The sequence below is a fragment of the Nyctibius grandis genome, chromosome 10 (genome assembly GCF_013368605.1).
Source record: "Nyctibius grandis isolate bNycGra1 chromosome 10, bNycGra1.pri, whole genome shotgun sequence".
Classification (NCBI taxonomy): domain Eukaryota; kingdom Metazoa; phylum Chordata; class Aves; order Nyctibiiformes; family Nyctibiidae; genus Nyctibius; species Nyctibius grandis.
Window position 1 is genome coordinate 7713812 of NC_090667.1, and position 72089 is coordinate 7785900.

Below are 72089 nucleotides of genomic sequence, written 5' to 3' on the forward strand. Positions count from 1 at the left end.
TTTTATTTACTTAATAAGAAATTTAAAAATTGCTCCTTTTCCTTGTTCTTTCATTAGTCTCAGGCATTGCTATAATTTCTTGTCAATTGAGTTTCACTGTCTTTTTAACACTTATTGTATACAGATTGCATGTCTTATTTAAATATATTTACAGACCTTTTGCTTCTGTTGAAGCCATACAAAATTGTCTGGCATGGATACTTTCATTTTCTGTCTATATTTAGGCCTAATGTTTATAAATAAGCTTTCTAAAACCAAACAAGTTACACTGATACTGTCTATAGCATGGAGGTAATTAGATGGATAAGAAGGAGTTTTCACTAGTCTTATTAATTTCTATTCATGTATAGGAATATATATGCCACTAGAAAATACCTTTATAGTAGTAAAATTGCATTCACGTTTACGTTGCTCAGCTGGTGTAATTATATCGGAGAGCAGGTGTAATTCGGCTGAAAGAGTTAAAGCGGGACAACTTCTTGTAGACAAACCTTCAGGTGGTGTGGAGGCCAGGTTGCCCTGTACAACTCCAGCTGCAGGAGTTGTGGAGGTCTCTTGAGGATGTGGACATCTCATTTCAAGCTGGTGCATTTGCAAGAGGTGCAGTTGTTTAAGTTGTAGAAGCATAACATAAAAGTCTCTGGGCAAGGTATAGGCTGTTTAAACCTCCCCAAAAGGCAGTGTTATGATGTTAGGAAAGAGAGCCAAATTTTTAATCTAGGTTCTTCAGAGTCTTACCTCTTTGATGTAGTAATTGGAGTTTGCATGGTCAACAAACTGAGTGCCAAAAATTTTCAGTGAAATTGGTCAACGTGAGTGCAGAGGAAACAAGGAGATCACGTGGGAGACTGGCATGGCTCTGTGTTTCATATATTTCTTTTTAAGAAACAAATGCCAATGCAGGAAACATGCCAAATCATTCTTTGTCTTTCTAAAGCAGTAGTTTTAGGCTGCAGTAGGCTGTGGGTGCTTGAGGACAGAGCACCCGTATATGAAGTCACGTGTGATTCCCTACCAAAGGAGACATTAGTATTTTAAAAGGAAGAGCAAGTGTCTGTGGCTTGGAAGTAGACAGTTTTGTTTTGTCCTTTGTAAATTATGCAGAGCAAAAACTTTCATAAATAACTGGTAATGTATAAACATTTACCATCTGGATAATACATATATTTGTTTGAAAGGAGCGTTACACATTGCTCTAAGGGTCTGGTTTGTGAAGCATTTAAGTACTTACTTACGTCCTGCTGAAGCCAAAGAGATACTGTAACTACAGATGGAGCCAGCTTTTCCTACCAACTCCTGCTCAGGTGTGATGTGCAAATGAAGTATTTTGGCTTGGGGGAACACGTTCTCCGGAGAAGCTAGCGGTGACACAAGGCATGATCATTTCTGGCTCTGGGCGTTGCACGGGAAAGCATCACATCACAGCAATAGGGGAATTAACCAGTGCTGACAACTGAGTAATTGGGAGGGTACGGCACAGTGCGGATAGAGTTGGTAGTGCCTCGAAGTTCTTTGTGCCCTTTGCTTTAGAATTAAGAAGCAGATGGCCTGTTGGAGTTACTTGCTTCCCCTTCCCTCCTCAGGTGCTCATTTTATGCTAAAGGCAGCCATCTGCTTAGGTCTGTTGACTTGTACCTGTGGAAAATATATACCGACTAGGTTTCATTCTACTGTAAGTGACTTTTAAGCTTGGAACATCGTACTGAAGTATTACCGTTCTCCGATTTGTGTCTGTTTCTGTGGTGACAGAGAAATGTATATTTAATACCCTAACTGTGTGGTTAGTAGGAGCCAGTTCTGAAGTTTTACCTCATGACATATGTTTTGCTTCTATCTATGGGGGAGAGACGTACCCTCTGCTGAGTATCTCACTGGGCTCCTTTGTACAGTGCAGCTGGACTCCTCTTTATTTCTCTTTTTATTCTTAAATTATCTGCCAGTGATCTTTTTACTTGTGACCATCTGAAGGCAGACAGGAGTTTCCTGAAAGCCCCTGCTATATGTGCATGAAGGTACCACGTTGTATTTTACTTGCAAACTGCTCATTTAAGCAAATAGAGTATCATACAATTTTCAGACTCTAAAGCAAATGCCTCATTGTTTCCTTTAGACTTCCAGATCCCTGAGGATCTTTCTCTATTTCTCTCTTTACCTTTGTTGCTTTCCTCTGTGGCGGATGCCAGGCTCCTGCTAAAACAAGTCTGACTGGTCTTTTCATTGGCGGTTTGCTTCCAGCTCTAAAATATACCAGATTTGTTTCTGAAATCCTACAGCATTGTGGGAACAATGTAATCCCGGTGCCACATGCCTCTGTGCTCGTTTCTGTTGTGATCTGTGCCCAGGTTCCTGCCCTGCCAGGCTCTGTGCCGGTGGCCCTGTTCCCTGGGTTGTGTACGCGGGTGCAGCTTCTGCTCTGAAGCGCAGGTTTTTGCAGGAATGGAAGCATGAAATATGGCGGCACGAACAAATACCTACAGATGTACAGAATAAAGCTCAGAGCTTTAGAAACTGGCTCAAAACCTCTTTGGAAATGCAGCCAGTTGGGCTAGATGCATCCCAGGTGTAAAACAGTGGACTTAAATTCACCGATGACAGTGGCTGACTGATACACTCCGAGATGATTCTGGAGCAAAAATCATGGCGTCAGGGACCTACGTCTGCTTACACTAACAGACACTGGGACCTAATGTTTTTGCATGGGTGTAGGCACGTATATAAGGAGATCATTCCTGATCTTCTTACACAGAGTGCATGGATTAAATACTGAAAATTTTAGTAAGGGGTTCAGGCTCAGACAGAAAAATTATTTTGCCACCACCATGCTCTCCTTCTATTGTAAATGGTGCAGCTTCTCCAAATGGAGGGCACCTGTAAAATAATGAGCACTGCTGTTCATCTGTTCCTAGCAGCAGGTCAGGAGAGATGCAAGATTGCTGCAATTGGCTAAAAACTTTGCTGAGAAAAATCCTAATGAGGGTGAAGTACAATAAATAAAAAATGAAGGCAGCCAATGCAGTACAAAGAGAACACGACTGAAGAGAGAAGAAATGTAGAATTTGAGTGGAAAACAGTTTATTGAGATCATGTCGGAATGGGTTAAGTTTGCAGGTGAGAGCTGCTCTTTACTTATCTGTTAGAATTGCATTTTGATTCTTTTGTCTGCTGCTTTGTGCAGCTCTGCCACCTCTTCTCAGGATTAAGAAAGTCTCCCCAAATGAGCATAAGTAATCCTTGCTTGCCTACTTAGTGTCTTCTCCTGTTTTTCTTATAGAGCATCTTTTGAGAGACCTGTGGCTGTTGTTGCAGCTCTTAATTCAGTCCTTCCAGGCTGGAGGAGGAAAAAAGGTGACTGAATGGCAGTCAGTGATGGAGGAATTTCCTAAGATTTACTCCTGGGTCTGCATAGTGTTAGATAATTCATTTTTTCAGTTTCCTGCAGTTACCTGTCTCTGAGAAGGTGAAGCAATGTTTGCATGAGGCTTGTAAAGCGCTGAGTGATGCAAACAGTATTAGTTTGGGATTAGCCACTGCATCCCAACCACCGTGGTGACAGAGATGCAGCTTGGAGGATGATCTCCTCCAAACCTGGGGGGCTGTAAGTGAAGGCAGCTGAGGAAATGGGCCATTTTCTTGTGTGTGTAGCATCTGCAGCACTCAAAACTTTGCCCATGTCTGTTGTCTCTAAAAAGCAGGGCAGTGTGCTGTACATCGGGACATAGGAAACACTGTGTGGGGACATGGAGATGTTTGGTCTTAGAATGTTTTTCCTTTCTGTTGTTGGAGGCACACTAGTGCTGGCAGTCCACATTGAAAACTTCTACTGTGTTTCTCTCTATCACAGTAGGCAACAGGTGGTTTTGAAGCCTGGAAGTCCTTACATCAATTGTGCAGTTTTTCAGCATAGTTTTAAGGTCTGAAAATAATGTAAAGTATCTAGCTTGGAAGTGGTGAAATCAACTGCGTCCTGCATCTGTCCTCTGAAACCATTTCAGCTTCTTACCATGACCATTTTTTATGGTTAGAAATTATTGGCCCCAGTAGCAGATTTCACCAGTCAAGGTTATTAACCTGGGGACCAACAACTTGTTTTTCAAAAAATGACCAAAATTACGTTCCCAGCCTGTACATCTCCAGCCCATTGGAGAATGGGGTTTGAAGGTCTTTGAACCTGGACTGTTTGCTTGATTTCTGCTTCAAAGGAAAGTTTATTCTGTACAGTGTCTGCTTTGAGGTGTTTGGACTGTGTGATCTGTCAGTTGATCTTTACGTTTAGAAAAAAAGTCACAAAACAAAATCCTAACAACAACTCCAGAACAGTGCAGGCTTTTACTGTATCTCTTATTAGCAATGAAAAGTGAACTAACTGCTGGTTCCTGTGGGACTGCTTCTGCCTTGATGATTTCTTAATATCTTTTGTTTTCTTCAAAGGTTAATCTCCTTCACCTGCCCTGTGATATCTGGCCCCTTTCCACATGCACCTGCTTTTCTCAGCTGGGTCTTCAGCAGTGACCTTATAACTCTGTAGACAAACATGATCGTTGTTCATCTGTCAAGTCCAATATCCCTTTGCTTAAATGTTAGGTGGATTTGTGTTATTGCTTTGGGAGGCAGTAATCCAGAAGGGAATTCATTTTACAGAGAGGTCTTCTGCTGTTGATTGGATGAGTCCAATCAACATCATCCCAGTTGGTTTGCTTCTTCATTTGTTCATACATCTGTTTCTCTTATGTGTAGACTAAGAAGCAAAGTCTGATCCTTCCATCTGAGATTTGGTAATCCTTGCTTACAGCCAATGAAGGAGTGTCTCTGATCTAGAAGTGCTATATCTACATACCTGAGGCTTTACTGTGTAATGCTGTTGCAGAGAAAGGATAGCAGATGAAGGCAAGTTATCATTTGGGCCCTGCTGCTGCTTCGGTTGCTTACAGCAGCAGTGTAAGAAGCCAGGAAAGTGAAGAGTAGGGACAGCAAGTAAGGGTTAACCCAGCCAAAACGTACAAAACTGACTGCAACTGGCTGTGCTGGAGGCTTTAGGAAACCACAGTATATGTACAACTGTGATCTCTGTTGTTCATACCTCCAGAGCAGTGCCAGAAATGTAGATTAATGGCTGCTCTACTAAACATTAGCATGTGCTCTTCTTTCTAGTGACAGGTAGAGTACACTGAGCTTAATGGAATAAAAATCCATTGCGACAGAGAGTGACTGAAATGAAGATTGTTAATGGAGTGACATTTAATGGTATCTTCTATGGCTGTTTAGTCTGGAAAAAAAAAAAAAAAAAAGGCATTTTTCAGCTGGCTGTTGGTCTGGCTTGACATGCATCCAGGGCTTGTGAGCACTTACCTGAGTAATTCTGGGCTCTGCGGCACCCTGGGCTGTGCAGGAACATCTCCCTGGCAGCAGGTTGTGTCTGCTTGAGCTGCAGAGCTCATGGACCCCTCGTTCCTGAGAGAGCTTGATGCCACCTTTGGCACCTTATTTAGTATCTCATGCTCTATGGTTTGAGCAGAAACTTTCACAGTCTCCTTTTAAACATGCCCTTTCAACATTTAGCTGAGGAGTAGAAACTTCTTAATGCAACTAAGAGTTGCTGCTTGCTGACCATGCATTCAGCTCAGACAATTGTTTCCCCTTCTAACCATAAAAAATAGCTGTAAATAAATCAAGATCACCAGCACTTTAAGCACGGGCTGTTTCTTTCATGGGTATCCACGTGGAGGCCAGACAGGCCAGTGGAGCCCCAGCACTTTAAGCACGGGCTGTTTCTTTCATGGGTATCCACGTGGAGGCCGGACAGGCCAGTGGAGCCCGACTCCGTAATGGAGCTGATGCTTAATGCAGGAATATTAATATTAACAAACGCAAAGAGGTTTCTGAGTGCTACAAAACCAAAAGTGGCCTGACGTGAGGTTATTTCATTTTATTACAGACTTGTGAAAAGATGCAGGGACCAAGCAAACTGAGAGCTAATTATTTTTCAAAGGTGTTTACAGGTTTGCGTTATTTGTCTTCTAAAAACCTCAGAATGCTGTTGCTTTTGTATATAACTATTTATTTGTCATGTTGTTTGCGTAAACCCTATCCATTCACAGATCATATGCCCAGATTTAGCCCAGACAGGATATGATGCAATTGTTTGGAACTGGTGGAAAAGCAAAAAGGTTGCATTAAGGACGTGTGTGCATTTATTTTCTTAGAAGCTGATTTATTATTTCAAGATGCATATTTGCTTTAACAGGACAGAAGCAGGGTGCATGCTGAGTGCTTCGTACTCTGTGATGACTGAAGGCAGCTGGGCTTGTACATTTGAAAATTCCCATGAATATATTTGCAGCTGTTACAGCAGCAGTGGAGGATGCGGGTGCCTCTGCATTATGACTGTTCAGAATAAATGTCAAGTGAACCAACATATCTGCTCGCTCTTTTCTATTTTCTTGCTTCTCCTCTTCCTCATTTCCCCAAGAAAAGGGAAATTGCTGGAAGCTACTGTCTGTTTAAACGCAAATTCTTAGAGACATCCAGTTGTCATTTAGCTGTTCTTTCTTTTTTGTGTTTTGGGTATAAAAGACAGGTCCCATTGCAAACTGATGCTACAGCAAGTCCTTGCCTGTGGGGAGAGAGAAAGTGTGGTTTTGCTCTATAGTGCTCCAAGGTTTCTCAGTATATTTTTATTCTGATACTTTCTGGGCACTTTCTTTCTCGAGATTGTTTAGAAGCTCCAGGCAGGCTTGTGTTGTGGTTTTTGGTGGTGGTCATTTTCAAACGGATTATTTTGCCTCTCTTGACCTGACTAGCAAGGTAACTTTAATGCAGTCATCTGTTAGAGATGGGACTCTATGAATTAGACAGATTGGGGGCCTGAATTGACCTGGAAAACAATTTGTTGTGAATCCCCCGAAGGAATGTTAAAATTTCAGTAGTAAAAGATTGCTCTCTGCTCACCTCTGCAAGTTGTGAGTCATTAGGGATAGACTCATTTTGTAAGGAGAGTTTTCTGTTGTTAAAAATTCATCCTGCTAAATATTGCAAGAGAAAATACATTGATAAACTTGGAACTTCTCAGTAGCCACAGGCAGTCAACTTTTTCCAACTTTATGACAAATGCATACCATAGGGTCTACGATATATTTTTCCATCTCTTTTTTTTTTCTTTTTTTTTTTTCTTCCTTTTATTTTTTCCCCCCAACCTGTCATGGACAGCTGGGCAGCAGGAACACTTGAAGTTACCATGTTAACAGCAGCGGAACTTGGAGAAGGACTTAGGGTTTTGTGAAAGTGTTTTGAAAGAAGCTGTATGGTGGGCAATAGCAGTTGGTCTCTGCCCTAGAAAAATCTTAGCTCAGCTTTTGCAAGCTCAGTCAGAAGGTTACTTTGCTTTTTTTTTTTTTTAGCTGGAAAGGCAAAGCAGATGTGCCAGTACAGTGGGAGCATCCTAGTCTCAACCTTGGCTACCTCCCAGCGTGTCTTTCTGCCTCTCTAGATGGCTTGTACCAGATGCAGCACCAAAGGTAGAGAGACTTCCTGTCTTGTTGACAAAAATACATGTAGCAATTGGCATATAAAAATACAGAAAGTGGCATTTATTCCATTATATTCTACACTTACTAGCAGTATAGCTATATACACGGAGTCAGTATCAACGTTTGCTGTGTTTTCAGTAGAGATGTTTGCTGGTGTATCTGCCTCTGCCGGGTACTTGTAAAAACCTGTTGCCATTAAAAAAAAAATCAAATGGTGTTTCCAATATTAAAAGAAACTTCAGAATCATTTCTTTAACTGAAATCTTTAAAGAATCTGGATGGTGCAGTGAGTTTTGAGAGAGATTAATACGGTACTGTGGAAAGAGCTGAAGTAAAGTTTATATTTCTGCATGCTACAGTACTGGAGAGATATTAGAGAAATAAATAAAACCAATGGTGGTCAGTATAATTGGGAGGAGTTTTAAAATATTGAGCTGTTTGAAAAAGTTTGAAAATTATGTTATTTCTGTTAAAACAGAGGCAGTTGCTTAATGGAAGAAGGGGCTAAAAAGCAAGAACTTAAGGGGCTGAAGAAAAATAACTCTTTAAGGACTGCATGGAGCAAGCTCTCAAAAGTGATATCTAAAGTTGCTGACACCTGCCTGTTGGCTACCTGTGACTTGTGCCACAGTCAGGAAAGATGGGCGTCCTGCACTGAGATTCCTGAAGAACCAGGAATTACGTGATCGTAATTCACCTCTCCCACTGTTAGGAAGGGACATATCTATACGTAAGCCAAAAACTAACTTTCTTCCTGGGACGCAATGTGTGACACTTGCAGGCAGCTCGTTGTCTTTTGCAGTGCGTGTATAGTCCCTTCCTGATGCCCTTTCTCAGCCTGTATCACACGAGTCTTCTGGTGGTGATGCAGAGCTTTGAATGAGAAAGGACCACAAATCTTGGGGAGAAGATGGAGCAAAGAAAACCAGTTAAAGACAACCAGTGAAGGGCCAGGCATGTGGCTGCACCCGCATCTGCACTCCCTTCTTCCCAAATCCAGCACGCTCTCCTCCCCACCTCCATCAGGAGCTGCACGTGCTTGGCTTTGTGGGGACTCTGCACAAGGAGGAGGGTTAGGGCTGGGGACCTGGGGAGGGACCTCCTGAGCTGAGATCCCTCTGGATGCTCCTGCTGAGCATGGACTAAGACTGGAGTCAGGACAGAGCTTAGCTCAAAGCACATTTGGAGCAGAGCACCGAACCACCAAGCCCTCTTGCATGGAAAGGGCTTGAGGATAAAGAAAGCAGAACAACAACTGGTTTTGTGGGTGAATTTTCTTCATTCCTGACCCATCCAAACCATCCCTGCTGTAAGTTACATGGCTGTTTCCCAGTTCTGCTCCTGAAATTGGTCGTTATCTATTTGGAAGGGCACTTTTTTGTGGGTATTAAGCCAGTTTTTGGCTTTTGCGAGGAGGAAATTACTTCAAAGGTCAAACACATGCTTGTCTCGCATGCAACCTCGCTTATGGTCCCACTCAGCCCCACGGCAGCAGCAGGCACAGTCTGCCTGCTACATCTCCTTTTTGGGCCCCGGGGTGCCCTGGGAATCATAGCTTTTATTTCAAATTCCTTGTGTTTTGATTTGAGTTAGTTGAAATATTAATACAATTAGAGTTAGCAGAATGCCTCTGACTTCGATTTTTGCCCTCTCGTTTATGCTCCAGGCATTACGCTCTAGGCAGCAGCTAAAATGGGATCTAAACTATTAAAAAGCCCACAGGTCCTGACTCAAAACTCTATTTCATGTTTAAAGGGACAGGTTGAGTTGTGAACGCTTTGTAGTGATACCTACTCAGCAGTGATGGTACGTTGAAACTTGCAGCGTGTTTGGATCCTGTTCTGTATCCGCAAAGAAAGCAAAAGGATTGAGGTCCAATTTGAGCTGAACGAGTGAATTTGTGGAATGCATAGTAAATTGTACCTGGAGACTTGAAAAGACTTGATTATTATTTTCTCTTTTTTACATGACTTCAAAAACCCAGACTCGTCTATCAAAATTTAAGTTTAGAATTTTTACATGCAGGTACAGAGCTTTGCTTACATAAGCATTTTTGTATAGTTTGGGGCTTATGTTGTCTCTGGATACAAATTAAGTTATAAAAGCATGTAACAAGTTCCTGGAAGGAAGGCTGCTGCTTCTCCAGTGCTGCACTGTCGCTCTACCTGGTCCCATGATATTTACAAACCATGGTTTAAGCAGAGATGTCTCGGTTTTACTCTCTCTGCCCTTGCTGTTTTTATGGTCGTATGATTCAGGGTATAATTTTCTTATTCAGCCCAATTTGCATTGCTGCTATCTCTTTTTACAGCTATCTATTTCAAGCTATACCCACTCACTGCATTAGCCTGTAAATGCAGATATCAGCTACTGGAACTTCCCAGAGATTGATTTTATGGAACTTAACTGGAAATAAAATGATAGCAATAAAATCTTTGCTTGCTTTGCCTTGACAAACTGCAGGCAAAGTCTGCCATGCATCTTATGATAGGTTCTCCTTTAGTCTGTGAGCGGTCCCATTTTCCCAGGAAAAAGGGAAGCGCGGAGCACTGCTCATGGTGTGTAGGGATATAGCAGAATCCGTAGCCCTGTAAATAAGGGGCTATTGCTCTCAACTGGAGTAATAAACTCTTCCACTTCCTTTTTTTTCAATTACCAGCAGTTGCCGTCATTTGAAAGGTGGTAGCAGAGCTCTAGCTGAACGAAATTGTTTAAAAAAATGAGAGAGAGAATAGTTTTTTCCTGTCTCTTATTTCTAGTGGGAGGGAATGAAAAAGAATCGGCATCCAGCACTGCTGAGCATAGGAGGTCTCTGACCTTGGCAGAGTCGGCGTTTGAACCGAACAGTCCCCATAAGCTTTGCAGTAATTAGTTACACAGGAAAGAGGTGGAGAGAGGATATGAAAGATATTATATAACGAAAATCAGTCTTATGAATATAAGCAATTGGAAACCTTGCCTTTTAATGGGGAATGCTGCAATCTGAAAACAACATGGTAGGGAGGTAAATGTCAGCAACCCTCTGAATGTGGTAGATGCAAGGAGAGGTTATAGAGGAAGGGGATAGGTTGAGTAGACTGCATAGCACTGGAAAAACAGACTGATTTGGGCACACAAACCCTTCTTCAAGAAAGGAAAGCAATTTCTGTAATAAACCCTTTTTCTTTTATTCATATATTAACTGATTACGCGCCTTCCTCTTATGGTATTTTCTTTGCTTTATCTCAGACCAAAGATTATTCCCCCCCCCCTTCCTTTTCAGATATGATCAAAATACATTTATTTGTCCTTGGGAAACAGTATTATTGTTATTTATATAGCAGTCGCTGTGTTCACAGGAGTAATGAAGTATCAGCAAAGCTTCAGTTTGCTGAGATAGAGAAATGTGATACATAAGAAAACAGTAAAAACATGGTGACGTGCTTTTAGAAAAAAGCACAGTGAGAGGTTAGGGTTTAGTTCTTGATTTCTAGTTATTTTCTTTGTAATATTTCCAAAGCTGTCTCTGTATTAGGATATTTCTTTTTTTGTTATTGCCATTTGCCTTTAAGAGATTCAAAGATCAACTGTTCTTAAGACTGCTGTTTCCTAAAAAACAGAGAAGTAGCTGGACCATCAGCGTAGTTATGAACAACAATGTCCCCGATGTAGCAGAGCCCTTTAGAAGTCTGGCGCTTGCTGGGCAAGCTCTGTTCCTATTAGGTACATTATTCTCATTGTGCCTGGTGAATTGGACTCGTGGTGGACACTGCTACTACGTTGCTTTCTACTGCAGAGGCAGATGCAATTAAATGAAGATGACGGCTTTGGGACTCTTTCAAGAATCCTTTAATGTCACTGGAAGTTCCTCATTGACTTCAAAGGGGAAAATTCTGCAGGGGTGGCAAGCGTTACCTTACTGGGTCAAACCCTGGGATGCAGCATCGTGTTCCCAGTCTGGATTTCAGGTCTGATGGAGGTGCTGGCCCACTGCTGAGAAATGTACCCTGAAGTTTCAGAGCACATCTGGTCAGTGTCGCGTGGGAGCTGGCAGAGCACAGCCCCAGCTCTACAGCAGCACTAGTGTCCCTTGCTACGTGACTGCTGTCTCGTATGTCTGTTTTCTGTTGTCTAAGCCTGTTTCCCTTTAAAGCTTGGTTTTAAATACTGCTAGCTTGAAATGTATGATGTAGACCCAAAATCAATTCTGCTGTAGTACCTTCCTAATCAACTGGCCTCTGGCCTGCGGTTCTCAATAGCTGTAGGGATTTTGTGGTGCGTCAAGTCTCTGAGTGGGCTTGTGCCTTTCAGCAGAGAACATGTCTGTGGAGGGAGAACACCTGTTGAGTAATCTCCAATGTCCTTCCCAAAATTGGCTTCTTTCATCACAGCTCACTTGTGCCTGCCACTGAGTACATGAAAATAGTCTCGTTAGACACATGAGAGGGCCTGTGCAAGTAACACGCTGAATTTATCTTCTCAGCAGACAATGAAATATGTGATATTATCAAGATCAGTCCTATTTACATCTTACTGCTCCATCGTTTCTAGAGTCCTGGATTTGGCTAAATAATCCAATGCAAGGTTCACACAGGCATATTGCCAGTGGAGAGAGGAAATCTGAAGTGTTGAGAACAGTCTTTTCTTAAAGTGTCATGAAAACTGATAGTTTTAAACTTTGCTGTCTAAAATTTAGACCCTACAGTGGTGCACCTTGATCAAAGTGATCCTAATATCAGAGATTAGCCTTTAGTTACCCATTTAGGAATTCCCTGCACCTCCTAAAGAGGAGGATTCCTAACCAGGAACATCTTCCTGTTCCTTTCATGGACCTGCCTCATCAGCCTCCACCTAGAATAAATTGACTTCTCTGCTTGTATTAGGTAAAAGTCCAGAGCATGTTTGCATGGTGCACAAAAATGCCAAGCCTTCAAACTATACAGGTTAATAAAATCAACTGTAAAGTTGCTGTCTTAAGAACTACTTGTTCAATGGTTATAGCAACTCACTGGCAACTATTGCAGGTACATCCACTTGCAATATGGGCTGTTTCAAGTCAGAATGACTTTATTTGGGTCTATTTGGGTGACTTGCAGCGAAACACATGATCCTGAAAATTAAATCAATGCTGGGCTATTGACAGGTTATAACTCGGTGGCAGTGTAAATGAATGCTGAGCAATTGCAGGGACAGCATGGCTGTGACAAACACCCTGCCACGGCTTCAAAAAGCTAGTGAGGATTCTTGCAAGTTTGTCTCTGACATAAAATAGAGTGGACCGAGGGCACCATGCACGAACTGGATTCAGCTGGCAGTGCCATCTGAAATGCCCTTATCAGCATGATGGCATTTTATCAATCAATCATATTTAATAAGTTTTACCACAGCTTATTCTTGCTTACATGATGCCTTTGTTGGCTCTTCTTCTGAACAACAGTGGTCTCTCAAAAACACCTGAATTCATAAGAATTCATAATGGTTTGGCTTTTTTAGAATCCCTCAGCAGCCATTCCACTTCTGCAGAAAAATTCTGTTTTGCGAATTACATTAATCTGAAACTAAAGCTCGGGAAAAGTCCTTGTAATCACAGTATGGGTCATGTAGGGGCCCTCCGCAGCTCATTTAGGGAGAAATAATAAGTAATAGGTTCTGAAAATGCTCAGCAGGGAGAAACTCATTTGTGGAAGGCATTTAGTCTAGAAGAGCAACAGCACACCCGTACTTACTGCTCACCCACTTTTACATAAAAACAAGCCCAAATTGGAAATGATGCCCCCAAAATCTGCTCAAAACTGTAGATGCCGAAGTTGTGTATATTCTTGCTTTTGAAAATCCACTCATTTGTGCCAGTTGGGAAGGAACTCATAAGGAAGCCGTTGAGCTGATGCTCAGTCTGTTGCTGCTGAAGCAATGGGATTTTTGTAGCGCAAAATGTGATAGAAGGTATTCACGCCAAGGAGGAGACCAAGCGCCCAGGTTTCATCTCCCTGTGCCTTGGTTCCTCTTCTTTCGCTGCAGTCTTTATTTTCAAATAGGTTTTCAGTGAGGTTGTTGCAGGGAACCCTCTGCGTCACTTTATCAACTTTTTGTTGTACAAATGATGGGGCAAAGTTGCCCTCAGTCCCTTGGCTGAAGGGGGAGAGAAGTCCCAGGCCAACCAGATGGATATTATTCTCCCCTATTTGTGATTTATCTCTTTATTGCCTTCTTGGCATCTCTTTCTTTTCCTGCTGGCACCCCCTGTTTGTCAATGGTTTAGGTTGGGTCTAGGAGCACATCTTCGTGGGTAAGACATACTTTCTGATTTTGCTGGCTTTTGTATTGTGTTTTTCATCAGTATAAAGTCTATCTGCTATGCTGTAGGATAGAAATTATGTTCAAAATTAAACTGGTATTCCATTTGAATATGCACTTTTTATTATGTATTTAGCTGATGACTGTTCATGTTAGCTTGCTTCCTTTCTTTCTTCCCTCTTCTGCTCCACCCTAGCAGAGGTGCTGCTGGCAGGCTCATACCCAACACCTGAGTCCAGCCTTAGACTGGTATAATTTCAGAGCAATTCTGATGAACAAAAAGCACTTTTACTTGAGGAAAAACAAGGTGATAGCAGAAGAGAGAGCCTGGATACTTCCTCTTTTGCCTTTCCTCTGAGCGCAAAACTATTCCAAGTTATTCTCTGTGTTTCAGTTTAGTGTTTGTGTTTTCCTTTTCTGTCCCATCAGTTCGTGGTACAGTGCCTCCAAGGCTTAGCCTGAAGCACCTGCAAAGAACGAGGCAACAACAGCAGGTCAAAGGAAAGGCCAAGAATACACAGATATTTTTGTCTTCATTTGATCTGTTTCAGTGTCTTGTCACAGCCCTGCTCTATGGTCAACGTTTCCAGTCTATTTTTCTGTACAAATTCTTCATCCTTCAGCTTTGGTTGCCAGTACCTGAGGCAACCATCTGGGATTAGGAGAAGGGCTTTAATTGGCTGGTTTTATATCAGCTGTAAGAAAGAGATGATATTTTTATCGTCAGGCCAGCAACAATGCTTCAGTAGTCACCTAGCACTGTAGACTGGCAAGCTGGTCCTCCTTAGTCCCCCAGCCCCTTCCACCCCCACCCTCCCTGCTGTGAAGGAGAAAGCCAGGGAAGCTGCAGCATCCTAATTTTCCAGATGACAGTGCTCCCAAGCCTCCCAGGGAGCTGCAGACGGATCTGATCCCAGCTGCGTTTGGCTCCCCTCAGCTTGCGGAGGCTGAGCCAGGAGATTGCTGCTTCCTCTGGAAGAACGTGCTTCTTCCAAGCTGGCCCATAAATGCAGGAGCTGCCTCAACCCACCCCCCCAGCAAACAAGGAACAAAAATTGTAATAAAACGTATTAATATGCCAAGAGTTGGCCAAGTTACTAGGGTGCATATTGGCAGAGCTGTAAAACAGAGAATGAAGTTCAAAATGCTTGCAGTTATTTACAAGCTTCACATTGTTTTACAGAATAAATTACTTCATGGTGTTTTCATACGGAAAATGAGACAGGGGACAGCTCCTCAGCTGTCTTCCCTGAGACATCCTGACCACAGTCCAGCTCTCCTGCAGGGTCCTAAACAGCAAACCAGACACGGGTGGGGGAGAAAAGGGAAAGATCCCCAGTAAGGAAACAGATCCAAAGGCGCTTTCTTCTTCTTCAATTTTAAAACCACCTTCCTTACCCAAAATTGCAGTGTCTTCCCCAGGGTTTCTTGTTCTTTTGTTCTAGAATGTGATTTCAAAGACAAATGAAATGTCCTTGGTGGCTGAGATAGCACCCTTTCCTTTGATTGAATGGGCCCCTCTAATGCTGATGTTTGCCAGTTCTCCCTGCAAACTTTTAGTGCAACTTGAAATCGTACCTTTTCCGAGGAAGTCAAAGCCATCTTTAGAGAGAAAGTGCAAAAATGGCTTCACAGCTGTTTTTAATGCTTTTCTGAGCCACAGATCTGATACATGTTTTCTTATTAATATACAATCCCAGCAATTCTCCCCCACCATAACTCAAATCTTTTTTTTTCTCGCATGAGACGTGCATTTGGTACTAACCCACAGCATTAAATTCTCCTGTCCTGTGGCATATTTACCCATTGCTTTTTTGTTACCAGATGCATGTCTCTGATTGACAGAATTACTAATCCATTATAATCATATTTTCATAATTAGTCCCACTGAGCCTCCAATGCCTGCATGCAAGCATAGGTAAACTACAGCCTGCCACAATATGTTTTTACTTACTGACAGCTCAGTGTGAAGGAAATGTCTGTCTAGTTCCTGCAACAGTTATTAGACTTGCCTTTTGTTTTTCCTTTCACTCTTTCTTTTTCTTGCTCACTTTTTTTCCCCCCAAGTCTCTGCTAATATGGACCCTTTGTTGATTGTAAGTCACCATTATCAACTTCTAATCCTTAAGAATACCAGGAAATATTGGAGATTGGAACTTTAAAGTCACTTTTGAATAAAAACACATGGAAATGCATCAATTATTCACCAGGTAAAGCCTGAGCAGACATAGATGCCAATACCTGTTTGTTTACCTGATGGAGGAAAGATTGCCAAAGCTTTCAGATTTGTCTTTTTGCATCTTTCACGTCACGTCATTATGGCTGTGTCCTACGTGCCATGCGATCTTGTGTCCCATCCAGTCTTTTCTCAGTCTTGGATGACTTTGAAGCATTAGCTCATTGCTTGGCACCTCATCCCAGGTTTGGTTCTACCACTGGTCACGGATGAGTCCCTCAGAAGAGTGTGACAGTCCAGCAGAATCCATCTGAAGGGCTCTTTGGCAGCAAGAGCGATCCCACTTACTCTCTGTGGACCTCCTGCCATTCCCAGCTACTTGCCCTATTCCTCTGGACTTTGCAACCATCTGGACTACTATGTGACTTCATTGTTGCTTTCAACAATTTTTTGAAATTTGCTTTATTTCTAACAAGCTTAGTGTGAATCTTGGATACTTCTTGAAGTATCATATCTTAATTTAAAAGATTAAACAAGTGTTTAATAACCCCCAAATAACAACAAAAAAAAACCCAACATGCTTAAAGATGATGGTTTGGATTGGCCAAAATCTTAATTATTTAGAATATTCTATCCATCTCTTAAACAAAAAAAAATGTTTGAGAAAGTTCATCTCACTTCAGCCTGCCCTGATGTTACTACCCCCTGTACCGAACCTTTTTGCCAAAAACTTAAAGAGTTTCAGACATTATATTTGAGCACCTTATCTGCCCTGCAAGTTCTTGATTAGGATGGAGGGCTGCAATCCCCAGGCAGCAAGAAGTGAGGCATTCAATGCATTCACTGATAGAAAGATAAATCACTGCTGTAGGGATTGTAAGGAGTTACCTGACTGCAGGAGAAGCTGAGGCCTGGAGGGGAGCAGCAAGGACTTCACATGTGAAAATCAGCCACCTTCTTAATTACTGCCATCATTAGTCATCTGCACATGTCATACGATCTGTTCTGATCACACAGTAAGTAGGACAGCAGGAAAGGTAACTTGGAAGGGCTGTGTCGGGCTCTGTGTTTTGATGAGCAGACAGCTCTGCCGATCAGAATTGCAGACATAACCTCCTGCTACCTCTGTAACCTTTAGGCTGCTGCAAGGGAAGATGAGTTTCCACTTTATTTTCCATCTCTGGCTTCTCACAGCTGCCAGGGCACCCTGTGTCTGCTCTGAATCTCCTCCAGGTGACAGGATGCGAAATCCCCAAATCTCAGAGGGCAGCGTTAGATGGTGGAGAGCTCACGTGGGACTCTCCTCTAAGTGCTCCTGTCTACTGCAGTCGCTCCTTGTGCTGCTCATCGCTCCTGCACAGGCGAGGTATGCGGATCGAGCACACCAGTGGCACCAGTACTCTTAAGGGCTTTGCTGGGGAGGGTTGAAAGGAGGGCATCTCTTTTCCTGCCTCCCTTAAACAAGACAAGGGAGATGACTTCTCTCCGATTCCCACATTCTCTTTTTATTATGGTATCAGAGATCATATCTTCCACCATCCAACTCCCAGGAGCAACTTTATGGGCTTTAAAACGAGCATATGCTTGTGTGAAGCCTAAGTAATGGATGGGTACTGTGCTGAGCTGGGCAGTGCTGAGCACTGTTTTGCTGACACGTTCCTTTCCAGTAAGGCACAGTGGTCTCCGGTAGAGACAAATCCCTCCTTAGGAGACAACTCTTCTGCAAAGACTCTCAGTACCAATCTCTCGGCCACTGAAGTCTGATTTGGTTTTCTTTGCTTTTTGTTTTACAGACTTATTGCTTAAATAGTGTCCTTTCTGCTCTCTGTGGTGGTCTTAAGGTCTGAGCTGGGTTGTGCTGTCTAGCTGGGAACAGAAGCATCTCTGGGCAGTGCCTGCCCAGCACCTTTTCTTTGTAAAGGGACAGATGCAACACACAAACAACAAAAAATAAAATTACCTTCCCCTGCACTTTGTGGCCAGAGCAGACCCAGCTGTATTTGGGCTGGGGATCTGGTGATAACATCTTTTTGTGTGGTTGGAGCTCCAGGTGTAACACTATGAGAGAGGTTTATGTTTAAGTAAGAGGGATGTGGGCTCTGATCTCTGAAGCCACATGCCCATTGTATGGCCTTCTGTGCCTTTATGACCTGATTCTTTCAAACCTGGTTCAGTTTGCCCCACAGGCCTCTATAACAGATCGTGTGGCCTGCCTGCTCCAGAGTTACCAGTCTTTGTTTTGGAAGATACTAGAAAGAATTTTCTTATGCCTAATACAGATCGGTTAGAGCATGGTTTTTAACTTAACTTTCGAAGTGAGCAAACAGCAGTGGATATTTCTCTATCTCTAGATGTTCTTGAAAACCGTGGTGGAAGGGAGAACTTTGGCTTTGGTATCTTGCGGTTGCAAAGCAGATGTCTTGAGCATGAGAAGTTTAGGATGTGTGTAAGCTCTGCTAGGGTCTTCACTGTGGCCAATCTCATTAATGGGGGAGACGGTCTGATACTCTCTAGGGGCAGTACATGGCTAAGATGTGTCAAAAGGCACCGATGCAACAGAAAAGTAGCATCTTGGCTTTTCTAGTAAAAGTCATAGGTGAGTATTGGCTAACGAAGCCTGTGCTAGTGTTCAGTGGAAAACTCAGGCCTTGAAGTCTTTCATGAATAAATTCATTAGCAAACCCTTTAAAAAGGTCTAACTCAATTTTCCTTCCCATTACCCCGAAAATGGATTCTAGCACAAAGCCAGTTAAGGGGAATAAGGAGGGCAAAACCTGACGAGAACCTGCCAGTATCTTTTCTCTCAGTTGGACGGGAGGTGAGGCTGTGCATGTGATGGGAGATGATTGCATCCCGCTGTATGTGTTCTTGCAGGTTCAGAGCAGAGGGAAGGGCTGCTCAGGGCACAGCTACTGCCCTGGTGCTCTCTCCAACTCCATGTGATGACGTGAAGTAAGACCAGGATTGAAGGTGTGAGCTGGTAGCATTGCTTCTGCTCTCTCCTTGTTAGTGTCAAGTATTTTACCAGTAATAACGTGTTTGTGGGAAAAGAGATCATAGAGTCTCGTGTTTTCTGTTGGCACATAGCAAAGACTTTCAAGCAGAGGAGGCGGCCAACTTAGTTTGTTTCAGTGCCTGACATCAGGGCTCCCTTATCTATACAGCTGGGGCACTACAGAGAATCGCTATGGAGAATTCTCCTTGAAGCAAAAAGTGGACGTGTTACTTGTAATAAAATACATTTCCATGGGCTGCGTGGGCACGCAGGGGTAGGTATCCCTTTCTCCTACCCCAGGGCTGCAGCAGTAAATCTCTCCACCTGCTGGGGGAAAGCCACGGACGGCTGATCTTTTGAGGAGAGTTCAGCTCAGGATTATATCAGTAGGTCTGTTAGATACTGAATAATGTATCCTGGCAGCAATGTTTCAGTCAGTGACACAAATGTGACATTTGCCTGCATCATGTCTTTTTTCATCTGCCTCCTTTAGATCAAGGAGGCTTAAAATCTCGCTGGTGTTTTGGATGACTGGTCATCTGTGGAAAGGGGGCCAGTTGAAGGTGAAATGGCTGAGACAGTTGCATCAAAACATCCCCGGAGAAACAAACAGATCCAGAATGTGAACATGGCCCTTTCCCCAACAACTTGTATGTCACATGCAGCCATGAAATGAAGCGTACCAGGAAATAAAAGCAATGTAGCATGATGCACACTGATGCTTGTTTGAGGTCTTTGAGGATCACCTGCCTGTCAGGGCCATATGGTTCTCTGTGAAACTGCTTGGGGTAACTACAGACTTAATAGAGTTAGATCTGCAACTCCAAGTGCCACAGAGGAAATAATTCTTATGATCGATGAGCTTGCAGCATAAGTTCTTGGGGTGGCTGGTAACTAAGACGTTTATTCTAAGATTGAGAAAAGGATCAAGAAGGGGAATAGGTACAGCCAAAATACCCTGCACATCTGTAATTTATGCTTAATTAAATTTAATGCTTGGTGGCAGTCCCTCAGAGCATTTTTGGTACTCTATATATCTTGACTTAAGTAACGTAGGCAATAATGCTTCTGTACCTGAGGCAATGAAATCTGTTCTTGGCAAAACTGGGTCAGCATCAGGCTTTTGCATGGTTCAGCCCATCAACTTTTGGTTAAACTTCAGGGAAACTAGATTTCACAAACTTGCCTTCAGGGCAGTTGGCCTGTGCTGGCCTTGCTGTCTGCCAGGGAGGTCCTGCTGAGGTTCAACTCAGAAGTCATCCAGGTTTTTGTCTTCTTCAGAGAAAGAAAAAGGGATTGCTAACCTGTGAACTAATAGGAGCTTGGTCCTCACGAATCCTTAACTCGCAGCCCTGAGGCAGCCTACCCCAACTGTCAGCCTCAAGAGGACCCTCCTGAAATCTTTTCCCTTCCTTCTTTAAACTCTATAAATTCATCCTTTCTACATGTCTCCCGGTGGGACTGTTGCCGTAACACTGTTCCCACCACTTCTCATAGAAAGTAGATCTAGATGCTAACAGATCTGAATGGAAGAGTTCAGTGAATAGCTTCCTCTGATGGCAACTTCTGGCCATCCTCCAGATGGGTCCCACATCTCAGAGAGGATTACCCATGTGGGGGCACTCAGGCAGCAACCTGGCAAGCTCTGTGGGAAAATACCTTGTATGATTGTTTTCCTAATTGCTCTGCAGAATAGCACTGGGCTGCTCAGTTACTTGAGATGACAAACAGAAAATGGACAGACAAACCAAGTAAAGGTGATTCGATCAAGTGAAAGCTATTGCAAATAAACTTACCAAAGTGAAGAAACTAACTCAGCTGCACGTTTGTCAGCCTGCCAGTTTATCTCCCACCCTCTCTGCCAGACTCTCCAAGCACTGAGGTGATTGCTTCCATTTACTCAATTTACATGTACAGGAGGGGATGGGAGTGGAAAAGTTGGTATTTGCTTCTGCATCAAAGTGAGGGAACTGGAGAAGCAGAGGAGTGCACAGAGCAGTTCCCAGAACCGCAGACTCTGAGGTATAATTATAAGGAAGACCAAATACATCACAGAAAGACTAATTGTAATAAATTGGCCAAGAAACTTAAAACTTTGGTTGTGCATTGCAGCAAAACAAGAATTAATTCCTGGGAGCAGACAAGACCCCAGGTTGGCAGAAGGCTAATGTAATTGGCTGTGGGTGCATTCAGAGAGCGCTGGCATCGCAGTGCCTGGCATTTGAGAGGGTAAGAAAGGAACGAGAGCCTGCCCTGCCAGCTACAGCACTAGAACTGATTGGATTTGGTGCATGTTAAAGCAACAAAGATCCTACTGTGTGGCATCGGGATGATCACAGAACAAGTGAGCAAATGCAGATAATCACACAGCAAGAGCCATGGCAAAGGAAAGGCCAATGAGGCCCCAAGCTGGGAGAATCAGAATAGGCTCTAGATCCAGGAAATATGGGATTGCTGGCTCAGGAGTGGGGCTCCACCTGGACTGGGAGGATTGCAGGCATCAGGCTTTGTCTTATTCAGCTTTTGCTACAATAGATTAGCAAGGACAAGCTAGAACATGTGCTAGAGATGCTTTTATGGTATGTTGTTTTTTTTTTTAATTTCATTTGGTTGGGTTTGTTTTGTTTTGTTTTGTTTTTTAAACTGTAGTGCTCTATCCTTCTATGAGAAGAAGGGGACCAAATGCTGGAGTAAGAAAGGTGGAGGGTATCGGTCACAGTTTGCTGGAAGGGCTGTACTTAAGGAAGTCTGAATTAGTTTACTGCTGGGGAAGGTAATCTGGGGTAATCCATATCAATTAATTTAAAACATTTTCCTCCTTTGTCTCAGCCTGGCTTGTGGTGAAGACATGATACAAAGTAGGGCTTTCCATGCTTTACAAGCCCTGAATGAAGTTGATGTCACAACCATCTACACAGAAATAATAATGGGTGGACTGAATGTGACACTTAAGATTTGCCAGTGGAATACAAGTATCTCCTGTACTAGTGCAGTTCTGCCCTGTGGGCTGCAGTGTCCTACACCGTTCTTGCCCCTTCTGAACCCATCATGTTGCGGTAGACACCCTGCAGTAAATGGAGGCTTTGGGATCCTCCTTTTTTGTCTTTGTCAATGCATGGAAGAGCTGCTGTGCTGACTGGCAATGGGATATACCCATTTTTTCAGCCTTTCATATCTAGTTAGCTAAAAAAAATAGAATACATGTTTTCTCCATTCTTTCTCTTCGTCTACCTTTGGTAGTCTCCCTAGGGCTATCGGAAGCCTGCTTTGTTTCTTTGTGAATAATTTGTTGCCCAGCATCCGAAACAACAGGTCTGTAATGCTGCCTTACCTGTGTTTGCTGTCTGTGCAACCAAAGCACTTTGTTCCTGGGATACTGGGTGCACCCAGTGTAATGCAACGCTCAAAGTGAGATGCAGAGCTCCTGCTGTAGGCACAGTTGTGCAGGAGCCAAGTGATGCTAGAAGTCAGCACTTTCTCTTAAACCCTGTGTAGGTAAAGGGCAGACTGTGTATTAGAGGGGTTGTCTTGTTATTACACATAGTCTCAAAATTTTCGAAAAATCCCCTGTTGCATTATGCACATTAAATAGACTATGCTGATAAAAGCTCCTGTGTCCTGAGACCCTGATGTTCATATGCATAGAATGTGATCTTTTCTGTCAGATAGCACCTACAAAGGGATTTTGAACCTTTGTAGCTGGAGTTGGTTGATCTCTTTAACTGATTAATTTAACACTAATCATTGTGAATAATTTGCTTCTGGATAACTGCTGATAATTGTGTCTGGAACCTGATGGTGGGGATGCTTGTTTGTGTGTTATCGGTGTTGTAGTTGCTGAATTCTTAATCTTCATATAAATATATTCTATGCATGCATGCATATACTTCAGAAAGGGTCTCAGGAAAACGTATTTGAAATGTGTGTATTATTTCTAAGCTGGAGAATATGATACCTGGGCCAGGAACAGTAGAGACAATTTCATTAACTGCATTTGCTTCGTGAGAGACACAGTGGACCTCTGAATCTCTGTTTCCAAGGGGTCATGTTAGCTTCTTATTTCATTTCTATCTGCAAAGCAAAGGCCAGTTATTCCACTCGAACTATTGTGTCAGGAGCACAACTTAGGGAAATTCCTCAGAATTGCTGCGTGCTACATAAGACCCAACAGTTCTCCAGAACTACTGCTTTCGATCTCAGTTTCCCTGTCTGGACGGACTCTCTGCAGAGCAGGACTCTGTCCTTTTCTCAGACAGTATCATACTTGTGAGCAGCTCTGTGCTGGGAGGGATGTCGCTGCTCTCCCAGCTCCCTGTGCTGGATGCCGCTCCTGGAGACCCGTACTTGTGCAGCTAACACAGAAGGTCCACAGACTCTAAACATTGCTTTTTCCTTTCATTCTGCTGCTGCAGAGCTAACAGACTGGTGCACTAATCTGGTGTGCAGATGTCTGTGTTGCCTGAGAAGAGCTTTTCACCCGCAGTAGTTCAGAGATGCATTTGTAATAGGATATGTGACAAACTGTTATAACCTGACAATTCTTCACAATCATAGGAAAATACCTATACTAGGTGTTTAAAAAAAAAAAAAAGTAAGTCTTCGGTGGTCCAGTAACTTTCCAGACTATTTCAGTGTTATGAATTTACCAGCACAAAATGCTTCCATACATAAAACAGTAGGAACTTCTCTGTTATAAGTATATTTACAATATATATCTCCTGGGTAGTTGTTAAATGCACTAACATTACACTGGCATTTCCTCTTTAAACATTGTAATTTTATTGCTTTATCTATCTAGAGGAGAGCAGAAATTATCCTTTAATTACAATGAATTTAATGGTATTGGTTATGTAGCATTTTAGCTCACACACAGCATGACAAAGCTTAGAGATTAGCATAGTCCTATCACGCATCGTTGATTCATCTTTTCACCCTGGAGTGCTGAGTCTTTCCTAAGTCTCTGCTAAAAGCAGGTAAAAGATTGTAAGCTGGAGATGTTAAGACTGTCTTAGTCAAAAAGAATCAAAATGGAACTACAGGGAGGCATGGGCAAGGTAGGTCGTACTAATACCTTTGCTGTGCTGCTCCTGAGAAAGGAAAGGAAAGCACAGGAATAAAAAGCCTGCCATTATCAAAACACAACAGTATAACGTGAAGAGGTGGAGTAATTTATCTTTAAGTAACAGGCTGACCTATTCAGAACTGTAATTTTAATGTAAGGCTAACCTTTGAAAATAGATCAAGTGATATAAATTATTAAGGAACAGACATTCGTCAGATAGATGGTCTCTATTAGTAATTTTATGCATGAGTGGTTATCTTCAAAGGTGGAGTTGCTGTCTGCTGAGAAAGAAAGTGCAAAAGCAAGTTACTTTAAGCTGATGTGTAAGGCTGACTTTTAATCAGTGTTTTTCTAATCCAATCGAAAAAAAGCTGAAGTGGGGTCATCTCTCTTGCTACCCAGCCCATGTAGCTCTTGAATTTTTTTGCTAGCAAAATCCTGGTGATGTTGCTGATGTTCCTAAAAGATCTTCCAGTAGTTTTAGGGCTTAAGCAGGTTGGCGAGCATCCCCATTTCAGAATGGCAGCACCCATGCTGGGTGCCCCTGGGATGTCCCAGCCTCTGGGCAAAGGAGAGCTGGTACCCAGAGACCCCTGATGAGGGGCGATCCCTGCTCTGGGTGACTCTTGCTCTGGAGTGCTGGGTTCGAATCCTTTTGGAGAGGAAAGGTGTGGGTCTTTTTTTTTTTTCCTGCAAGTATTCAAGAGGAATGTCTTACCAAGTTTTAGCATCTGTTACTCTCATGTTTGGCCCACATTTCAAACTTGGAATGAGAAAGGCAAAAGGGAGAGGCCAAGCTATTTGTGAAAGGTACTTTTCTACCCTCTGATCACGCCGCCTTTTTTTGCTTGTTTTGTAAATTCCTCTTTTCGTGAGTTTCCTTCTGCTTTGTTTGCTTGTTTATTGTATATGCAAACTACCTCCATGCCCCTGTGAACTTCCTATCAAACTACTGCAGTGCACTTAATGTGAAACTAAATCTGAATTTTTTGAGAAGCTATTGGTAGGAGATTGTGGCCGTAAACTTGATTTTTCCCCATCCTCCATTCTTTGCATATGTTTGGCATGGAATAGTAGGAAAGCAAAGGTAAACTTAAGCTGTGTATTCCTAGCCTGTTTGCTCCTGTAAACAAAAGCAACTTCAGGTTTTTCTTATTTTTTTTTCCTGTCTGCAGCTTTTGGTATGTCTTGTCTTCCAGTCACGGATGCTGCTATTGCACAGCTTTTGAATGGGAAGTGCACAGAGAGTGTTACAGCCCTTCCTCCATCCTTTAGTCACACGGAAGCCTGTAATACTTTGAGAGAAGTTTTGTGTATACTGAAGCACATCCCTGTTGAATGGGACTTATACCCAGCACATGATGCTTCACTCAGTCCCTGCACTGCTTATTTTGCACAGTGACTCTTAGACATTGCATTACCTCTACAGCATAATATGATGTATTTGATCTTTTCTGACATCTTTATTCACTCAAAAGGTGAAAGGGGAATAATCTACAATGTTTGGTGTCTGCAAATTCACCTAGACACTGACTGACAACATAAGCAATCACATCAGGGACTTTTTATCATATCAGACTTTTTATCTGGCCACCTTTAACTTCCAAAAAATCTGGAAACTGCCTGCATGTACATGAACATCTCTTCTCAGCAGGAATCTGCCTTTTCTCTTTCCCCAAGCGTCAGTCTCATCTATATTTCCATCTGAATTAAGGTCCCTAGACTAAGGTTTCTAAGGGAATTGGAATTTATGACCCTTTTGACAATACCTGTGAAGAGATTTATTTTCTGAATCCTGTTTTCTTCAACTCTACTTTAGCAATTGGCAGGGAAAAAATTGAAATATAAACAATTACTCCAGTGTGTGGAATCTTATTGACTTCTCTCTTTTGCTCTTTTTTTTTCTTCATCTAGTTCATTGCTGTGCCAGGATGAATGGCTTGTGGTTAAAGCACTGGAGTGGGATGCAAACGATGCAAGTTTTACATTTCTAGATATGTCAAAGGCTTCCTCTGTGACAACATTTAGTAGTTCTGTGATCTCTGCATGTACTTTTAGGTACAAAAGGTATCTAAAAATATGACCTTCTCTCACATTCTTTTTGTCTGTTTAGACAATCATAAACCAGACTCTGAATATTTGAAACTCCTTCACTTTGTTTCTTTGAACAAAATGCCTCCTGTTTCTGTTGAAGTGATACAGGTTAACACTTTGAACAAGGAAAAAAGATAAGCATTTGGTGCACTAATTTCAGGAGCAACTGTTTTCAGTAGCCCGGAACCCTTCTGCAGTATATTGATGTTTCAATTTGTACAGAGCAGCAGCTGCCCTTAATGATAAAGAAAAAGCAACTGCTCTGCTCCACGATGATTTGATATGGCAGCGTAGTCTTGTGGAATGTGACATGACAACTTGAAATAATGATATGTAGATATGATGGCACAGACATGTCATGAAATAACATAAATTACTAAAAATGATAGGAAGAGAAAAACATTTTCAGAGCAAAAATATTGAGACAAAAGTTGTCACTTATACATCTGAGCTTGAGAGAAATATGCCAGTTTATGTGATTCCTACTAGAAACAGTTTGGTTTAAAATATCTTTTATAATTGGACTTTTTAAAACGAACACAGTCATCAGTTGACTCTTATCTTGTCATATACAAAAGTAAGATGATTTTCTAGCATCTGCCATGCTTTTTAGTGTAAACTCTTTCTGACTATGGACATGTGTGTGACCACACTCAAGTGGCCATGAAGGCTATGTTCACATTAACAAGTAATACATCTCAACAGGAACACACCAGTAGAGCAAAATGGTACTGAAGGTCCAGGCCCCACTCTACACACATTTCAGAGGATTTACTTCAGGTAGCTATAGTCTGACTGGTCTGCTGCCCACCATTGCTGGAGGGCAGTAGGTGAGCTCCTGGAGAGCATCTTCCAGTCTAATTTTATTCCTAATTAAAAGTGGCTCAAGCACAGGCTGTGATGGGAACCAAAGCCCAGCAAGTGGAGATAACCAGGAGAGCACCTTCAAAAGCACACCCTTGATCCACAGTGAAGCACTGATACATGCATGTCCAAAGACATCTGGGCTCTCTGAGTGCTTCCAAAAGATGAACCAAATTGTTTATTCAAGCAATCACATTAATCCTGCTGGAGGTAAGAGAATTACCATTGTGCTCATTAGAATTGGATCAGCGGATGATCCTTTTATCCAGGAACTTCCTTCATCCTTTTGGGCTTTGCTGGTTCAAAGAAAATGGAAATTCATTCTGAACCATTTCTGATGTTGGGTAATGGAAAAGCCAAAGCCTGATCTCTTTGAATCATTTCCCTTGCAAATAATGTCAACATGGCCCCTTAGATGTTGTGCTGGACAAATCTTTATGCCAGTATCTACTCTGAACTTCTTCCCTTCCTTCCTGCTCTCTTTTGCCTTCTCTTTCTGTAAGAGGAGAGACTGTGCTTCATTCTTCTGTGAAGGCTTCTGCTGAACAAAAGCAATTGACTCTGGAAGTCATACTCTGACATCAAACCCTTAGACTTTTCAAAGCATTGCTGAGGGTTTCAGATGTGAGGCTCCTACTGAATTTAATTGGAGCTGTGCAGCTGCACCAAAGCTTTCAAGAGGCACACCCTGAAATATTCATGTTACCTTTCTCTCTTGCCTTTCTCTCAGCCACAGTTGTTAAAGTTTAAAGGAAGTGTCTTCCAGTTCTTGTAGGTGCAAATTTGTGCTTGCATAGTCTATGAAGGCATTAGCATTTAGACATTGAACACCTTGATTTGTATGCACCAGTCACTTGGTAAACAGCTGGAGTGGTTGCATATATGCTGTCAGTTAATTCTGGCTGCAAAAATGGATTCCATTTTTTAAGTGTCAAGCCCTATCAGATATCTGCTCTTCTGTTACTTGCACATAAAATGATTCTGATTCTAGCATTTTAAAATCCCCCCTGTCCCGGCAGAAGTTTTCTATTGCTGGTTGGTTTGCTCTCAGTTTGCAGGGTCCCAAGGTTGTCCAAGGTTGCTTTCCTTTCAGAAGGAGAGCATGACAGAGGGTAGGGTATTAAAATATGGAAGTGTTCCCTCAGTTTGTGTAGCACCCTAGAACAGAAGCTCTGGGGGCAGGGCTTGGCTTTCTGAGATGGGTTTGTTCAGTGTCTGAGAGAAACGATATGTGAGTGCTAGGCACGAGGGCACTACAATGTAATAAGGATGATATATCATAATAAGGATGATATCACTCATTTTAGAGCCACACATGTAGTAGGTATCTATCCCAGAGGAATCTCATCTTCAGAAATTATTTCAGAAATAATTATACTGTGTTCTTCTTACTTAAATATAAACCCTTCAGAATTAGCTGTCATCTTATTTTCAAGCTTATCCACCTCTGAAGGCTGCTTAACATGGAAGAGTTCCTAACTGGTTGACTGCAAAGCAAGTCTGCTAAAAATGCTGTGTGCTAAAAGCAGCAGGAGTGCTTCTGTTTATAGGGAAAAGCCCAGGAGAACAGAGAGGAGTGCGGCTTTCTAGTCTCTGCCTCTCTGCTGATACGCTGCGTAGCCTTGATTCAGTAACCTGTTGTTGTCTCAGTCTGCCCATCAGTAAAATGGGTATAAGGGTAAAGGTAAGAATAGTGAAGGGTAACCTGTGGCAAAAGCTGACTTTTTCATGGCACTCACCATTTTACAGAGTTGCTGATACTGCAAGCATGTGAGTTCCTGTGCTTCATAATGTCCTGCCTGTTAGCTGTACTGAATTAACTGACCACATGCACGGCCCTAATCTATTGCAAGCACAGAGTAAAATGTATTAGCTTAAAACACCATGAGGGCAAGCTGGCTGATAAGCAGAAAATCAAAAAGATCTGATTACTCGTTTGTTTGTAACTGGGGGTCTACACGTGTAATTAATGTTCCTGGGCTGATCTGAAGCCTTCAGAAGTGAAGGATATTAGGAGAACTTGTTGTACTTTGGTTTGTTGTTGTCACGCTTTGTAAAATCTTTTGCATGAACAGACTTCAGAAATACTATTTTATCCTTCAGCCTGGGAAAGATTTGCCTCGTCAGCAAGGTGCTGCTATTTTAGCTGCCTACCTTTCTAATTGAATTTAGAATATAACAGAATGATCACTAGCAGCACTGCAAACCTTCCCAGTTTGCTTTGGATAATTTTGTCTCGCTGCTGCAGGGTTTTCTGCATACTGTTGGGAATACCCAGGGAAAAATGCAAATTGTGACATAGAATTACTAAGCTCTCCGCAACAGCCAACAAGATCTAAGTACATTCTCTGTGTCTAGCTCTGACTGCTTCTGATTTCACTTGTTGTCATGTGTTTAGATTGGCAAGTGTTTTGTATCGATAGACCTGTAGTGTTAATATCCTGCTTTGATGATGTTACTCTTCAGGAATATTAATGAGTGGCTTCTGTATGTGGCACCTTTAAAACCTTCCACTGCTGGTATTTTTTTTTTTTTTTTTTAAATTGTGAAAAAGCACTGCTGAAGGCCCCTTGGGTAAATAGTGTTTAAAGTAGTCCATGCGTTTTAATTAGCAAGGAAATACACAGATAAGGATGAAAGATTTGTTTTCCTCAGGCAAACCATGAGAACATCAGGCCCACAGGTAGCTTAGTTTAACTCCGGAGAGATTATATTCATACCTCCTCGTCTAAATCTTAGAAGTGCCGTTCTGATGCAAGCAGTACAAATTAAGGCAAGATAAAGGTGTAATCTTTGCTGCAGGTTTAAGGTCCCTTTTGCTGCACTTTATCAAGGTGTCCTAGATGGGGAAGCAAAACTAGAAAGAAACTGCAGCATAGTCTGTGTATGAGACTGCATATTTTTGTGTGCACAGGGAAAATGTGGGTTCTTTTAACTAATGATTGGTCATAGAAGTGGGTTGATTGTTTCCTGGTCATGAACCAGTGGATCCATGAAGCATATTTACATGTTTTAATTATTAAATATCAGTTTTCTGTATTAGCAAGCTTCTGGTAGAAGATGCACCTCTGGTACTCACCTTTGCCATGTAGCCACAGGCTAGTCATTTAACTTCTTGAGTTGTTTAGTTTTTTTTTAAACTTGAGTTTTTAACCACTTTTGAGAGGTTAAATGACTAGCCTGTGGCTACACAGCACGTATATGAGCACTCCTATGGTATACAAAGGGTATGTTTGAGGTGGGAGGTTAGCAAAGACTCATAGAGGCAAGAATTTTTTTGGAGCCTCCATCAGTCTGTTCACTTGAGCTCTAAGCAAGGGTTACTGTTTGCTTCTCAGAAGGAGTAACTTACAGACTGAAAGAAGATAAGGCCTTGCACGGAAAAGTCTGAGGAAAGATGTTTTGCTGTGAATTCCTTTCCTAGCTGCTGTAGCATTCTCTCTCTCTGAAAGAGTATGGAGATTGCTGCGTTTAGAGATGAACAAGGTCTGTTGTTGCTGGAGAATGTCAGGAGGACAAGGCACATGCAGAGCTCTTCATAGGGCTACAGCTCATTTCCACACCATTTTCTACTTTTCTAATCAGGTCGTCAGCTCAGGAACAAGGAAATCTATGTGACTCGGCTGAGATCAAAAGGAAGGGACATAAACTGATGGGAGGCACCAGAGGGTCTCTCGGTTCCTAGTGAGAAGGCTGAGCCATGGATACTGCTGCTGCTGCTTCCTCTTCCTTCCATCCTTCAGAAGCAGCTGGACTTGCTCGTGCCAAAACAGAGTGAATGACTGAAAGATAATGGTGAGGTTTTTCTAAAGGCCTGCCTTGAGATCATTGTCAGCACAGCTCAGCTAAAGATGCCTGTTAGGTTGGAGATAAAGGAACCCATCATACCTTGCAGTGTTCATTGTGTAGGAGCTAATCTTAAAAGGTGTCTGGTCCTGTGCTGTGACAGATGGCATATAGACCCAGCACCACCCATTATGTTTTGCTTCAAGAGGAGGCTGAATATGCCACAGAACTTGATCGAGATCCTGTGATACCAGAATAAACTCATGTAGAGTTATTGTGCATTATTCAACAAAGCAAAACATTTCTGAAAGGTATCATCTCCAAGTGCATGCAAGATTGATTTTATTTTCAGACCTAAGACAGATTCTTTAGTATTACTTAGATCAAGACACAAATGGGAAAGGGACAGTGTCTGCTCTCTAGGTTGTGCACTGGTCTAGGTAGCCTCTGGGCTGCTCTAATTAATCTCTCCCCTGCTTTGGGATATTCGGAGCAAAAGGACAGGCTGGCAGCCAAAACCATCAGGTGTGTGCCAGACGAGGGTCCTGCATGCTGGTGGGGTCTGTAGCTCTGCCTCCCAGACCCCTTGCTGTGCTGATGCCATCCAAATGGGGCAGCTCGGAGCTGAGAAATATGAGCCTTTATGTGAAAGGCTCTGAAAAACGTGTGCCAGGGCGTAACCACCATCGTGTGCAACTGTGGCACGTAACAACCATCATTAAAGAGAGCACAAGGCGGAATAGCCTTCCACTTCCTAAGCAGAAACCTTTTGATAGAAGCCTCTGCCATTTACTAGTCATTTGTTGTGGTCTTTTGAGAAATAAGTCAGTGCTGTCTCCAACCTAATTACCAGTGTAAAAGACAATTTATCACTTACCAAAGCTTTGATTGCTTTTTCAGCCTTACATGGCCTCTTGGTTGGTAAGTGGAATTGTGTACAAGATTGGCATTTTTTTAAAGAAAGTTTTACAAAAAAAAAAAAAAAAGAAAATAAATAAAGGACAGAAAAATTCTACTTACAACTCTGTACTTTAATGTCTGTTTTCAATTTTTTTTGAACATAAGCTTATAGTAGTTCTCACTTAAAAATCAGCAAAACCAAAATCTCATTTAACAAGTCTATCTTTGGGTTCATATTTTTTAAAAATGTTGCCCTTGAGAACAAAGATGCAGCTTCCCATAACATAAAATGCAAGAGTCAGCGGGAGAAATAGCTCACTTGAAAAAAATCTGAGGCATAATTATTAATTAATGCACAAAAAAAAGATATGGTGCGAAAAAATCTCTGGCTTTTTCTCATGTTTATCACTGATTTCCTCTTCTTCTGGACTTTAGATGTAGCTCTGAACAAGCCATCTTATGTTATATTTTTGCAGATCAAATAATCAGAAGAAAACAGGTCATATGTTTTGATAGATACCACATAAAAGGAAATGTGTAGACTGTTATAGCCATACTCAAATTTGATTATAGGGAATTAAGTTGCTTCAAAGAAAATGGCTTGCTTTTACTTCTCAGTATTTCTCACACAGTTAACAAGTTGGTTATATTAACTTGGTTGACAGACGATATTACTGATCTTATCAACATTCACTTGTGTATACAGGGCTTTATTAATTTCTTGTTTGCTTATGAACTTCTTTGTCAACAATAAAATTGGTGGGTAAATGTGGAACATACATGTCATGGTAATGCATTGTTTGCTTTGCTTATCAGTAAATAACAAACTTTTGGCAAATAAATAAGAGTAACAAGGGAGCAGGTGGGCCTTAGGGGTTTCTTTTGCCACTGTTGGCACTTTGTCATGTTGCTAAGTTACAGTAGTTTCTGGCTTCTACTTTAGAGAGTAGAAGTTATTTTTAAATGTATAATGAACCCAGTACCAGGGACTCACAAAGCTGTTCTGGAAGTGGCTGTAATACAGGGAGGATTGTGAATGCGGTTTGGAGGACAATGCTGCAAAACACTGGTCTGATGCAAAACTGATTCCTACCGTTGCATTAGAATTACAAAGGTGTGCACAGTATTTATTTTTTATAAAATGCCTTAAAAATAGCAAACAGTAATAATTAAAGGCTGGATTGGATGGTACCTGCCTGTGACTCGCAGAGTATAGGCTGAGCATGGTTGTTTTTCCGAGAATGTAGGAAAGATCATGACTAGAAGTAAAATCTTCCAAATTAACCTCCCTGAAAAGAATACTCCCAGAATAGATTATATTTCCTTACTGAGAACTTAGTTCTTTGTATCACTAATCAAAAGTTTTCATTCCTTGTATTTCAACAGTGATTTCGTTATTACCGCTATGGAGATAACAAGCAGTAACACCCACTTCCCAAAGGCGGAATTTTGAACTCGCTGCAAAGTCACCCAGCAAGGTCCTCGCTCTTCCTTCTTCTGAGGCACAAAAAGGGAAACTGAGGGGTATTACTTAGGGTTCAGTTGCTCTGGTGCATTACAAAGGCTGAAGCTCTGAACTGGAAAATGGAATCAGCTTACATACTGGACTTGGAAAATACATACAGATTTTTATTGATACTGCAGTTGGTGAGAGGAAAACATCATTTTCCTGCTGGTTAGAAGTTGCACTCTACCATCTGTTGCTGAGCAATGTAAGCCCTTTGAAGGGGCTGGAGTTCAACTCCACTTGGCTTCAGGCTTAACCTGCCTCTCTAGTGGAGGAGAGGAGTCCAGGGGGTCAGATGGTGGGAGCATACGACTCAAAGCTGCTGGGAGACGTTGGAGGATGAGATGAGCACAGGGTAGCTTAATGCAGAAAATTGCTAAGTAATGTGCTTTGGCAGCGAGGTGTCTGTCTGAGTGCCATGAAATCATACGGGGCAGTGAGAGGGGAAGGGATGCCCTGTAGCAGAGAATTGAAACCCAGAGAGAGATGCAGGAAACCAATGAGTCTACAGAAAAAAATGGGAATTTCTGGCCTTTAGTTAAGCTTCTGGTTTATATCAGTTAACAGCTTCCAGGTGTGGAGATTAGCTCAATGTACTACTTGTCAGAGTTAGGCAGTGTTGGTAGATCCCAATGCAGCGGGAGGGGAGACCTTGATAGTATGCTTTCTAGTCTGAGTTCTCTCTGAAGTTATTCTTTCATCCAGTCTTTCCTTTTCCTCCCGAAATGGACCCTGGAGAAGGAGTTTGGGTTTGTTTGGGTTTTGGTTTGTTTTTTTTTTTTTTTAAGAGTTCATACAATTGTCTCAGCTCTGCTTCTGATGAAGTCCATAGGTGTCTTATTCCTGCTAAAGATATTTCCATGGGGTTGTAGGAAATATTCTTGTCTATGCAAGGAAAATGCTCTTCTCTGCTCGTTGGGAAGCTGATAAAAGACTGCCAATGCTTTTTTCTGGATACACCAGTTTTCTCCCAGGCTGAATTGTCTAAATTCTAGATTCTTGTATGTAAGGGAAGAAAGTGTGTGAGACCTCAGAGACCCGGCTGGAGAGAAGCAGCAAGCCCCACGACACCTGTCTAAGGGAAAAATCAGAATAGCTGTAAAGATGACACTAGTACTAAGCATTTCTTTGCCGATGGTTACAGGTATAGACTGACTCACAGACTACCTGAGGCACTTCTCCCTTTGTGCCCACAGGAGCCCGCTGGGATGTCTGATTCATCCCTACAGGCTGAGACAGAACCATCAGGCTCTGAAAAATGGATTTCAAGGGGATTTCACTCATCGTCTCAACATGGCACTCTTCAGGACAGCTAGCCCTCTGCAGAAATCATCCCAATTGTGCCTAGGCTTCTCAAAGGAGGCTCTGCTGGGTTTCCAGACTCCCCTGGGATCTGGGCTCCTTATGGAGTGACATGGCTTTAGATTCGTCCTTTCTTCTTAGAACAGATGAAGTCAACAGGGGGTCTGCAGAAACAAGTTTTTGAAAGAGAGTTGGTGAATGTAATGGGGAACAGGAAACTTTCCATATGGTTTTAAACCTTCCCCTCTGAGTCTAAGATGATTATGACTATGCTCAGACTTTATAGGGAAGCCTCTAACATGCAGAGAGAGGGTCTGGTCAAGTCTCTGTCCTTCTCTGCCCACTGCCGTCAGGGATATTACAAACAAATATGAGAGTAGGAGATCACAGCAGAGCTGCCATGGGTGAACCACAGGGAGACCCAGGGGCCAGAGCCAGGTGTGGCTTTTTTTTTTTTTCCTCTCTCCCCTTTTCTATAGAGCAGAGAGAAATTCTTGCACCACCTCCCACAGGACTGATCATGGAGGTTGGTTAAATGTGAACCACAGCTCTGTATTCTCAGCAATTCAAGAGCAGACCCAGCTTAGAGCTCCTACCATCTGTCACTTGTCACCAGCACTGTCCCTCCAGGCAAAGCTGCGGTGGGGCAGTGCTACAGCAGCCAGCTGTAAAGCTGTGAGGGGAGAAGCAACACAAAAGTATGATTATTCACTGGTTTTCACAATAAGGGAACTAGGGAGCATCCCAATGTCACAGCAGATTAAAAACTCAGAAGCAGAATTATTTCATAGTGCATAAGTGAACTGTGGAGTTTGTTACCATGTGATTTGGTGGGAATAAAAAGTTTGGATGACTTCCAAAAGCCATTGGGAAACATTAGGGCAGGAAAACGCACTAACTGGCAAGGACAGTGATGCAGAAAAATCTGAGACTGGTAACTCCTCTCAGTTCCTCACCATGGAAGAATCACTTTAGACCCTTTTCTCTACGTACCTGCAGCTGATGACTGACAGGTACTGCAATGGACATCAAGCACACATAAACCAGTGTGACAATTCCCATGTTTCTTATGCTGGCTTTAAAGCAAGAAGCTATGTGGATTGAGATGATTTTGGACTCCTTTTGGTATTCAGTCTCGGACCAAAAAATGGCCAAGAAGGATGAAGAAAGAAGGGCACATATATGCATATAGGATTTATTACCATCATTTGCTATAGAACAGTCTGGCAAACCATTTGATTCAGCACTGTTTGTAAAATAACATCTGCATGACCATGCAGTCTCTGTATTGGAAGATTTTATAGCTGAAGTACTCACATATGATGGTGAGGACAGCCACAAAGGCATTGCAATAGGCTGGTGACTGGCCATGTAGGATGGAGAGCTGGCCTTGCTTTATCCTATCAGACCAGAGCTTCTGTCAGCACGGTTCACAGTCTTCTTCAAGCAGTAGCAGTTCATATAGATGCTTGGCTTGTCACAGGTCCAAAGTAAAACATATTAGCCTCAACCTAATGAAAGAGTAAGATAAACATATCATCATCTTTCTTGTGAGATAAGAGTGTGCATATGAGCAGTTACTGCAGATCAGCCAATGTGTGATAACTCATTACACTGCAATAGCTTGATCGTACTTCTGAGCCCTTGAGCTTCTCAGTTTACTGCAAGGACCTTTGTTTACTGCTGAGCTCATACCTCCTCTTCGTTTTTCAGCGAACAATTCCACTGGTGTTTTATGCTCTTCTCTCCTTTTACCTGCGATTCCTTTGACATTTGCCTGAAACACACCTCAAATCCCAGTGTCAAGATACAGAAACTAGTAGATCTTGTTGTTCTTAACCTTTTTTGGACCCTCACAAAGAACAGCCCTGGAGCTGTTTCCTCTGAAGTCCACTGACCCATTTATATCTATAATAGATGCCTGGGAGGTGCCAAGATGCAGGTTTCCCACCTTGGGAAGGTGCAAAGGTCTGTGTTCATTCAGCCCTATGGAGGGTTAATTATTGTTTTGCTTAAAAAAGCATTCATCTGCCCTTAGGTATAGGAATTTATTTAAGCCTTATCTGCATAATTATCATGTTTATTGCTCAACACAGCTGGATGGATATGAAGAGTGTGCAGTTTTTGATACACACTTTATGTCAGAGCCATTACAAAGGAAAATGATCGTCTCTTATAGCCCCTGCAAAGAGGCTGACAGTAACAGTTAGTTTTCTGACTTTAACAAATCCTAGGACCGAATTTATTGGGCCTATTTACATATTTTTGGTGCTAAAGCTTTTCCTCCTTTTATGGAAATGTGTGCTATGGTGATGAACAGCCAAGAGTTTGAAGGGTGATTGGTGACCTGAGGTGCTTTGCTTAACAGAATCATATTGCAGAGAGGAGGGAACTGCATCACATGAAAGCCCTGAAAGAGGTGAAGGAACTCCTGTCAGGCACCCAAAATCACCATTTCTCTTCAGAAGTCTTTGCCACTTCTAACATCGTCGTTGTATAGGAGTTCTGAAGCAGCCAGAAAAATGTCGAGAGCATTTTAATCTACGTTTTTGGTGGGTTTTTGGTTTTTTTTTAAATCTTGCAAGATGTCTGTTGTTTTATTTGAAACCATAGTATGTTGTATCCTTTGCAGGTAAGCTTTTATGAGGCATTGGTGCATGTTTCTGTTTTTGTAATAGGGTGCAAGCATTTAAATGGTTCAACTTTGACTCATTCATTAGAGAGTGCTTACTATTTCAAATTCATATTATTGCATGAGGCAGCATACTGCAGTGTGGGGGCTTCCTGGGCCAGCCTGCAGTCTGCAGAAGTCTTGCAAATACCTGCATCGCACAACACTGGGGCAGCAGCTGACTCACATGCTGGTGTGACTGCCAGAGATGCGGAATAACACTTGAAAATGAATGAGATGCACACAAGTACAAGCAAGGGCAGGGATCTCCGCTGTGTATTTTAGCCATCGACAACCCTTTTTCTGTCTGAAGTGGGGAGTGGGATGCTATACTGGAAAAACGGACATTTAGCACCATTCTGACAAAGCTGATACTATCACCAGCTAACATCTGATCTCAGCAACTGGGTTATGAAGTAAGAATACAAAAGACCTGAAAAAGTAGCATTTCAGTTACGATCACCTTCATCAGTGATATGAGAGCTATTTAATTTAAAACCCTGATTGTGTGTGGTAGGAGTAGGTACCAGCCAGTCTGTTGTCATTAGTTGGAGTGCTAGCTACTTCTGTTTTCTATTTGTTTGTTTGTTATACGAATGAACCTTTTAGTTGTGGTTGGTAAGAAGATAAACATGGTGAAGTGACAGGATGGAACTTTTACATAAAAGCCAAAATAGAAGGGAGGGAGGCGAACACACATCAGTTGCGCCTTCTCTCCTTCGCTCCACTGATCTTTCCATGTTCCACAGGTGATAAATTACCTATCACTCCCTTTCACTGGGAGACGTCTCTTCCCATGCTAACATCTTGCCCATACTCCTCAGTTACCCAACTACCTTCTCTCTTTCAGTCTGATCAATATCTCTAGTCAGAGAAATTGCTTTTGACTTGATTACTCTGAAGAAGAGCATGTGTGTAACTTCCAACTGTATGATCTGGTCTTTTAAAAGTTGTTATACCCCCCCCAAGCATTAGCTGTCTCTCAGTTACGGCTTTGTCCCTATAAAATAGGTGGTGTCATTATGGCCTGATGATCATGGTACAAAATACCCATCAGACTAAAAGGCTGTTTAGCAGAAGATAGCTCCTGAAGCTCTTACATGTATATAAATCCCTTTGGCAGTGAAAAGACCTCCTGAGCCATAGCACAGAAACTTATTTGCCCTTTATCCTACAGGTTGTGAAATTTGGGAGAAGAATATAGAAAGTATTTGATTATCATTGTCTCTCTGGAATGCTTTTCCAACACAAAGCCATTTCAGAACTGAGCAGTTGTTTAATCTCCTTTCCCATTTCTGCTTTACAGTTCTGCAGATCAACACCAAGTGTGAACAATTTGTCAGATGGGCCAGGGGATTGGTGTCAAAATCAGGAGTCTGAGCCTGGATTGTGAACTTGGGACTGTCTCAAGCTGAAGTATACAGTACTCTCAAGCGAACTTAAAAGGTATTTGTTTTAATTGCTCATGGCCACTGCCAGGTGACTTCTCTGGGTTTGCACATGGGGAGCAGTGCATGTCAGCCCTGCCTGAGGGGTACCTGCATTCTGTGCAAAAGTGACAGACGAGTTCTCACTAGTAGCTTATATATTTGGCATCAGATTTTAACAAGGCCTGCAAGTACACAACTAAGCCTGTAATTCAAACATTTTTCTGAACCTTTTTTTCATGAACATTTTTCAATTGTTTTTTTTTAAATTTTTACCCCAGATTTGCTTGCTGTTATTCTGATTCCAAAGTCTTGGGATAAGAAGTAGGTGAAAAGTTTTCATTGCTCTTAACAGACTGACCATAGTATGAAGAGCAATGCAACATTCCCAATTAAGAGACTTTACTCAGCATTTAACAGAACTAGCGTCCCAGCTTGTCTCAACTTACCATCACAGACAGTACTTTCGAGGTATTGATTAGCTTAGAGGGGTCTCCAGTTTATTAAAACATCTTCCTCTCTTTTCTGTGGCTACACTCTGTCACATTTTGTCACTGTGGGATAAAGAAACCTTTCTACAGGTGATCAGCAGAACATATGGCCTCAAATTAGGAAGCAATGAGACTTGGACATTTCCCTTCTTGAGTAATACCTGACCAGTACGTTTGCCAGAGTTTTGTGCTCAATCTCATTGATATTAACTTGCACCTTTTTGTTGTGTACCCAGTCTCACCCCAGATTAGCCAAGAGTCCAATTAGTGAAGATGCTCATTTGACATTTGTGTCCAGGCTACAGGTCTGCTTGATTCAGAACAGAGAAATGAATTCAAATATCCCCTTGGCTGGACAGTGTTGTTGGGATAGGTTACATCCCTCTGCTGCATCAAGGAATATTTATTTATATCAAGGAAATAAAAAAGTCCTCTTAGAAGACAGAGATCTATTTTTGGTCAGGTGGTGTAAATGTCATATCTCATTTGAGTGGAGTTCTGATCTGAAACAGGTTTTTAAATGTGGAAAATCAGCTTTTAGCCACTTTGGGGTGGTTAAATCTGTCTGATTTGACCACAGACTCTGTACTGGACTTGGGAAATCTTTCTTACTTAAGGGCTTGTCTAATCTGATACATCTCCAAGAAATTTTGAATCAGAGTCTTCTAATAAAAAACCCACTGTCCTTTTATATTAAAAATGAATTCCTTAGAACTTCTCTTCTTCTGAATTCTTATTGCTTTTTAAGTTTTACTGCACGCTACCAATGAGGCACTGTTATGTGGAAAGCACCTCTAATTTCAGACATCTCCCTCCATGTTTGTTAGCATATTCCTGATAAAGAGCTTGGAGAAGAGCAGCAAAGTAGTTATGAGTGAAAATAAATGTAATTACAGAGAAAAATTAAAATCATACAATGTGGTGTCTGAGGAAAGAATGACTAAGTGGTGGGAAACAGTCAAGAAGGTCTTAGAAGTACCCACAAAATATGAGCTTCAGGGAGGAAAGAATTATTTACAGGTAGAAAGTATAAGGGAGAGTAACATAACGAAACAAAGGAAAACTTGTACCAAGTATCAGCCAAACTTCTGACAGTGAGATGTATTGTGTTACGACAAGGTCTCCCTGGGCAAGAGGCAGTAGTTCAGTGTCTGGCACGTTTAATGCTAGACCAGACAAGACAATGAAAAATGAATTATAAGGAACAATCCCATGGCAACAGGAAGATGAACTGGAAGACCTGAGTGGTTGCTACCAATCTTAAGATCCCACGCTATCACTCCATATATGTAGAGCCCAGGAAAAGAGATGTTTTTCTGTGTTCACGCAAAGTTAAGGGGTTTGACTGTGCCATCTGTAGTAATCATGTCTTAGCTGAGATGAAAGGAGAGGTGAGGATTCCAGGAATCTGAATTCTGTTATTATAGTATTAAAAAAGCAGTTATTTTCCTTAAAAATCAAAAAAAGAAAGGTTAAAATGCATATCTACTTGCCTCTTAGAGCTGAAAAAAAATGGATAAGCTGTAAGAAAAAATTAAAAAACAAACTGCATTGTGTCTGATGGGTAATGCAGCCAGATCCTGGGGATGTGTCATCTGTCTGACGCTCAACAGAACTTACGTTTAAAAAGTAGCAACAACAACAAAATGTCAGCAATAATTGGATTCCCTACCAAATATCAGAAACTTTAAAAAATGTGAAACTTTTTTTAGGAAAGAAATTAGAGCTAAGCTAGAAAACTCCAGAAGAGTACATTACGTTCCTTAAACTTCAGGGTGAACACTCAGGTGCTTTTGTGAAGCGAATGCTTGATTTACCAGTAGGCAAAAGAAATATTTAATACTTCCATGGGTTTTTGAGTCAGTTATCTCTGTGGAGATGGTGCTGAGCATCATCTCCACAGAGCAGGAGTCTCAGTCCCCAGCTCTGAGGTGGTACCTTGCAGCTGGCCTCAGCTCCAAGTTTAGAGGTCCAGAGTTGGGAGCAGCCGTGTGTGTTGGCTGTGGTATGTGAAATACTTCAGTGAGGAAATGGAGAACAATGAAGAGTAGCAGCCAGTGAGTCTTCTGGATGTCTGAACAAGTGATTTCTGAGGAAACTGCTAAGCAAAACATTCAGCTTTTGTTTTTTTCCACCACTCCCTGCTGAAATAGGACTTGTTTGGTGGTATGGCTTGTGACATATGAGAAGCTCGAGTGATTTGACCAAGGTCATGTTGAGTTTACAGTGTGGACACAGTATAAACCTTGACCTCGACTCCTTCTTTTTGTGGTTGGACTCTGATCTAGTGTCTGGGAGTTTGCTGGACCTGGAGGTCAGTGGTAAATAGCTCTTAATGCCCGGAGAGTTGTGCAAGGTGGCTCACCTTGTAGCTGGAGCCCAGCTGTTACAGGGAGCCCTGATCCTTCCCCCCAGGGCTGTTGCAGAGCTGCTGTTACTGTGGCATCGTCCTGGTGTGGAGAGCTGCAGTATCTATCTCTCAGTGCCATGATCAGGCACAGGCAGTGGCACTCAGTGCACTGGGAGGTGTCTGTGTCCCTGCTGTGACCTACACCACCTCCTCTGCCCCTGCTCCCTGCGGCTCTTCTCTGCTGCCCTGCTCCAAATCCTCTTGTGCCTCCTGGCCCCCTGCCCTGCCCTCTCTAACCCTCCCTGCCTCCTAATAAAATCTACAGAAGACATTAAAACTCCTGCTGAAGACCTTTGATTCCTGTCCCTGCCAGCTGACAGCAGGTCTCAGCAGCTGTGGTCCCCAGCGGATCAGCACTGCTTCAGGATTGTTAAAATGGACAAGGATATGCTTTTCCCACCCAGGGCAGAGGGGAGTTCGTGTTGTCTCACTTGAAGGGAGCATCTGCAACTCCTTTCAACATAGGCAAGGACTGAGAGAGGTTTTGATGGAGCTCAGATTTAAAGTCAGGAGCTTCCTGGTCCCAGCCTGCTTCTACGCCAGTGACAGAAGGCTGCCGCTCTCACGGCTGACACATAATTTCAGGCAAGGGCATATGGATCAGCGTGGTATTTCATTGAATGTAAATGCTCTGACTTAACCTTACTTTAACCTTTGCGTGACTGTAGGAGGCTGTTGGCTTGAAGAGATCCCAGGGGGGTGTTAAAACTGTCCATGTGGGAGAGTTCATTTTATAAATATAAACTGTGCAGACAGTTTGCTGGGAAACCACGTAAATTATTTAGCCACGAACAGTACTTGTGATTTTAGGAGAGTGCTGCAGATTGATAAGCTGACTTTGGAAAGGTCAGCAGCCGTGACTTAATTGCTCAAGGGTCCCCACTAATGATCTCTCCTGTGAGCCCCGTGCTGCAGTACGTGCGCTGGCAGGGAGCGCACCTGCGTGAGCGGGGCTGGCGAGCAGCAGGAGCAGCGTCTTTCAGGGGCAGACGTGCTGATGCTGTTAGAACAAGCGATGCCAGGTTCAGTTTTCAAATCTGGTCACCCTCACGTTGTCATCTGAATCTAAAAGACCCTCAAACAGCTCTTCTGCAGGGTCCTGTGGAGCACAAGTTCAGACTGTAAAGAAAACTCGTTTGGAAACTCTTTGCCTTTTCTTTTTTTCCCTTCCTATTTTACATTTTCCCCTGGTGCTCTGAGTTGATGCTATCATCCTAATTTAGTCCCAGACTAGTAATTTCACACCTGCTCTTGTCTCACTGGCTTTTTGTTATGTTTTGACTAAAAACGTCAATTATGGACACAATTATTGGCATTGCTGAAGAGACTTGTATGGCTCTCTAAATCTCCCGTGTGTACAATTCTTTTAATTAAATTTGCATATTAGTTGCATGTTTCCCAGGGCTCTGGCTGGTGGCACTAGTTTGAGAGTGACAGAGCTCCATTTTTCCAGAATTGTGAAGGGTTTTCTGCAAACAGGTATATCTCTCTCCATGTTAAGCTATCATTTTTGTGAGATGATCATTAGGAAGTGATAGGCATTTTTGAAGGCTGTATGACTCAGTAATTTCGGAAGTCATGATTTGGTTGTTTCCATATTGCTGGACTGCAAATTTAGGTTTTGCTGAGTGGTAAGTTTTGATTTTGCCAAGTTGTGACCTACAAAATTAGAGGTGTGCAGTCACAACTTGCTGAGAGCTGGAGGTATCTGAGGTGCTTGGGCTTCTGAGAGACAAAGTTTTACTGTGTAAGCTCTTAAACTTGCTTCCCAAACAGGCCTCAGCTTAATTGTTATGCTAACAAAAAAATACTCAGAACAACATATTCGTTCTTTTAAATAGGTGAGTAACTGTCCTAAACCTTCTAAGGAGAGTAGCTCTCCCTGGAGAAATCTCTGTCCTTGTCTGCTAATGGGAAAGGAAATACCTGCATTGATTTCAAGGGATGCTGGATTGGGCTTCATAGGAATCTTCTGTGGTTTATATACTTCTAGTCTGACCTAAATATCAGCCCATTTACCATTCACACTGAATGGTAATGCTCAGGCCTTCTGACAAGCCATAGATGCTGCAAGCAGATCTTTAACGTTGCTCTAAAGTTTCCTCTGAAAAGATCCATTTTAAGAGCACAGGTGAACGAGGAGAATCCAGGGCTAAAGAGCACCGAAGTGCGTAAATGGTCCTGATGTCAGCCAAATGAACTGGATCATCCAATTATTTTCAATTACAATTCCCATCCTTTCCTTAATGTTTTTCTATGCTGATATCTGTGTTGGTAATGTAGCTGACTCGGGCTTTATGATCCCCCTTGTTGCAACGTGCTGTGCTTAATTACTTTACCTCTGTAACAAACACATTCTGAACAATTAGAGAATAATATGGAAGCAGGAAAGGAAAATAGCTCAAGACACTTTCATTTTAATTATGACGATAGTGCACCCTGTGGTTTTGAATCAATGCTGGAATAATGTTCTTTTGATAGTCTTCAATAACGTTAAACAAGATCTAATAAATTTGTATTTTTATGTGAAGTTTAGAAGGAAAAATCCCCTGTTGTCGATTTTATTTTCAACGGAAAATCACATCTCCCATGATTTGTACACTTGTGTACTAATTGGATGTCCACACCCATAGAACAAATCACTTAAACACCTTAATTACTGTACTGGAAGGGATTACACTTTGAGCACATGTTTAGTACTTTCTTGAGTTGCTGCCCTGTTGCAAAAACAGCCTTCTTGCATTTTAGAGATTGGAGAAATATGAAGAATTATATTTAGGGCTTTTTTTCCTATACACAATCACAAATTTCTATGCATAATTGTTTTTAAAGCTAATAAGCTGACAGTAAGCAGAGTAGACTCTCTGCAAGTAGGAAGGAAGACTGGTGTCATAAAATGAATGTCCAGCTGCTTTGTTCTTTAAAATTAAATGAAGCTAATTTCAGAAGGGCTGCTACTGAGCCATGCTGGCACTAACAGACAACTTTGCTGTATTGTGCTACCCAGCCACAGGTGTGTATTTAGCTCCTTCAGTCTTCTTCACCAATGTCACAATAATAAAACAAGTGTCACTAAAACAGCCAGGTCTTCAACACGGTATGGGAAGCAAACAGATTAATTCCTATATTTATACAATTTACATGGAATTACCATAACTTTTAAACTGTGACTTTTGACAGCTCTCCAAATATAAAAAAACATCTAAGGCATGTGGAAAGCCTCTGTGAGCTGCTCCTGTAGTCTTAAAATAAACAAACAAATAAAGCAAGCAAAATTTAAATAGGGCATTTTCAAGCTCAGGGGATGTGATAAGAAATCCATTTCCCTCATTGGGAAATGTTTTAAGGAGATACCTGAGTGTGCCATGCTTAGTTCCTAATGAATTTAGTACAGGTCATGCCAGGATACTGCTAAACAAAGGTTCATTTCAGACATTTTAAACTCCCAGTCTTTGCAGGGAAATGTCTGGAAGTTTCTGGTGTTCGACTGTCCAAATGCAGCTTTGCAAGACTCAGCAACCTTTGTCTCTGTGTATATAACCGAGAGCAGAAATTGTCTTCAAAAGCATTAGTTCATTGGTTCTGAAAGCTCCAACTTAAATTTGCAAAGCAGCATGGAAAAGAAAGGTCTAAATAAGCTCCCAGTGCCTGTGGGATGGCAATATGGTTGGCCAGGTTTGTGCTCAGGCGCAGCATCCCCACTAAGCCCTTTGAGTGTATCTGCTGGCTGGTGATGCAGGCGTGATCGTGGTCCATATGAGCAATTATCAGTTTACCTAAGGAGCCAGAAAAATGACTTTCAGTGGGTTTGCATTGTTACAAATGGGTATGACTTTAAAAGTAAAAGGTCTTTGCTCATTGGGTGATTAGTACTTTGAAATTCCTATTTTTAGCTGCATTTCTTAATAAAGTTTGTCCTGTGATGCCTATTAAAATAAGGCAGTTCGGTTACTGTTTTAGACTGCACAAGTTTTTGCAATTTATTTGGAAAAAGAGTTTCAGCAGAGGATTTATAAATGGGCAACCAATTTTAGTGTGTATAAGCATGTGCAAGATGCACACTCCATTTGAGATTTTTAAAGAGCAAGTGAATGATATGTACCAGCCTTTGAGAAGGAGTCTCATGCGAGCATGTGACATTGACTATCAAATAAAGAAGGCTCCAAAGTTATTACTTGCTACTGAAAACCTTGGCTATGCACACTGAAGCACTCACTGCGCTAGATCAGGCTAAACCAACATGATTATTTTTATTGCTGCTCAACATTGTGGTTTGACCTGACTTCTCCAAAATTGAGTGTAACTACACTACTGCTTAGATGGATATAGCTTGTCAAATGGTTTTACAAACATTAATATATTATGCTAACATTGCTATCACTTGGTATACAGTTGAATATAGATCCCAGATATTCAGGTGATAGTGTTCTTGCTGTAATCTCTGGACTGACGACTTGTCAATAATTCACTTTGCCCGTGGGGTGCCTTGAGAAAAAGTTTTGGAAGGAAAGCCAGATCTGCTTGATTTACAGTGATCAGGTAGACAAGTGCCTCTACTTTCCAGACTGAAAGCTGTTTTCTGCTAAGCAGCAGATATAGCTGTCAGTGGGGAAAATTATTTGATATCGCCTGAGTTTCTCAAACACAGCATAAGTGAAGTGCTTCCTGTAATATGGAGCATTTATGGATAATATTTGTAGAGTAATTGCCATGCAATCACTGCTCCACTGCCAAAGATTTCAGTCAGTTGTTATGAATCTTGCAGTAAAAATCCTGTTGGGGACGGTGCGATGAAAACATCAGAAGCATTTGGGAAAATTATGTGAGGTCAGTTGGTTTGATTTGACCTGATATGGGTATTCAATATACCAGCACTGCCTGGTGTTGAGAGTGTTTTCATTTCAAATCTGAAAAGTGGGAAGCTGGAATGCAATTACCAGTATTTATCTAGAAAGAAACAAGAACCTGTTCTCCTTTGGGTGACTCCATGTGTTGTGCTCTTTTGGAAAAGGAACAAGAAATTCAGGTCCAAAACACTGGCCATTTTTTCTTCCTACATAGCATATTTTTGATAAGCATTCTTTTCCTTTTCTTGAAAGATGCAGCCTTTTCACTCATGGAAATTAGATTCTTGATGGCAAATCCATCTGAACTTTTCTTTGAATTTTTCGTACAACAGTAGAAAAATTTTATATCTAATCTAAATCCAATGTCTAATATCTTTGATTTTTCTTATCTAATATTGAACAGTGGCTGATTGTATTTAATTTTACTTCTGAGAGTTCATTGCTTTCTTCTGCCTAATGATAAATATTTACTCTTTGTTATGGAAGATCAGTGATCTTTCCCTGCAGGATACTCCATCATAATTTTTAGCATGTGTAATCTAACTTTTTTGATTACTTTCACTTGAAAGCAGTGAGAAAAGGGATCTATTGTCAGCTTCTTATATGACTTTTAGAAAGTTGAGCCGGGGTGTGGTTTCCCTGCTGTTCTGCAAGCTGTGCACTTTCCTGAGTCTCTTGTGCTGAATCACCAAAAGCAGGATCTCATCATGTAGCTTTTGCTGTCTACATTACCGAGCTACACGATAGCCAGTGTTTTACTCCCTCAACCGAGCTGTCAGAGTAGTGAGCTGATTGTTTCTCATTAAGGTTCTGCAAAATGCTCAGCTGTGTTTGGAGGAATTTGCTGTAAGGTGGATGCAACTTTCCCTGACCTTTAATTGAATTTATTTGTTTTTCTTCCACCAAGATTCCCAAAGTCAGCAAAAGAAATATTCTTACTGGACTGATTAACCCAAGGAAGTGTCTCACTTAAACAAGGGTGTAAGTTAGCTGAGGGACTTCTTCAGCAGAAGGAATTCAGTGGAGATAAAGCAGCTGGTGCAATAAAGGCTGGCTGGTGTGAAATGAATTTTAATGGCAGTGGGCATTTTGGTCCAGTTCCTACGGCAAGACATCTCCTTTGCCACATTAGCACGTTCAGTGCTTCCCCGTGAGCTCTGTGCAGAGCAGCCAAGGCTGAAGTGGCCAACAAGGGCTGGTCTTCTGTCCAGAGGAGGGGACCTTCCAGAGGAGGAAGTCTGGGGCTGGCTGCCTTGGCCTACAAGAGCACTCCTGAATGGTGGTGGGGGTTTTTGCTCAGAGAGGAGCAAACCCTAAATGCTATCAATGCTGTCATTTCCATTAAAATTTCTTCTTGTGGAACTGAATTTTCTATTTGCATCTTTAACTTCTTTGGTCCCTTTGCAAAGATTTTAATAAGTCCAGAGAAGGCATTGCTTTGGGGATGCTGTGGCTCTGTGTCTGACCGTGTGATGTGGAGGTATCTCATGTGGAGCATTTTGGGCTTACTACTTTCAGATCTTCCAGTGTTTGCAAAGCTTGAGGCTGGACTTTGAATACCCAGTCATCCAGTCTCCTAGACTGTCTCTGCATGTGCACAATATGTTCTCTGAGAGTTAACATTATGTTCCACTGAGGCTTTTTTTCCTTTCCAACTTTTCTTGATGTGCTTGACAAATTTCCAGGGGCTCTCTTCTCAAAGAGAGCCATTGGAGGGTCTTGTTCCCCAATGACCTGGGAATATTCTTATTGCTAATATTTTCTTCATAAATGTTTCTTCTGAAGCCTTATAATCGTGTCCAACCTAGCCCAGGCATTAGAAAGATCAATTTTTGTATTTGTGGTGATAGCTTTGTTGTAAGCTGGTGGTGTTCCTGTAACCTTGGTAGAATTCCAGTGGGGATTTGTGCATTGTATTTGGGGGAACTGCTTGATTCTTCCCTTCACTGATCTGCTTTTCTTATCAGTATTTGCCATGCTCCAGCAATGTTATATTTGCTCTTTCTGCAGAACACCAACTTCTGGTCTGAAATTTGTGTGTTTTATGCTCCACTGAGGTAAGGAATGGATTTCCTCTTGTTGTATAGCAGGGATATATACAAATATCCTTTCCCTGCCACTTGGAGGAATCTGATAGCTTAAGCACTTCATTAGCAGAGTACCACAGTTGCTGCTATTTCCTGTTGGCAGAAGGTGAACGAGAAGAAATATTAAGCATGTGTTTCACCCTTTGCTTTTAGTGCATTCACAGAAACAAGCCATATTCAGCTTTTTCTGGTGCTGTGCTGGAAAGGTTGGCATTTTTATTTAAAACAGGAATGTACTTTTGCATTCAGTGGTTGCAGAATTCAGTGAGAGAAAGTGTGTAACATGAACTTGTAGAAATCAATTCTGTGGTTGAAGAAGAATCGATGACCCTAAACAGAAGTAAAAATAAGAGTAGCGCTGTTTGAAGTATTTGCACTGTCACTCTAGAGTAGCTATGAATACAGGACAAGTTGGATACTGTTTGCTCATACCTCCACACGATCTTGAGAGTAGCTGTCTTTCATATACACTATGTGCAAGGATTTCTGTAGTTTTAGGTAAAATTAAAGTCTTTGTAGCTAAGTTGGCAAAAATGATCTGGAAAAATATAATAACCCATAGCTGATTAGCTCTGGAGCACATGATACTCGAGTCAAGATGTGAGATCCTTTGGAAACAAATTAACTTAAATTTTATTGAAAATTATTGATTTTCATGGTCAGAGGTTAACGAGGTTTGTCTTTCATTTAGCTTTTCAGCTCTTGGGAGAATAATGAAATTGCCTGAAGATACAGACCGTTCAATTAAAATCAACAAATGAGTCAAACGTATTAGAGTTGATTTTTGGTACTCTTATCAATTTTTTTTGTGCATTGTAGTATCTTGGGCATTTAAAGAAGTGTGTGATGGGATGGTTTTTGAAACACATGGCATGTATCACTTTGTTTTCTATATATATGAGCCTCTGATGCCTTACTGATAAGAATGCACACTGAAGACAAAATTATGTGCACTAGACTGACAGATCAGGATTGATTAGATATGCGTGCTGGGGAGAGGGGATGCATATAAAAGAGAATAGGGCAGAGAGAAAGCAACAGAAGATGGCAGGATTTTTTTTTTTGTACTTAAAAACTTCATTAATAGTTTCGTCAGTACAGTAGGTACAACTAAAACATGCCTTCCACCCCTTTGTGATTAATTTCTGGTATTGTGTGAATACATACAAAAAAACAGGGGTGCCTTGAGCAACAGGGTGCCTGAGGGATGCAACACTGATGCCTGCCTCTTCTCTCTGCTGAACGTCTGCATCTCATTCCAGTAGCAAGATGCCTTTTTTCCACAAAATTTGGAGGAACTTAATACCTATGAGATTCCTGCACCTCTGCCAAATTTGGGGAAAGCGAGGCAGAAGGCTCCTTGTGAGATAGGATGGTACAGTTTCCTCTCACTTTGCTTTGATCTGTGTTTCTCCAGCAGAAACAGCCCATGTAAGAGCATCTCTAGAGGCTGGAGGCCACCAGAACACCACATGCCATGTACCATGCACCTTCTCAGTGCCAGATAATGTCATTTATGTATGGCAAGGGAACTACCTAACCTTTCAGCTGGTACTGTACTCCTTTCAGGCTCCCAAATACTAAGGGAATCCCTGGATGCCTCTCTGTGGCAGCTGTGTTTCACTGCCTTCTCTCTCAGCTATACCAAGTGTCAGAGATGCTGGTGGGACTCCAGGGGAAACCTGAGGGCTCAGTATGGCATATCATGCGTTACAGCTGCTTCTGCTCAGGGGAGCTGCTTTACATGGACCCAGAAATAACTTCTATCCAAAGAGCTTCCCACACTGCTTTGTTTCCCTGGCATAAATTGAGAGTTAATCTGCTGAAATCTGTGGAGCTGCTGCCTCCATAAAGGAGAAGTAGCTGAAAGTAAAGCTTGACTTTCTGCTCCCTTTATTTCTCTTCCTGTGTAGCCTCTGCACCATTCCAGGACAAAATGAGGAGAAAATGAAGACAAAAGCAAATGCCTTTTGGTGTACTTTTGCCCTGTCAGTATCATTCATTTCTCAAAGAAGGGAAGCATGCAGTTCGGACGCCCTTCTTGTCCATTCCAGTTGGATTAGACAAGGGGGTCCAGCCAGCCCAAGTCATGAGGATGTCCTCGTCAAGTTTCAAAGCCGCAGGCTTTCCTAAATGCTTTCGTCAGTACAAGAAGAAAAGCACTGTGGCTCTGAGTTTGCAGTGGTCTGTGTACAAGGAAGTCCTGCCCACACGGAGGTCATAGCAACACTGAGGTTTAAGTTATCATGATGGCTGCAGGAAGACAAATACATTGCTGAACCATTGCAGCAGTGTTTTGCTGCTTGTTCTTAGTCAAAGAGAAATAAATCCACCTAGGGACCTGTGACAAAGCACATGGGAAAGGCTGAGATTCTCAGTGCTGTCTTCACCTTGGTCTTTGCTCATAAGATTTACCCTCAGGAATCCTAGGCCCCTGAGACCAGTGTGAAAGTCTGAAGCAAGGAAGGATTATCCTTGCTGGAGGAAGATACGGTTAGGGTGCATTTAAGCAAATAGTGATTGGGAGTACTCAGTATGGATTTACAAAGGGGAAATCATGTCTGGTCGACCTGATAGCCTTCTACGATGAAACGACAAGCTCAGTGGACGTTGTTTATCTAGACATTAACAAGGCTTTCAACACTGTCTCCCCTAACATCCTAATTGACAAACTGACAAAGTGTGGACAGTGAGGTGGATGGAAAACTAGCTGAACTGCCCAGCTCAAACAGTTGTGATCAGCAGCACAAAGTCCAGCTGGAGGCCAGTCGCTAGCTGTGCACCCCAGGGACAGCCACTGAGGCCCATGCTGTTCAGCATCTCCATTACTGACCTGGATGATGGGACAGAGTGCACCCTCAGCAAATTCATAGATGATACAAAACAGGAGTGGTTGATAGGTGTGTGTATCTATATAAAATATCACTTTCTGTTGGATTTCTCTTGCTTATTTCTTTCTGATGTTTTGAAAGTGCAGAAAGTAATTTTCTACCCTAACTGTGCCTGACTCAGTTCTGCCAAACCACGGTGGCACATAATTGTTATCCTCTTGTGTATGAACTGAGGTGTCTCAAAAAGAATTGATTTGCTAAGTAGTTAAGAAAGGAACTGGGTAAATTTAACCTTAGTAAGTTCAATTAAATGCTATATGGCAGTTATTCACAGGAGCAGAGCAGAGCTACTGGCTGAAAGGTGCTTAAAAGTGGGTGCCAATAAAATCTCAGAAGTTGCTCAGTGTCCCACTAGCATTCTGGCTGGCTGAAATGCAGAACGACATACTCCTGGGTGAGTTTATAACGGCAAATATTTAGACAAAGAAATTTAATGAGAGCCTATGGGGCTTAGTAAATGAGGTTTGTGGTGGCTTGAAGGGATCATTGAACATGTTGATCCCTAAGGAACTCTGTCTCTCTCTCCCTCTTTTTTTTTTCTTATGTCTCCTCCTTGCATAATGGGGCCGAACCACTCTGCAAGTTTGGTTTAATAAATCCCAGAGTTCTGCTGTTCCAAAAGACAAAGGTGGGTGGGAGGTCTCTTCCAATATGATTGATTCTGTGATCTCACCATGGCATGTGCCTGAAGTGGGACCTCCTCCCTGTTGCATACTGGGAGCGAGCAGCTGCATCAGGAGCAGTAAATGGACAGGCTGTGACTATATACCTTAACTGTTCCAGGCAATGATCTAAGAGTTTGCATGGAAGTCTAGGCACTGTGTTTGATATTGCTCGATCAGGAGCACTATTCAGCCCAGGAAGGTGGTTCTGAGGGCCATCTCAGACAACTGATGTTTCTGCAGCATTTTTGTCCCTTTGCACAAAGGGATAATGACGGTGCCAAATGACTGCAACCTGGTTTTTGTCCTCTCTGTGGGCAGAGGCAGCAAAGAGGATTATTTCCTGTGAAATCAAGCTGATTTCCTCACAAAAGGCTGCAGGAAAACCTAAAAAAGGGCACAAAGTCTTCAGGACTTAAAATTCCATCACTGTGGGATACCAGGAGCTGTCAGATAACCAGTGAGGAAACTCTTAGGCCTAATCAGGCTGGAGTGGCTGGTGTTTTGCCTTTTTCTTTTCAGGTTGATGACCTATACTATATAGGCCAAATTTGTGTTTGATGTAAGGTCTCTGAAGCTTATAGTCATGAAGGAAATCTTTGGACCATGGGACAAACCAGGGTCGTGTCAGGGACATGCAGACCCACACAGCCAGCTTGGGTGATGGCTCTTCTCAGTGCTGTGTAACTGTCTACTAATAACAGATTGTGAAGTGATGCTGCTGCCGGCAAAATGGAGGACCTTTATGAGAATCTGCGTCTGCTGTAAATTAGTTTTTAAAAGTGGTGTCTCTATTATTACATGTGATTCCTGTCAAATGCTTCCTATTACAGAGTGGGAGCTTTTTTATGTAAAGGAAAATATTTGCCATTTTTCAGGCTGAAATCTTCCCAGGTTTGAGGTAGGACATGTCCTTCATCCTTCAGAGGTGCCCAGAATGACCTGGAAACTCAGGCAGCAGGCAAAGACAGACAGGGTGTTTAGCCACATGTATGAAGTCAACATGAGACCAGGCAAAAACACCACCATAAGTTGTCAGGCAGAGTGTGGAGGACCTGGCTGCAATCTCACCATTACCAGCAGTGAATGTGTTCTGCCCTTCGCACCCTGTCCCACGAGGATGTTCATGAAACTGTCACATTGTTGGGAGAGTTGATAATCTTCATATAACTCGAAAGATTTGATAATATTTGCCGAGGAAATTATTGTCTTGAGGGTTTTTCCTTTTGTGTTCAGTTTCAGCAGCTCTGGCATAGTCCAAAAGATGGATTTCCATAGATGTCCTGTACAGACACTCCTTGTTCCCTGACTAGTTGTGGGCTACAAGGAAACTAAATTTAATCAGTCTCTCAGAAGCATGAAAAGCTGAGGTTCTTTTTTCAATTTGGTTTCATTCCTAGGGTGTCCACAGCAGTAAAACATTGTAGAAAAATCAGCATTCATGCTCTAGCCTTCAACAGTTACCCTGTGTGAATATCATGAATGCTATTTCATCATCATGAAGATTAACCAAATGAAATAGAAAGGTCAGATACTAAAAAAACAATTAAATGAGCATTTCCATCTACAGAAAAAATCAATCAAGAATGAAATTTGGTTTTCCACTTCCAGTAACCTCAAACATATTTGAATGCATATTTCTAAAGAGCTGAAAAGACAAACTGCTCCTGTCCCACCCCTCCAACAAACACACTTTGGGAGCAATGTAGAAGTGATGGTTTTATTTCAGAAGTTCCAAGCACCAGCACCTTCCACTTAATTCAGAACAGGCTTCTTGAATGGCTTTGAACTACAGACAACTAACAGGTTTCTACTTTCCACATTTTGCTGACACATTTTGAGGTTTCTCTCATGCTGTGACATTGGCCATACCTGGGAGGGAAGGGTCCATGTGGCCCCAGGTTCTCTCCCCAGCAGTGACAAGAACAGGAATGGATGTTTAGGAAAGGAATATAGGCAGCAGGGCATGTGTCCTCCCATCTTCTGCTGTCTAGGACCCAAGCTTGGTGCTTTTGCATCATTGTGTTTAGACCTCTCCTCCATAATGCTGCATGTGCCCCTTTGGGACCCATTTGTCCTCTTTTGCCTCAACCAGGTGCATTAATGATGCTTTACCTTTTTTTCTTTAAACTTTTCCTAACAATTCCTGATATTTTTCTAGCTATTTTGGTTACCGTTGAGGATTGATCTGATTTTCACTGGGAACTAACCAAAGGCTCCAGCATCCATACACTGAATGACAATAGCTAATGTAGAGTCTATTGATTTGCATGTATAGTTATTTTTCCTAGCATGCAATGCTTTCTTTAGCAAAACTGGATTTCATCTACCATTTTATCATTCAGTTGCTGAGTACTGCAAGTTCCTTATGCAACAGTTCATGGTCCACCTTAGATTTGATTATCCTGAATGATTTTGTATCCCCTGCAAACTTTCTCTTTTCACTATTCATCTCTTTTTCCAGATCATTTATGAATAGAAGTGTACATTTTCTTGTCCTTAATGATCCACCTTCAGAAACATTGATTTCTGCCGCTGAAATTTGCGTTTTGAAAAAGCATTACACAATTCAATAAGAATCGCCAACATTCACAGAATGCTTTTTGGGCTGTTTCATGAAATACATATTTTCAGTAGCAAAAAACATCAAATGCCACCACTTCAGAGCAACTGCACTATACTTTTTTTTTGATAGAGAAGAGCAGTATGTGTGGAAGAGGTTGATATTGAACTTTAGTGGTGAATAAAAGTGACTACATGAAAGTATAGAGATCTCTCTCCTTTTTATTTTTTTTTTTTTAAACTTTCCCCCCTCCTGGTGGTAGGAAAACAGTCAAAAATTTAGAACCACAAAACTTTCCACCTGTATGTTTATTTTCTTTATATTTGAGCTTTTTTTTTTTTACATTCACTTTGACAGACTTATGCTCTCTCTCAAAGCAGCGAAACTTCTGTCCCTAAGCTTGGCAGAAACAATCAATCTGGTTTTACTGAGCTGTCCACCTTTGCTAGAACATACTGTCTAAATGCATAGTTTTGAGCACAAGGTACATTATTCCTGGCCAAAATAGTTATTTTCTTAGGGATAAAATTGTCTGGAGTTTCTTTTCCTGCACCTGAGCCCATTGCTTCCAGGGAAGATGCGGTCATTCACTTTCTTTCCAGATATTCACCAAGACTCAGATCTCTTTTCTGGTGTCCAGGAACAAGAGACCTCAGGTTTCAGAGCCTCAAAGCCACCAAATCAGGGCTTAAGGCCCCAGATCCTTCATTACTTACATATGTTTCCTATTAGATGTAATCACCTTGAATTGCAATCTACCTTCATCATGGATAACAGAAGAGGAAAACAAGGGCTACAGAGGCTTGTGGAACAGTCCTGAAAGTCAGCATTGAGTTATCCAGATATGTGCAAAATAACAAGTATCCTTTTCTTGTGCTCCCTTCATTAACTTCTGTTTCTGTACTCTTGTTCCAACCAGGCTTTCAGTTTTGGCACAGCACATGTTCTTCCTTGTGCCTGAGAATCACAAAAAAAAACATTTTTAAAACTTTTGCCATATGCCATTGCTCATAAACTACAGGTCAGCTTCCCACTTCGACACTCCTGTAAAGAAAATCTGGGTTCTGGTGTCACTCAGCCAGCAATTGGGTGATGATCACAGTTAATGTCATCTCTCTCTCAAGTGAGTCAAGGTCACTTGTCTGGAGCACACCGTAATAAAACCTACTTTGACAAGATTAAGCCATATTAAATCCCTATTACAAAACAGCACAGTTTGATACAGATGCAGTCCATTCTGACAAGGCACCCAGGTCTTGAATTAATTTTTATGATTTATAGAATTAGTTCAAAGGACTGAAAATAAAAAAGTGATATGTCAGCATTCCCTGGCTACTTAACAATCCACTATTGTGGTTTAAAATAGCTTATTTAAGTCTTCATTTCACTGTTACTCAAATAGATGAGCAACGTTAGCTATTATGCAAGTGTTACTGCCCAGATAATCCAAACAAACCAGTAACTAGGCACAAAGAACAAATTCATCTATCCTGAAGATAATTATTTTGGTGCATGTCAGCTATTCAAAAAGACCAGGATTTTAGAGTAGCAGATAGTTGCATGGTGACTATGAAGCATGAACGCTTTTATAACATGCGTAATATAAGAGTATAACAGTTAATGATCAAGTCATAGCTGCTTCACTGAGGTCAGTCGTAGTTTTTGCACTGATAGCAGTCAAGCTGGAATTTGACCCTGCAAGTTTAACACGGTAGTCGTGTTTTGTCATTAACACCTTGGCTCAGTCAGCTGAGAATAAATCAATTCTGCGTTAGCGCTTTCCAAACCTCAGAACAGTTTTCAGTGGAGTCGTAGTCCCGGAGAAGCAAGCTTCAGACTGAATCGGATTACCCTTACGCATGCGAGTCCATCCACCAGAACAGTAATTCCACCGTGGTGATTCTGCTTTGCCTCTAATCCTGTTTTCCGTGCTGTAACTCGGCTAACTCTTTTTTGCAGTTATTTCCGATTTAATTTGTTATGCTTATTGCATCTTGTTCCTCTGTCCTGAGTGTGGGAAGAGCTATTGTTTCTTATGGGAGACTCAGCAATGGGAACCAGAGAAGTAGGATTTCTTCTTTTCTCTCTAGAAACTCACAAAATACCTCCCGTAGTGCTTTGCTGGTTCAGCTGCGGAGCTCTCTGGTAACGCAGCTTTGGTGCAAGACCGAAGAAGTCCAAGCACTTCCCAAAAGAAGTGTTCAGGGATGGTGACACTGCCATTGGACTTTGATAAGGTCCATTCGAAAGAGGCTTAGCGCTCATGTTGCTACATCAAGTGACATTGGTACATGTGTACCAGCCTGCTGTGACATGTCTTTGGCTTCAGGACCAGGATTTCAGCGCCATCTAGTCAGCCAGGGAGCTTGGTGCAAAATCGTTTTAAGCAAAGGTGACACTTCTGGCATTAGTTGTGACAGCTGACCTTTCTTTGGATCATTGCACTCCTAATGGTTCTCTTAACATAAGCGGCACTGACACATGACAGAAGTCCTTAGGCTTTCAGGCGCTCCGCACAAGTCCATTAGATGCTACGGTCTGCTGTCAGCTACAGTCAAATCATGCAGCCGGTGCTGGGGAAACGGGGCATTTCTGCAGGTGATGGCAAGAATATGTCACCGAACTAGTAGTCTGCACAGTTGGGGTGGCTGGCAACTCTGTCAAGTGCTCTCAGCTGAAGAAATCTGCCTTTCTAGATTGGAAGGGACAAGCGTGTGAGAGAGCAGCTGAGGCAAAGACAGAGTTGTTCTGTCCTTTGTGTCTCGGAGATACAGTTATCTTTTCTGGTTATGCTGCTACGCTTTTCAGAGACCCCCAGTAACACACTGGTCTGAAAGGTCACGGTATAGGGCTTGGCTTCCTATAGCTCGGTAAGCACATGGCGGGTGTGTGGCTGAACGCATGCTAATGCATAGGGAGTGTGCTTAGAGGGTTGGCTTGGGGCATGGCATGGCTTTGTGCTCCCTCCAGAGCCCACCTCTAGCATTATTTGTGTGAATGAAAATTAAACATGTTCTTCTGGGGAAGTTTTGCCATGTTTCACCTCTTTTACCCCACTGTGAAATTCTCCTGTCTTTCAAAGGGACCTCCTGGGTCTTACTTCTTTATCTTCTCTGTGAATTTAATCTAGAAGGCCTTTCCTCGTGCCTTTAGAGGTCCTCCTTTAGCATTTCCTGCTGATCTCTTGCCCAGCAGGATGCACTGGTTAGACAGCAGCTCATTAGTCATGGGGAGTATCTCTTTCAGTATTGCTTGAAATTGTTTCCAAGATATAAAGTTATATTGTGTCATATCAACCAGCACAATTAATCTACTCATTTTGGATTATATTGTAATGGTTTTATGAACAGGAGAGCGATGGAGTGTTTTATCTAGCACTTCAAGAAGCTTTCCACTGACTGGCCACCTTCGTAAACATTGCTATTAGCAGGGCTGGGGGTGGTCGGTGAAGCAAATCTTTTTGATATCTAGATGGAAGTTGTTGTCTACTTCAGTGAAACTGTGAATGTTAAAGATCCAGAGATCCCCTGGGCCGCATGTAACTGATCTAGTTAATCAATTAGCTGTTATATAATTAATCTTCCTGGATTAAGTGGGAAGCCCTGTTGTGGGCTGTACAAACTCAGGAGTGTTGTTTATACTATGGCTTTCCTCAGACTATGGTCAAAGCTCTGTGGGTATTTTAAGAATCCTGTTTGTGAGTCTTAAATATTATTTGTGGCAAGAGTAAAAGAATATTCTTTCAATACCTGTCAGCTTTCTGCTTAACAGCGCCGATGAGAGATGGGTCCAGTTACTGAATCACAGAAATTGGAAAAGGCTACAATAGCAATTGACTGAAATTCGAACTATCATTCACAAATGCACTCTTTAAAGTTGAAGGTGATGCACACAATGCATGTATTTTCCCTTGGTAATACTTGGGGATAAAATATATGTAATTTCAGTCTCGTGCTTATGAATTTCAGGTTCTGCAGCAGATAGCAGTGAAAGAGTAGTCCTTCTTCCTTCCCATCCTGCCAAGCACGTATTTCCTCCCCCTTTTCTTATACCGTTAACATTTGTGCAGTCGCGTGGTGAGTCGTATCTGTCCATTGGTCTAACTAAAAATGAGCCCTGCAAAAGAAGTTTAGCTGTCAATCAGAGTAGCAAACTGAACCAATGCGGTGTGCAGCTAACCCTGGAGAAGTGAAGGGGAGGAGGTGTTACTGACAGTGAGCAGGGAGAGAGGCAGGACAGCACCTTCTGGTCATCCTGTAGATCGTAGTTAGATCAACTGTAAAGTTTCACCTGGACTTCAAGGATTTATTTGTGGATTCTTGGAAAAATATGGGCCCCTTCCCTTGAAGTTTAGGGACTTCTCTTGAAGTTTCTTTTAATGAAAATATTATAACTTCTGTAGTATAATATACTACTGTCATCATAAATACGAGTAACTCTTTTCACTACATATGCATAAAAGAGCTTGTGAAAGTAAAATAAACCTTCTCGTGTTCCAGGAACGAAGACGAGTTAGAAACTTTACAAAGTCTTCAGGAGAGTTTATTTTTTGATTCTTCTAAACAGAAATTGACTCCACACTGCAAAGAGTTGGTGCAATACCTGGCATAGATGAGTGCTTTTTGCATTTGGTGGGATGGGTATGAGCATGCTTCACCTCTAGAGTGCATAAGGTGAACGTGGCGATGCTTTCCAGAAGTTTGAAAACAATATAGGTAGTTTGCTCTATGTTTCCACCTGTTCTAATAAATCTAGATCAAGTGCTAAGAAATAATGCAACTACCTGTCTACTTCTCAAGAGTCTAAAGGCATTAGTGCATTTTTCTGAATGAAATATGTTCACTTCATATCACGTTACAATATATCATGTTGTAAAACAACATGACAACGTGTCAGGATGTGACAAACAACTGGTGCAGTGCATTAAGAAATTTAAATGAAAATTAGTTTAGACCATTTTTCTCCCCATCAGCTGGAAGAACAAGGGCTCGATCTGACATTTCTACATCAGTTAAGTAACAGAGAAGAGCTGAGTGTTTTTATCCCTCTGCAGTTCCTGGCAGGTGGTCTGTGTTGGTGGGCACCTTTGGACATGCTTAACTGACTGCAATGATGGGATTCTTTAAGAACATAGTATGCAGTTTTGGGGAAAGGAAAATCGTCAGTTGTTACTAACCTCAACTGCTTTTTGAGATGGATTTTGATAGTTTCAAAGAAAATATTTACATATACACACACATTATTCTGCAGTCACCCTGAGTGCTGTCGTAATGAAGTGACATATGGTTTCACAAGAGCTTCTAACTTTCAACTTCTCTTGCTTGATCTTCTGTTGGACTGTCTGGGTTAAATTTTATTCTTCATTATTTCAGGAGTAAACTGATTTAGTTCCTTAAAAAATATTTCCCTTTATTATGGTAGACAAAAAGCAGAATCTGATCTGTAAAATCATGTATTCTAGAAATTATATCCAGCCTATCTTATTATAGAAGATTGGGGCAACTGCTATTAATGTTGTGCTACAATGAAAAATGGCCATTTCTTAAATCTTGTGCCTTAGTTATGAAACTAGAATCTTAGTTAAGATTCAGAACTCATTCCTCTTTCAGAGTCCATGACTGCTTGCTTTCACTAATGAAGTCTTATGAAAAGCTTCAGGAAAGGCTTTAAAAAAGTTAAATTTTTTGGTGAAGTTGTTTTTCAAGACTTTGCTGACCCTTTGGAAGAATTTCAGGCTTGACTTTCCTTTACAGACTTTGTGCTGATATCCATTATGTGATTCTCATCTAGATACTTTATAATGCCATTTTTAATTGACTTTGAATTAAGTATCCATTTTTTCATTCAAAATCACTCTCTTATCAAAAACTCCTTAGCTAGTTTAAATGGCACTTAATTTACCATTTCAGAACTTTCTTACAAGAGCAATATTATGTAAAATGATTTCAAATGTTAATATTTTACAAGCTTGGGGGGAAAGGAACTTTAAAAAGTAGTTCTTTGAGAAACAATTTATGAAGCTTGTTTCAAAAGTTACTGGAATGAGACAAACAGCATGTTTGCACAAACCTTGTTTCTTTAGGAAACAAAGTTGAAGACAGAAGGTCTCAAAACAGCTGGACATCTGGTAAACTTCTGGTTTGATATGGAAGAGCGTGGGAGCTGGAGAATGTTTTTACGTCAAACATTTAAGAAGAACCCAAAGCAGCACAATTTCTTTTTTATACATAGAATTGGGATATTTAACATTTAATGTGCTGTATTCAAAATGAAAAACATATTTATTTATTTGTTTATAATTTCTTGGTACCTTGGACCTTTGAGAGAGGTGTAACTTTAGCCAACTTTTTCCACCTCCCTCAAACAGAGAAGAAAGCAGATAGGTATGATAGATCATGCCCTTTTCCTTATCATTAATTTAAATGGGATCAAGATCCGATAGACAGTCCTGAACTTTCTCCCAGGTTAATGGGTGGCTTGGCCCATAAGCTCAATTCTGGGGAAATCCTTGAAGGAAAAAAACTCTCAAGGGGAGCTGTGCCTAACTCTTACAATAGCAACTGGGAACTTCATGAGAGCTGGTGAAGGAGGTAGTAATCACAGGAGTTGGAATAGCATGTCCTTCCCTCAGGAATATGAAAAGCTGTGCGGTAAATGACATTGCTGCTCCAGGAAATCTTGGAGAATTGAGATTACAGCATTTCAGTGTGTTTTTCAGTAAGCAGCCTCACTTTTTGAGAATAAACATTTCACCTGCACCTATGAGTGCAAATCTAGACTTGTTTGTTGAACTACTGATTGCAAATTTTTGGCATGTTGCTCTGCAGGTACAGAATTGTAAGGGTAATTGAAGGGCTGAAGTTAATGTTCAGTCCTTTGGAAAATGCATTTTTTTGTGCGCTTGAGAAGTGGCCATTTTCTACCTTTAATGTATTAGCCATAAAATAAATGTTCATTCAGGTAATATATTGCATTGGATGCTTTCTGGAGATTATAAAAAGAGATTATTCTAGCCACTGTGTGTTTTTTCTCAGTTGGTGTATAGGAAGCAACACCACAGATCTGGAATGGGACATGCTAGAGAAGGACCAGGGACTCCAGGGCATGATTGCTTCTCTTTAGAGGACGTCATGGAAATGCCTCTTCCAGATCTGCAAGAGTACTTTGCCAATTAAGAGAGCAGTGGCAAAGCAGCACAGTTATCACCTGCTTGATGCCGATGTCATATTCCTAGGCTTAGGAAAAATTAGGCAGTCATAGTTTCATGGGCTGTACATGATGAAATTCATTGAACTGATTTCACATCCCACCTCTCCTAGCAAGACAGTCAAGTTTCTGAAGCACATTTACCTCTCACTGGGTTCTCTCCTAGGACTGCTACTGAACCAAAGAAGTCGTCTCTGCAAGGACAAATTTCCCCATGACCTAGGGGCAGGGAGGTTGCACCTCTGTTCCCTCTGAGACATTTTTGGAAGAAAACTCAGTAAAAAACACCCTTGCAAATGTTTGGGTGATATTTGGAATAGATGGAGTGATTTGGTTGAGATTTTGTAAAGGTTCTCCCTTTTTCTCTTTGTCATTACGAGTGCTATCATGCAGAGTAGTTCAGTCCCTGTTGAAGACAGTCCCTAAATGTCAAAGCTGAAAAGATACAGTTCTTTAATTAGCAGGGCCATTTTATTCCATGGATGCTCCTTAAAAGCATCCCTAGACCCTATAATTTCTACTCTGATAGACTGAGATTTTTTTTATGTTCGCTTCTAAATGTCTTTGTTTCTTTTGTAATGGATTAAATGAAGTTTTAACAAGGCTTATGGTGAGATTCCTCATCATTAAAATAACAAATGGTTGAAAAGCTGCCTTCTGTCTTGCAGAAATCTAACAGCATTAGTGGACCATAATCCAGCTGGTAACGGATTGCTGAACAACTGCAAAACCTTTCATATTTGAGATAATATCAGAACATAAAATATGTTTTCGTGAAGTTTATTGAGCAGCTTATTAGCGGAGGTTAAGGCAATGGAGCTTCACAAATTCCATTTAGCATTCAAAAATATTGTATCTGAGAGTTTCATATTTTTCAAATTTAATTTGGTTTCTTTTATCTGTTCTGGGTACATCAAGATGTGCATCCTGAAAAACGTGCAACTTTTTCTGGTTCTAGCTTGGTCGTTTTTTGGTTCTAACCAGATTTGAGAAACTACAGTTGTTTGTAGCCTCCAAAGATGGATAATTTTGTTTTGTTCATGTTTTAAGGTTTTTATTTTATCAGAAGGATTCTGTCATCTTTCCCTGGAGCTTTTGCAAAGCACTAAACCGTTGCCGACATTATTGCAGTTATTCTGTCCTCTTACTGCTTCCCAGTGAATGTGTTCCATCCTAGCTGACTTGCCCCGGGGACACGTGCTTCCCAGCTGGAGGCCTTGTTCTCCATTGCACTGCAGATCTTTGATGCCATTCCTGGAATGCAGATCTTTGATGCCATTCCTGGAATGCAGATCTGACACATTGCCAGGATTTCCTTGGGCCAAGGGGAAGCACTAGGTGATGCAGGGCTGCACGTTCTCCCTTCTTCCCAGATACAGAAGAAACAAAGGACACAGTTGTATGAAAAGCACACATGCATCCTCCAGCAATTTCTGCCTGCCCTTATGGTTTCTTGGGCTTATGGCCCCCAAGCACAAGCTCAAGTTGTCCTGAGTCTATACTTGTTCGAATCACAGATCAGCAAGGAAAGTGCTTCAACTTGCTGCAACTATCCGAGGGACAAGGCAGGAACAGAGTGGTGGGAAACATGACCTTTGCTATCTCTATTTTTGACAGCCAGAGCCCCTCCATCAGGCAGCTGGCAGGAAACAATCAGTTGCAGCTCCTGCTTGGTCCATCTCTCTGTCTGGATCCCTTGATTGTGAGAACTGCAGCCTGTGGATGCCCTTTCTAATCCATCCTATTTTATGCAAATCAAAGCCCTTCTTCTTGCTACCATTATGGTCTCATCCAAATTTCTTTCCAGAAGGTGCCAGCCTGTTCTCTAGTTTAGTCTTGTGATCAAGCCTTTTGTAGTGTGTTAGCAACAGCATAAAGCATTTCTTGACACTTATGCCTCCTGGACACTGAGTGCTTGACAGCGAGTTTTATGGATTGTTGGCAATGAAAGTTATGAGTGCTCAGTTCACAGCTGAAGAATGGCACCACACAATTTCCTTCTGGAATTGCAGTTTTCCTTTTTTTTTTTTTTTTTTAATACAGATAACTAAGTTGGGTTCTGCTTACATGCTTTGCACACCAAAGGAAAAGCAGAGACGGGGAATTTTGTTACTGTTTTTAATGCTGCCAGGATATCAGGCTTGGCATTCAGCTTACTGGATCCAATACAGGAATTTCCAGGATCCATATTCATCTTTTGTCTCATTTATTTGTGCATCCTGGATACACACAGAGGAACACTCTGTTACGCTGAGGCTTTTACATTAAGTGTGTGTGCATGATTTTTTTTTTTTTCCCTCCGCACCTAGAATTGCAAAACCCCTTCTCAGGTGGACTGTCAGGTTACTGGGACTGTGCAAGAATTTCCCAAATCTCTTTTGAGCTTCCTTGTCCTCAGACTATAACTTTTGGGGTCAATGATCGATCCCTGCTACAGAACGGAGGTTTGGTGTCAGAACTCGGTCTAAGGAATTTGGAAATCTGGTGGAACCAAACATGATTGATGCTCTTACTTAAACATGAAGAAATTGTCTATTACAGCTCTGTAAATTTCTGTTACAAATGCCCTTGAATTTTTAAAATGATTCTGTATTTCTTATCTAAGCAGCGACCTGTACAGATGATTAAAAATATTTTCACTGCATTCTGGCTAGCAGATCCAGAGACATAAATGCTGAGGAATTTTTACCACCCAGGATTTGCATTTAAAGTCATTTCATTAATTCATTAATTTGATGTTAGAGACTATAAATGTCCTATTAAATTTTAACTGAAAGACTGCTTGAAAACATGTAACCATTAAGTACTACCCCAGATTTGCCTTTCTGATATAGCAGTATCACAAAACTACAAAGCAATGAGGTTTTGGTTTACTCTAGAGGTGCCTTGAGAGAGCTCCATGTAAGCGAGCTCCAAGGTCAGTGCAGTGCTGTTTTGGAATGCCTTTAAAAACATGACTGGCAAGAGATCCTCTAAAATTAAAAATCTTTGCACAGATAAAATATGACAGCCCTGTCTACTGTGATTACTTCAGTTCTGCAGGGTCATCATTCATTCCCAGTCATTGCCTTTGACTTTCGGAGTTGTGCTCTCTGTGCTTGTTCCCCACTGCCTGCCCACCCTCGGGCAACCCTGGGAGAAGAAGGGTCTCATTCAACTCCTTGGTCTTACTTCTCCTCCCTTTTATTTCTCTGTCTGCCTTCCTTCTCCCTCAGATAACAAATCTGACTTTTGCTTGTCTTCATCCACTATGTCTTGAAAGGCAAAGGTGCTCAGCCAGAAGGGGTGTAAGGTATTGGAGAGAAGGATTTTAATCCCTGCCCTTTAGCTCATGAAAGGATATTTAAGGCTGGGAGGGGAAATCCCTTGTAGATATTTTTATTTATATATTTATATATGCTATGGCACATCACAGGCCTGCTTTACGTTTTAGCTTTCTCCTCTCCTCCAGCATGTCCCCATGATGGTCTTCAAATGTCAAGGGGAAGTCATTAGTTTTATCTCCTTAGAGAAACTTGGTGTCTATTGTTCAAGGCCTGGATGGCATCTGGCATCTGCTGTGCTGTGGGTCTCTGGGCAGCGGGTGAGTCCTGAGCAGCAGGAGGTGGTTGTGTGTGTCCAGAGAAGAAAAAGGAAGCATTTCTGTGTCCTTCATAAAATAATTCTAAGCTGCTGATGATCTGTGTGTTAAAAAGTAGGTTACAGAACTTTAAAAATCAGGAATGCAAGTAAATATCCGTTTACTGCCTCATTACAAGAGGGGAAAATACAGAGAGGTCAAGGGATGAGGGAAAGGCAACTAAGTGGTGAAGGATTTGTGTTTAGCATTAATCAGTGTGGCAAGCAATGGAGATACCAGGGGGTCTGAAATGCATCCAATCCTGAGAAAGTACAATTAAATCTTTGGCAGAAACACTGGCTGACCTGCTTTTGGGAGTAAGGGCAGGAGGAAGAAAAAGGGACAGTCTTCACAGCATCTCCCCCATGCTGTTGCCAATCTCTTGGAAGCAGAGATAACCGGAGACCTGACTGAAACATGGCAGCTTCCCTGTCTGCAGTAGCTGGCCTAAGGCTAGGCTTGTGGCTAGAGGAGGGAAAACACTGCTGGCCTATTAAATGGAAGTGTGTGTGTAGATTAAATTAAGAAACTGTACATGGTGTTGTAGAAATTAAGATAAGACCTGATAGAGCACAGGATCTGTGTCCTCCATGTCTTACCTCGATGGGCACAGATAATACCCCTGTTCACAGCACTGCGACAGTTGCCTCTTAAAATCCCTGAAGCTTCTCAGCAGAAGCCTCTTAGAGTGCCAAGCAATTATCAGCCATGGAGAGATTTGCGTCTTTCAAGCAATACCCTCTGAGGTGTGTGCTACAACAGCAGAGTTGTGCTGAGCTCTGCTGTGGTCCCATTCCTTGTGCCTGTCCCCTCCTCAACATGACTGAGTAACCATAAAGTCCTTTTTGAGAACTCAATCGCCCGATTGCATTTGGATTTGGAGACAGATGGTGCTGTTGAAGCTTGCTGGGAGTACATCCCGCTCCTCTCCCCGGTGCCAGTCTCCTTATGGTGAGCAGGATGTCAGCCGCTGGCTTGGATGAAGAAATGATCAGCCAAGCTCAGTAGCGCGAGGTCAACTTCCGAGTGTTTTGGTAGATACCAGAACACAGAAAAATGGGCTGGTGGAACATTCATCTCTGCTGAGGAGTCGCATCTAATTGAGCAATTTTGCAATGAGGAAAGGTGAATTTGGTAGAAATCGGAAAGAGCCTCTGAGCTGAGAGGTACATGTTGGTCCTGCCCTATATATCAAGGCTTCTCAGTTTCTGTATATGGCATCCTGTCATCCCACGTGTCCAGAGAGATTGCAAAGAGAGAAGGATGTGAATCTCATCTCGGCTATGTGCCTGCCTGTCTCAGACAGTTTGCCACAACCACTTGTCTCTTCCCGAGAAAGATGTGGGGAAAGGAGTGTGTTTCAGGCGCCTGTCACTCAGGACAGTGGTAACAAGCTGTGCATCTCTCACTGTTATTGATCACGCAAAATGCTTTAAATTAGCCAAATACTCCCCAGATCTTTACCATGTTCTGGCAGGAATATTAAGAGAATTGACAAAGGCATCATTCTTCCTTTGCCACTTCCTATTGCACTAAATTCACCTTGTGTTCAACATCATTGCTGGGAGCCAATGAAGGATTATTGTCGTAATGAGGATAATTCATAAAGAGGCTTTGTGCTGTTGAGAGCTATTAGTGCCTGAACTACAGCGGGGGCTGTCCCGAAGTGGGTGGAACACACTTCCCCGTGAAGTTCGGAGTGTGTATGTCTGGGGCTTAGCATATAGAAATTCTTAATAGAGTTAGTGACTCAGGAATGTCATTTCAAGCCTGCTTCTAGATGCTGCTGCTGTAATTGAGCATGCTCATTATTTATAGGCTTCCAAATTAAGCATTCATTTATGCTGTGTTTGGAATAAATGAAATCAACAACATGCCTTTTGGTGAAAGAGCCGCAGATGCAAACAGAAGCGTTCACAGCTTTCAAGTCTTGTGTTTGTTTACGTCAGTGAATGTGGACTGTTAGAGCAACTTCCACTGCTGATTATTTTCAATTAAAGCTTCAGGGATTTTAAGAGGAAACTGTCACAATCCTGTGATCAGGGATATTATAGCCTCTGGATGCAAATTAGCTACCAAACTTTAAAGCAACAGATTTCAAGGATCTGTTTCAAATTAATTGCCAACTGGACATAAGCACCTCCAGCTCTTGAAGTCTGCCTCCACGGCTGATCGAAAAGGTACTGTGAGTTTGCCCAAGCTGTTGGGCTGTAGGCGGTAGTTTGCCTGGGAGGAGAAAGGGATGTGAATGAGTTTCCAAAGTGTCCTTCGTGAAGTGTCCTTCAAGAACCTTTTCCACCAGAGTCTTCTCACTGCAAATGCTGGACGCAAACCCAGCTCGGGTGCAGCTCAGAGGCATCTCTCTCTCCAGCCGTCACCCCTGAGCACCAGGCAGCCCTTGAAAATTGCAGTCAGGCACAAGGGAAGGGGGAAGCCAGGTCAGATTACATCAATTTGTTCCGGGCAGACCAAAGGTGTGCTCTTAAAAAATCATGGTGGTGTGGGATTGAAATAGAGAAGACTGATGGTGTACAGGACTGAGGTTCTGCAGGATAGTAAGATGCAGAGAAACTTTACATGTTGCCCTTTTGCACTGGACAATACTTAACTGTCTGCTTCTGTAGGCATTTAAACATTCTATAAGCATATGAGTAAAAGAAAATATGATCTTTAACACTCCTTGAAGACATAAGCACCGTTTCTTAGATTTGTGTCTAGTGCCTAGCCAGAAAAGAGAAATCATTTTTCATTCTTCTTTACCATTAGATGTCATGCCACAGAAACTTCAGATGTTTAACAGTTCGTGCATTTATTTTTAAAGCAATAAACCAGCCATTTATTCCCACAAAAAAAGTCCTAGTAAATTTTGGTGGTTAGTGTTTTTATTTCTAATACACATTATTTATTACAATTTCTTAGGGGAATCAGAGTAATTTGCCTACTTAATGTTATATTTAGTAAATCTAAATAAAAGAAACTTGAGCAAGATCTCCTGTGGCTCTGGTAGATTTATACTTTCTTGTGTCACAGTCGTGGAATTGGAATACAGGCATGAGATTGGTAAGGAATATTTTATTTTGTTTTTGCTCCAAGAGTGTTTGATGTGCATAATACTCACTGACACAGACTGCTGCTTAAATTCAGGATGGTTTTAAAGGTCATCAGGAGTAGCCCTTGGTAATATATAGTGTTCATATGTCATCTCAGGTACAAATACGCAGAAAGTATGGAGGAATTATGAGTTGTGTATACTTTTGTGCCAGAACATAGACCAGAATAGAGTTTGCGTCCAGTATAGCAGTTGTTGCTAATCTGAAAGAATGAGAAAGTACCATTAGTGCAGCAACCATGTAAAAAAATGCAGCATAGGCAAATCAGTAATATATTGCCAACAAAAGAAACAAGTAGTACGTGAGCATATAAATATTTAGGTGTTTTCCTGAAATAAGGGAGATTTTAGGTAGAAGAAAGCTGCATATCAGATATGGCCCATCACTTTGCAAATCCCAGTTGGCAGTTGCATCAGACTTGAAACATACTGTACGGACAGTCTCTGTATCAGGATTTAATTCCTTAAATGAGAGCCTGCAGGAAAAGAAAACACCTAACAGACAGTACCTATTGCAATGATAAATCATAGATCTTTGCACAATCAGCTTTACAAGAAGTTTATTTGTCTTTGCATTGGGCTGTTGAGCACTGTGACAGTATCCAATAACTGTATGTGATCAAACTTCTTTTGGTTTGTGTGTTGTTGTTTGGTGCTAAGATGGCATAATGACAGAGACAAGATAGGATCTGCAAGGGAACAGCAAACAACTAAAAGAAGATATTTGGCACCTTCTAGGTGGTACCACCTATTGAGACAGCTCAGCTTTCCTGTGTATTTTACATGCCATGAAGGGAAGCTTGGATCAAAAGACAGAACAGTGTATGAGTTTAGCACTAGCACATTTAGGTGGAAGCAAAAGCAAAACAGAAAAATGCTGGTTTTTTTTCATTGTCCACCACAAAGTCTCTTTATGGCTCTGCTGTAGCTCGTAGTTTCCCTTCATCATAAACCGCAATAGATTAATTTCTCCAGCTGTGTGGATTGTAGAGCAATACTGGTAGTTTTATGTTCAAGTTTAATGCAGTAATCAGTCTTTTAGAGGATGATCAGCAATAAACAGCATGCAATATTTGAAGACAGATGCACTGCTATGACCTACAGTAGGGTGGTTGTGACAGAAGAGCCAAAATGTTGTTAAAATGCTTAATATTTAATTTGAAAGTTATGAAAGGCATTATGCTATCTAGCGATTAACATTGTCCCCACTGAGACAAGCTATTTTTATCAGACACAAGTAATTTCTTCAGGCCTCTTGTCTTTTAAAAAACATGAGAAAAGCAAATGTTTTGCAAAGATTATGCATGAATATAAATTATGCTAGGGCTTAGACTATCAGCTTGACCCTGTGTTAAGCTGTGTGACACTGCTATAAAGAGCCACAACTCCTATTAGAGCAGCATAAGCTCTAAGAGTAGAAAACATCATTTCACATTTGTTTGAAATCAGTGGTCAATTTTGATTCAGCTGTCATTGTCATTCTTCTGTGTTTGTTTTCTGTAAATGTTTCTGTGCTCCAGCTTTACTAATGAAATGACATCCAGGAAGTAAATATTTATCTAAAACACTCACTGAAATCAGATTGTGAAATCCATAATAATTTTTGGTATTGTCAGTTTGTACTGTTGTGACCATTGCAATCCAAAATCCATGCTGGAAGTCCCAGGGAGTCGTACAACATTTATATAAATTACAGAATAAATGAGGAATTATGAAAACTTGATTGCAATGTACATTATTCGATTAATCTGCTAACCAATATTATTTGCTGCTGACAGACACAGCAGATGTACCAAAGTGACATACTGGATGGCCACCAAGGGGAAATGTTCAAGGAAAGTTGTTTTTTGGATGTCTTAAAGCTAGTTCAGGTACTGAGTGTACAACCTTCTTCAGTGACTGGTGACAGTGAAATGCAAAATGTTACTAAAAAAATGCAACTTTTCATCTTTAAATAGATTTTTTTTTTTTTTCATTTCTGAAGGGACTATGGTGTTCTGTTTTCATCAGATGTAAAATACAGGCCACGTAGCTTATCCTCCACAACATTTTCAGTGAGCTTCTGGCTTTTGAATAAGACCAAAGGCATACGCTCCCTAGCCAAATCAGAATAAACTGCTGTTCTCTTTTTAATAGAGGGACAGGGACTTTTGGATCTTGCTCCAAAGGTTTAAGAGCTCTGCTCTTTTTCACATATGTGAAGTCCATGGTGTGTGTTATCTACTTGGGAAAGATGGAGATCAATAGGATGCATACTGCAGCCATGAGACATGCTCAGCTTAGAATAATATTTTCAGGATAACTTAATAAAATAATGTGTTTTCCTTTTTGTGGGGAAGCTTTGAAAGAAACCTTACAATGTTGTTCTCTAAGTGATAAAAGTACACTCACTGCATAAGAAAAAGGGTGAAAAAGCATAAGGAGGAGAAAACTTGGCAGAAGCAACGATCCATAATTTAGAAATTATGCCATCTTATCGCATTCTGCAAGTATCATTCCTACTGGGAAGTTAAATTACTGCACATTGAAAGTGTAGGCAAAGAGAACAGAATTATGACCCAGAAGAGGTCTTGCCTTCACGTGTCTGTGTGGGTGCATTCCCCTGGCTGTGTGCGCAGCTGGATTAAAGCCTGTGAGCACAGTCCCTGTGCTGCTGCAATGCTTGCATGTGTACCAGGGCACACAGGTGTTCTCCATCTCTCACTATGTGAAAAGCACCCCAGAAAACTCTGATCTTTTCCCATGCAGAATTATCCTTTCTCACGAGCTTTCCTTGCGTTGTCTTCCCAGTGAGAAAAGATGCTGAGATCAGATAGTAGCTTAAAATCAAGCAAGAAACTATGAAAAATGTTTTCAAGGAGTAGACTAAGGAAAGGGATTAAACCACGGGTGTGGAGTAACTAGAGGCTTCCTGTTAAAGCATGCAAAATGTGGTACAATTGCCTTTAGTCTACATTGTCGACTGCTGCGGCTGCAGTTAATTTGTACTGCAAGAGCAATTCGCAGCTCTAAGCAAGGAATAGCTGCCCGAGGTCTCATGCAGCAGGTATAACAAGGTGTTTCCTCTTCTAAGAAACTTTGGGTACCTCTAACCCAGCGGTTTCAGATGTAAATGTACCTCCCTGCCTAAGGTCCGACCTGCTCAGGTATGAGCCAGCTCTAACCTTGAACATGGCAAGATTCACCTGGGCAGGACTGTATCCAGGTTTGCACCTGGGTTTAGGAGTTTAACTACCTTAGCTCAGCCCCATGGCTACGCTGATGTTGTTCAGTTTTTATCCCAGAGCCAGCTCACATCTGGCCAGATAGAAACACCAGCCCTGAGGCTTAGGCCCTCCAGCACCCGCCAGAATCGTGCCTTTGGGAAGATTTCAAATATAGCTTAATTTTCAGGGATAAAGGACAGAAAAATTTTCACGTTAAAAGTGTTTCTTAATTAACTGCATCTGAGTAAATAATTCACAATGAATAATTAACTGACGAATTTAGCCTGTTTCTTTTTCTTTCTCTTTTTTTTTTCCCTGTGCACAAAACGTCCTTGAACAGATTGCAGGTTTCTTAACTTGCTACAGGAGTGTGTCTGATATTTTATCTGCCATTTTTATTGGGTTGTTTGGAACAGGT